At 33.8% G+C, this 72,089-nt stretch overlaps 1 protein-coding gene across 3 annotated transcripts; it reads right to left on the minus strand.

The window, feature by feature from the left end:
• Positions 1–18,808: 18,808 nt before the first annotated feature.
• Positions 18,809–45,992, minus strand: LOC127738446 (monocarboxylate transporter 3-like). 3 transcript variants are annotated; one of them, XM_052249690.1, is made up of 9 exons: positions 45,880–45,965; positions 34,494–35,018; positions 29,427–29,650; positions 27,375–27,719; positions 26,737–26,880; positions 24,361–25,344; positions 23,125–23,304; positions 20,990–21,115; positions 18,809–20,487 (listed from the first exon to the last, which is right to left on the minus strand). In XM_052249690.1, the coding sequence occupies exons 4-9, from the start codon at positions 27,631–27,633 to the stop codon at positions 20,309–20,311; spliced, it is 1,872 nt and encodes a 623-aa protein (XP_052105650.1). In that variant the 5' UTR covers positions 27,634–27,719; positions 29,427–29,650; positions 34,494–35,018; positions 45,880–45,965; the 3' UTR covers positions 18,809–20,308. The 3 variants fall into 3 exon arrangements, with proteins under 3 accessions (XP_052105650.1, XP_052105652.1, XP_052105651.1); XM_052249692.1 differs by lacking the exon at positions 29,427–29,650; XM_052249691.1 differs by lacking the exons at positions 29,427–29,650; positions 34,494–35,018 and having other exon boundaries at positions 45,880–45,992.
• Positions 45,993–72,089: the final 26,097 nt, after the last annotated feature.

The following is a 72,089-nucleotide window of genomic DNA, read 5'->3' on the forward strand; positions in this document are numbered from 1 at the left end:
TAAAACAAATACAGAGGGAGAACAAACGCAAAATGTAAATCAATATTTTTTATATTTTTACCCTTATTGTGTGTGGCCTCTCTTCATCCTTGATCAACATCACCCATGATCAGCTACGTGATGAGGGCAAGTTCAAGGTAATTGACCGAAATGTGACGTCATACTAAGCGTTAATAGGAACGTCAAATCAGTACTGATTCAACGTCCATACTAACAACATGAGTTTAACGAAAGAGAAGCAGATGCTAGTTTGCAAGATTTGAGTCGACAGAGAATTTCCGTTTAAATGGCAGATAGAAAAACACATAATGGAGCTGCACATTCCATATGGCTTTAAATGCACTGTGTGCAAGAAGATATTCGAAAAGAGGACACCTAGACATGCAGTCGGGAGCGATTGGTACTTTTACCGATATCGGTACTTTTAACGTGGTCGGTAATTTTACAGATGCTGGAACGGTACTTTTATGACCATTCACCATTGTCTTACGATTATCTCCCTTATTTACTGTTATAAATAATTCCTCCAATACAAAGGAGCACTGTCGTGCTAAAACCATGGGAGATTCAGAAACTTACTGTATAATAAAAACAAATTTGTGGGTAGATGTGATTGTCTTTATACAAGAAAAACATATTTTTTGTTTTAATGAAAGATTGAAAGATAACAATACCAAGGGTGACAGACGGTTTTGGGTGGGGTGCAAAAGGGGATGGGAGACCCCACTGTGAACGAGAAGGAGAATGCAGAAACTGTAGAGATGGCAGCATTGGGAACAGCCCCCAGTCCAAGGAAGGAGCCTTTGTCGGAGATCCAAGCCACCAATATACCTTCAACTTCAGCCTCAACATCAGCCTCAAAATAAAAAAACAGGTGCGCTGGGTTCAGTGCTCTAGGAATGGCTGCAGTTGGTGGGTACATTGCAGGTGTATCTGCATACAGTACCCAGCAACTGATGCCGGACATAGACAACTGACAAAATGGTCTATTAATAAAGTGTTTTGTCCCAAACATATTCAGTGAACTTATCGTTGTAATAAAAAATTTTATTGTTACTTTTTTGCTGTTTGAATCTGTTTTATTTATTTACTGATCTCGTACGTTTATTTATATTATATGTTTATGTTGAAGTTGTTATAATGAATGACTGTTATATTATTGTTTTATATATAATAAATGTGCCGTATTATATATACCCTTTATTTTATGTGTGCCAGCTAAGAAGTACAAAACAAAAAGATTATAATCGAAGAGTGACACTTAAACATCAATCACTTGTTCTGCTTCGTCTTGAATTGTTTCGTTTGCTAATTGTTCTTGCAGTTCATTGCTCACGTCTGAGTAGAATTCAACAAATACAACTTTGTTTCTTCCTGGTTTTGGGATAAGAGATCTAAACAAAGATTGAACTGAAACATCAGGCATGAGACTTATCAAGGCATTTATCATTGTCCGTTTTTCATCTTTTGTTTTGTTTTCTATTTTAGTTAGGAACACTGGGTCAAGTTTCAACCCGCCAAACTGACCAGATTCTGCTAAATGGGCTTTATATGTGGCATAATTGTCTCGCCCTGTTTGTTTTATATTGTGGATAATGGGATCTAAAGACTCTCCGTCCATAGATGAATGAACGTTCAGACTTGATTTCATAAGATATCCTCTTATCTCCCGCCTCATCATTAACTCCTAATTGTCTAATCTTGGACGACGCGACACAGAACTGGAGTATGATGAAATTGACATTTCTTTAAGTGATTTCAGTTCTTCGCACTTTCGCGACACTCGTTGCCACACCTCTGAATTAGGGACACCCGGTGGTAAAAGGACTTTATGAGTTTGTTCTTCTCTTCATGAACAAAGTCTGCACCTTGTCCTTTGTTATCAATTCCCGAAACGGAAAAAGACTCATTTTCAACCAATACTGTTGATAAACTATCGGGGTATTGCATTCGATCACAAAGATCTCGAACGATAAGTTCCTGGTATTTGGGTTGATTTCCTGCAAAAAACATCGGGATAAAGAATAACCTAGCAGCCATCATATTATTATGATGGTTTTTCCGAACGGCTTCGTTGTACATCTTAAACGACAAAAGGAATGTTGTACATAGATCATATAGATAAAGAACACTTGGACTTTTGACGCTGTCTCGTACCCACTCGTGAAATGAACTTGCAGAAATGTTTTGCGGCGCATTACGGATGAAGAGAACTAGTAGCTCTTTTAAAACGGAATCAAAGAAGGTAAAAAGGATTTGCTTTGAACGGTGGTGATTTGCTCCACGTTTCACGACATCTTGTGCCTTTTTAGTTCTGAACCCAAGTAGCTGAACAATCGATGACAATACAGGCCAACTGAAATGTAATAAAGTTTTGGCCATGTTTAACTCTATGTGACCTGGTCCTGGACGAAATACAAAATCCCCAAAATACTTTTTCAGAACAGAATCAATCGGATGGTTTTGTTTTTTGACATGATCTTGAAGAGTTTCTGTTCGCGTGTCTACTATGTTATCACATGATGAACAAGCATATAAATGCTGCTGAAGTCGCATCGCAAAAAGGTAAGGAATGCCATCAGACCATACTACCACCCATTTCCTTTCTTCGGGAATGTTACATGTATTGCGAAGGTGGTCTAAAACAATTCTGATATTCTTTTCATTGCAAGGATTTACCATGCATGGCTCGCCAACGGTAACAAAGGGGGGGTTGGTGGATGTTTTGATGGTGTTCTTCTGTAGGGATCGAAATCTAGGGGGTAGAATTTGTGGTCATGTTTGCATTCCGGACATTTGTCATCTTTAGATGGATACACAAAATTGCATTTAGTACAAACAGAGTTTTAAATCACATTTGATTTTGTTTCGATGCAATATCTATTTTATCATATTGTGCACCGCATATATCCACCTTTTGGTCAATTTTGGTTTCGGCCAAGTATTCGGTAATTATATTGTTTCTATATGATCTAAATGTATCTAAATATTTCAATTCGTATGCATTAACTTGGTCAACTAATTCAGAAAAATCGTTAGTTTGCCACTCGCAAGTACTGATAACTTATATTATTTCTGCCATCTTTATATATAGCAGGATTAATAATGTCACCCAAAATTTCACCAACTTTACATAGTTTGTCTTGAGTTGACTTATCAAGAGCATCCCATGTGCCGAGGGATTCCAGAAAGAACAGAACCCAATCAAAAGAAATATGGGTACCTATATCATTATTTTGATTGTCAGTTTCTATAGAAGAAGGGGTTACTTCATCAACAGATGGGCCTATACTTTCGTAGGTTACATTAAAGGTGTCTTCCGAAAGCTCTTCATTGCCATTATTTGTAATGTCTATTGTTTCATTGAAACTACTTTCCAGAGTTTGGTTTTGAATGAAATGTTCCTGTGAATGTTTCAGACAATGGGTGCAAATGTGTTTTATTCTGGCAGTAATAAGACCACGAGAAAGAAGTGCAGTGTATGATGCACGACGACGAATCGAACTTGCTAGTAACAGGCTACATTTGGAATCGTCTGGACAAAACAGTTCATGATTTAGACATCCACACTTTCTAGCATATTTTCCTTGTATCTTTGGAATTTTAGATGACCTTCTAGTTGCCATACCTGTAAGAAAACAAAAACAATTTCGTAGATTTTTTTTTTTAATGTGTTATGAAGATTAACATTAAAATGTATTGATAATGTTATTGGTTCATGGTGTCAAGGATTTCCAGTCTAGAGACTCTTTGAATGTCGCAGCTGGGGATGCTGGTGGCGTGTAATCGTTAAAGGTCTTCACAATGTCCTTTGTTATATTTTTACCAACACATGATTGCAGAATGTCATTGATGGCTGAAACCATTAAGCTTGGTACTTCCAGGGTGTACCTACATGGGATAACAGTACAAGGATACCTTGCATTGATAACCCACGGTTCATACGCTCTGACAGGAGCACCAATAATTTCACTACAAAGCATGAAAGTATAACTGTACATGCAACTTAATGCAATTCATATATTTAATAAAATTACAACGACTAAACTATATAAATCATTTAACATGCAATATGTATGTTATTATTTGTAAGGTTTTTGTCACAACCATATTTTCTATCAAAGTGTAATAAGAAACTTTTCTTTTGGTGTGTCACATATTGATTACACAATATAAATATAAGTTATAAAGGCAAACACCAATCAACATCCAGCCATATCAAATATACATCCCCTTTTTATTTTATTTTAACTTTCAACATGAATCACGAAAAAGATGGGTAGTTTAATATACCAAAGTGAGTTTATTAAGAGACAATCGGTAAGGGAACTGATTAAGTTAGTGTTAAAGAATACTGATCTTACCATTTGATTTCAATTGATCCAGAAAGATCTACAACATCAAAGAATGCACTTCTCAGTGGAACAGGTTTGGCAGGAACATGCCCAATAATGCCATGGTTATAATGATGTACGGAAAAGCTAATGGAATCTGCTGCATTGTTTTTATCTTGAACTACTTCACAAATGGAACCCACGTCAGGTTTTTGTCTATATACATGGTATCCAGTAACAAAACTTGTTATTTGAATTTTTGTCAATTTAAACATGGGCACTACGTGTATCTAAGTCGATAAATTTACTGATTCCGACCGATAAAACCGATGTAGCGGAACGCCGTTTTTCTGGAAAAATACGATGGTAAACGATCCCATACTAACCTAGAATGCTAAATAAGTCAAATGCAAGTACTTACCTTCGAGATGAACATAAAAACATAGGGTTTTTTTTATTAAAAATAACAAATAATGCTCCATATCGATAAATTTACCGATGGAGGTAAAAATACCGATCGGTAAAAGTACCAATCGCTCCTAACTGCATGAGGCGTGTGAAGCGGGGGACGCAAATCAGGTACTGATCAACAAGCAGACAGGAGAAACAGGCTTGAAGATAAGAGACGAGTATACTCGGTTCAAAGACGAACATGTCCAACAGAATATTGAAGTGGTTAGCAGAAAGTTCGGAACACCACCAAAGAGAAAGATCAGACCAAAGCATTAATAGTAACAGTAAGAGGGAGGTCGGTTTCTAGCTCGTCTAGCTCTTCATCGAGCAGTAGCTCGTCTGACAGCTCAGAATTGTCAATACATGCCGAGGAAGTGGGCGTTTCCCCTCCGGCAGATGTACAAAGGTTGGTCAGACGGTTTGAAGAAAAAAATCCAGCAGGTCCGCCGGTCACAAGACAATAAAATTATTTTGAACATTGGGGAACTAAGTTCGAGACTTCTAGAGATACGTTATCCATAGTACCCAGGTCGTTGTTTTGGGCCCTATGCCAGGAAACTCTCCCAGAGGGTTCCGTATTCCTGGATAGACACACTTCAAGATGGTCTTGAATTATTTACGCAATAGAGACAACTTTTCCAGAAATATCCTGCCAAAGGACAGACGGTACCTGGAGGAAATGATGCTAGAAGCCAATTTTTACCAGTGTTAGAGCATAAACAACAGGTATTACAGAGAATTGAGCAACTGTAAAAACTTTGATACAAAAAATAAGATCAGATGTAACAAGAATGTCAAGATGTACATTACTAATAGAATATAAAACTTTAAAAAAGTTACTAAGTATTTGTCTTTTATTATTTTCGAACTGGACCATCATAAAATAAACCTCCAAGTAATTTGGTTCCTTTGTATAAATCCGTTGTAAGTTCTTGCGGTGTAAAGTGGCTTTTCATCAAGACTTCTAATAATTAATACAAAGCCATTTTCACTCAGGAATGTATTTAGACATATATATACAAATCCATAACCTAAATTATTGCATATTCCCTCAATAGCTAATTAACCTATCTAATTGTACAACCATTTGGTGGCCAAATGCCAAATGTTGACGGGGGGCAATGTCACGATCATGTACCTTGCGCTGAATACTTATAATTAAAATAATGTATTTACATTGTGTCATAGGTCAAATTTATTTGTTCAGTGTATGTTCAATGGTGTTAATATGTCCTTTGATTGAGTTAAGCTATTTCAGTTGATATTTTATAGTGTGTCTTTCTATGTTGCGATGTTACACTATTGTTTCAGGAAAAAGGGTGACGGTTTGGTACCATTAAAACGTGTAAACCCGCTGCATTTGTTTGCACCTGTCCTAAGTCAGGAATCTGATGTTCAGTAGTTGTCGTTTGTTGATGTGGTTCATAAGTGTTTCTCGTTTCTCGTTTTTTATATAGATTAGACCGTTGGTTTTCCCGTTTGAATGGTTTTACACTATTAATTTTTTGGGGCCCTTTATAGCTTACTGTTCGGTGTGAGCCAAGGCTCCGTGTTGAAGACCGTACTGTGACCTATAATGGTTTACTTTTATAAATTTTTACTTGGATGGAGAGTTGTCTCATTGGCACTCATACCACATCTTCTTATATCTATCTACATGAAACAAGGACCCTTTAGAGTTCTAATAAAAACATCTTGTGTAGAAAAAGATAAAAAACACATAAGAACAGGGAGGTTGTTTGTGTTTATTTTCGTTACATGATGAGACGTATGACCCAAAGTTAATAAAGAATTTGAATTTATATATATATGGTTGCAGTTGAAGAAATCATGGTAAAAACGGTTTTGTTACAAAACTTTAACGTATAAAGATGTGTTGTGTAATTTTACACAAGTCTATGTCATTGTCATTCTTTGGAATGTGACGTAAACAAACACTTTCTAGAACAATGGCAGATAGTCTAGAGGCCGTAATCGTTGTTCTCAGCTTAGACAAGTCTTACCAGCTTAAAAGAGTAGTCCATTGATAGCGTTAACAGACCAAATTTGAAAAATTCGTCAATATACACTTTATATATATCAAATTAAAGCTCTTTTCAAAAGAAAAACAATGCAACAAAAATCAAGTTGATATCTATTAAGATAAGTTATGTAGGAAAACGTTTTTCGAAAATCGGCCTTTATTCTGTCAATCGACTGTTTATTGAATAATGGTGCACATCTTGACTTAAACGGTCTTTCATAGAGTTCTAGTATAACATATAGCAGTACTATGGTATCTCTATGACCAGTCTGGATCGCATGTCAATATGTGGGGGTACTAGCTGTAAATCTGCAGTCCAGTTCTGATCATATATTTTGCAGGGGAACTAACTCAGAGCATTGTGTCGGTAGAGCTTTAGGTCCACCTTCCTTTGGCAATATGGTTAATAGTCAATAAATCACTAAGTTGGATGTTCATATAATAATTATTCACACAATAGAGATACCATACATATTTCAAAGCATGTATATGACTTTAACAAATCTAAGTCACCATATTTAGATACAATCCTTATTCATGTACACTTCACATAAAAAGAGTTCATAGTAAAATCAATGTCTTTTTGCAATATCACTTTTCAGAACTATCATATTATCCTCAGCCCCTGAACTACCCTTCTAAAACAATGTTTCATTTTATATAATTAACAACCTAACCAATCAAAATACATAGTTCCCAAAAAAGGGGAGGGTTATTCTATCAAAATTTACTTATTGAACTATGTTCCCTTAGATACCTTTTTATCAATTAACACTGTCAAACTAAAGATTAATTATGTAAGAAAATAAAGCATCTATACCTTATCTTAAATAGGAAATGGCTTATTAGCTTACTAATGCTACTTCTTTGTTATTTGACTGATAATTAAATTCTTATTCATCTTCTAAAGGTGATAAAAACAATTTCACAACTTTATCCTAATCCCTAATCCAGTATAATTATTTATAATTGATTACCTAATTATGAAACTTTTGATACATGTAATATTTGTAACAAGTTAATACTCAGTTTTGACATATGAACCTCAAGCCAAACAATTTAGCATTATAAACTTAGGGAAAATACAGATTTATTAAATACAATCATATAATATCTACACCAAAAAAAATGATTAGATCAAACAGCTATTTCCACATCTCCTTTTCTATAATCTTTTAATAGTTCGTAAGTGTAAATTGCCTGGTCGCCTGTGAATTTCACGTTGTACCAGTCACGGAAGCCTGGAACCTGAAATAACAAGAGCTGACAGTAATAACTTGAATATATAGTATGTAAACATTCTAATCTGTCAACATTGATGTTACATCAAGATACAAATACTTTATAAAACAGCTATTTGAATGATGAAAATTAGTTAAAAACTTCTTTATCTTTGAAAAATTGACCGAAGAAGGCTAACCTAACACATATCATTTTCAATTTCAGTCTTCAATTGAATTTTTCTAAGCAATCAAATTGATGAAAATATCTTAATTCTAATACTGTGTCAATGAAAATACATTTTCTCTTATAACAATATATTTATCTTTAAAATAAAAGAGATAAATCATGTATGCTATGCTACATGTATCTTTCCGCTAACCATCTCGCTATTGAACCTGAAATATTACTGATGAGACATATCGAACTCATCATTGCAACTATCTACATTATGTCAAGCAGTAAATAGTTATACATTAAACATGCAGATATAGTTTGTATTAATTTTTGTGCTTATTTTTCTATATTATGATAATTATGATATTTTATTTATCAATGAAGTGATTATGAAAATAATGATACATAAACATTGAATGCTAATTTGATATGTCATGTTGTTTTTCTCATTTGGCTTTGTGGTTGTATCTGACATATACCCCATTTCATTCTTTTTTATACTTCAGAACAAATATTTTCAAATGTATATACCTGGAGTTTAGTATGGCGTTCATTATCACTGAACTAGTATATATATTTGTTTAGGGGCCAGCTGAAGGACGCCTCCGGGTGCGGGAATTTCTCGCTGCATTGAAGACCTGTTGGTGACCTTCTGCTGTTGTCTGTTCTATGGTCGGGTTGTTGTCTCTTTGACACATTCCCCATTTCCATTCTCAATTTTACCGTTGATATAACATGACCATAATAAGCTGTTGCTCCATCTGTGCCCTCAAAAAACATCTTTATGTTTTTCCCGACTAGTAAAGGTGTGTCATCTTCATCGGCATCAGTATGTGTTTCTTGTACAGTGAAGGCATTCTCAATGAGTTTTTTCACGTTTATTGATAATTCGGTGGGTGTTAAGTTTATTCTTTTTCTCCCGACAAGTTTTGTGACGCAATAAATATTTTTGTCATCCTTTAATTTCTGATTATGTATAAATCTTCTGAAATTTAACTGAGCTTTCAACGCTTCTAATTGGTCTTTCTTTGATTTGATGACTTGTGTTAAGTGAAAGTCAACTTGGTCTGTTGTTTGCCACAAGCCCCAGTCAAGAATTGCAATAGAATATGCTTGCAGTTTCTGAAGACGTTTTGCCTCTGCTTCTCCTGCCACTCGCATTTTGTCTTCAAGTAGTTGTCTACGTTGCCTAGATATCTCCTTTAACCTATTCATGAACTTAAGTCTTCCTTTCTTGACTTCTTTTCGAGCAGCATTCAATAACTTTTCCTTAGCATCGTTACTTTTTTCCCTTATCCATTCTAAGGTCTTGTTATGAATGAACATTACATAAGCCTCGTTGGCTATCAATGTCGAATTCGGTTTTTCTCTCAAAATCCGATCAAGATGTCCGAATATTGTCTCACTAAATTTGTTTTGTTTCGGTACACTTTGTGTTTTCTGTCGCAGATTTTCGTCGCACCTAGCTTCCTTCCAAACACCTTTACTTAGGTAGTCAGAAAAAAGACGCTTAAATGTTTGGCAAATGCCCGGTTAGACTACTTGCAAAATAGCTTGGACATTGGTATCATAATCTGAAGGAGATATCAAGGCTTGAAAAATCTTGTCAGTATTCAAAGCCTGTTTATTTACAAAAGATAAAACTGTTGTTCCAGTTATGAACCCATCTAAATTTTCAACGCTTGATTCTAGGTATTTAATAATTTCCTGATAGTACACGCTACCATCCAATACATGTATATTTCTGTTCTCTATTATACATCAAAGGGGAACAGTAACTAAGTAAGATATAATACCGAGGGCTTTACAACCAGCAACATATTCGGTGACATTAACATCGAACTTAACTGACTTGAGCAAACTATTAGTATCAGTTCCTCTTTGAAGGAAATCTTTTATCTTTTCAGATAAGAAATATACAGATGCTGCATTACTAAACAGAACATTAAATATGTTACCTCGAAATCTTTGTATCGGCAGACTTAACAGATTGTTTTCTTTTAAGAATGGCTTTATATAAAGGTCAAACGGTCCATAAATACCACTCTTTTCATCACCATCACAAGCGAAGGCTTTTCCAACAGTACGGATTAACCGAAGGCATCCTGATTCAGTCGCTTTTCTGAAAGTTGGATCATGTATCGGCGGTGTCTGTTCAAAAGCACCCTTTTCATACTCGATTAAACAAGATGATGCAGATTCAGCAGCATGGACTAATGCGTGAAGTCCACAAAAAAAATTATTAAGTTTTGAAACTGATGTTTTCTCTAAATTAGTCATATTGTCCCATGCATCTCCAAGTTTCTCTTCAAGTATTTGAGTTCTATATTCCTCTAATAAGGTATTAAATTTAATTTGTGTCGCAGCCTTGTCAGACATAGTTGATTTACTTGTAATGTTTAACTATATTTTTTTAATTAACATCATTTTCACAAAGTTTACCAGCTTCAGTAATGTCCTCCAAAATTTCTTTAAAGGTACAAAGTGTATCACTCCCAGACTTTGTAAGTAAATGTCTAAGCCCTAGGACCCAAAGTTTACCATCACTATCGGACACATGAAAACCTTCATATTTTCCCCCAAACTTTGAGGTTTCGTCAGTCAAGAGACATGTTTTTGTTTTACCGCTTAAGTCTTCTGCTATTTGCATTTGAGACAACATCAATCTTTGAATATTCATGTTATTGACAGTTGAAGTACTGGGAAGCTTGTTAGCTTTATAACCTAACAAATTTAATTATTACTGGACTCACACGACTTGAGGTTACGTTGTTATTCAAAAGTTCATACACACATTCTTGTGTCTCTTTTGTGTATGATCGACGTTCCTCATCATATAAATTGAGCTTCTTCTGCTCGTTATCATTTATCAATAACCGCAAGTACTCATTTTCATCCCTTTCATCTTTGTTTTTTTCAATTTCCTGTTGTATATTGACTTGTAATCTACCAATTTCATTATTAAGCTCATTATTCCTAGTTTCAAGTTCTTTCAAAATTTTATATGTCTTTTCAACTTGCAATTTCATGAAAGCAATTTGAGATCTTGTGCGTTTTAATACTTTATTTTTCAATTGTACAAGTGCATTAAGATATTTCGTTTTCTTCTTCAAGGAGTCAATTTCTTTTCTTGCATTTTTAAGTTTTGATTGAAGTTTTTTTCTCCAAGCTAGCCTTCAAATTTTCATTTTCTACTTTGATTTTTTTACTGTCCTCAAAAGACTCATTTAGATTTGCTGCCAAGTCTGTAACAACATTTTTTAAAGTCTTGTTCGTTGTACATTCAATTGCGGAATCAAGTTTTCTTTTTTTAATAGTTTCGGTCCTTGTAGGAAAAGTATATACAGTATTTTGAAAATTTCTAAATTTCATCAAATCCTTCTCTTCTTTTTGATTTGTTTAAAGATTCACACTTCTTCAAATTGTTTGCACAGATTTCTTTAAAGCACTAACTGAAGAATCTGTAAAAGACTTAAGATATTCAATACAAGCTGTAATTCCTTCACTTTTAACTTTTTGAAGTATGTCTTTGTATTTTATATTTATTTCAGCCATATCTTTAATTTAAATTAATTATGTACGAATATATATTTTAAAGAAATGTTAAAATTGTTTGAGTTGCTTCTGTAGTTTTCGACATAGTTGCACCTTCTGTTTCAACGAGATTGCCTGTATAAATATTTGTTAACCTGATGTTTAATGGTATTGGCAAGCGATTAAACTGGCATTCTTTATTGGGCCTATAGTCTCCACTCAACATAGTTTGTACTAATACGTCCTGTGGGAAGCCTTCGTGAAGTGAATCACAAGCCAATGTGGCCTCTTGGATAAACGATTCATTTTTAACTAAATCTTCAGTGTAATTGTGAGTATAATAAACATGTTCCTCATTGAAATGGTGTATGATATCAGTTTGACAAGAACTTGAAGAGGAAGTGCTTGTGCTAGTGTTAGTGCCAGAATCACCAGGATGCTACAAAGGATAAAAGTTGCCATATACTATAGAGCGACTAAGGCACCGACCATTTTTATTCCGACAGGGGGGGGGGGGGTCTTGCATGAAATTTATTTATTTAATTCAAACACAGCAAAAGTTTATATTTTAGTTCTGAAATTTATATCAAAGAGAATAGAAAGTGCCAAATTCAAAAAAAATAATTTATTTTTTGATTTCGGAATCGAAAATATTTTTCTAAAATATCCAAGCCCCCACCCCCTTCACAATAAAAACGGTCTGTGCTTACCTAAACACCACAACAGTTAGAATTTGAAGTGCATCGATATTGTGAAAGTACTCTAATGTTCGGGTCATACAAGTGTAGCTGAATTTTCAATGATTTATCAAATTATGTCACCTTTATTTTATAAAAGAAAAAAAAAATGAGAAGCATGACTTCGTCAAATCATAAATTACTATTGTAACCATTTTCCTATTGTATTATTTTGCAGCCATGTAATTTCCACAATAATATTTTTAATGAACAATCATACTTTCACAATATATGATGCAAATATTGCATGTTATAAAAGGTTAATGCACAGACTAACTGATTTAAAAGGATTTTCGTAACAACTTGTTGTTGCAAAAAATTTACATAAAATATAATAAATGCTTTTTGCTGGCTCTTATACTCCTGGTAAATAATCAAATAGTCTGTGCATACAGTTGACGGTACATATACATGAGAAGGAAAGCATTGTCGTGATTGTGTATATTGGAAAAAGCTAAGCTGTGTTGATATATATGATTAAGAATAAGATATACATGATATATGTTTTTTTTCTAGCTAATACATTATTTGATTAAATATATCACTTCCACCATATATACAAGCAACATTTAAAAGCATTATTAACAATTCAAAGCCAGTGTCAGCATGCACATACTTGGAAATTCTTACCTGATTCTATTTTCCTGACTAAACTTTCTTGGACCTGGCAATCTTTTAAATCCGAGCTAAAAACTTCATCCAAAATATCATGATAATCTGAAAATTGCAAAAAATGACGAGTTGCAAACACGTTAAACACACGGACGGACACGAGATGGACACCGGTATTTCTATGACACTATGTGCCCTCCTACCTACCAACCATATTTTTTAGAGCATGTTATTGGAAACACATTGACTATAACAAGTATTTTTTCTTGGCCTAACGGTACTGTATGCTGTATAGTTTCAATGTAATTGTTGACAGGCGGACGGACAAAGTGAAAGCTACATGTATAGCGTATAATCATAGGACAATCACAACATCCATCAATGCATAGCCCTTACAGGCTTACTAACAGTAAAAAAATGTTAACTGAAAGGAAGGTGTTTGATTAATATAGGAGTGGACCAAAAAGGTACAGAAGTATACATGATATAATCAGGTTAACTCATCGCACAAAGTTGAGTTACGACTTGTCACTTGGAATGGATGAATGTGGGGTTTGTGTCATAAAATTACCACTGACACGACAAAACATGTATACCTAAATGATGGTTAACACTTAATCTACATATTTGATACTGTTTTCATCTTCTTATTACTGTAAACTGTTGGTTTTTGAAAAAAATCTGAACCTTATATGAAAAGATTGACAACCGGAAGTAGCAAAGGGACGTAATTTTGTTGAATGTCGATGGACGACATCGACCCCCCCCCCCCCCCCCCCCCCTCCTTAAAAAAGATTCGCGCAGCTTTGCGCAGCTACCGATCTGTCCTTGTTTTTGCTATTGATGCTGTTGAAATACATTATTTTCATTCTTCATAGGTGCTTATGTTCGCCCTTTGTATTTTCATTTATAAATAATGTTCTGAAATTGGCGATTTTCAAGCTATAACATAGTTAAAATAAGATTGACACCCCCTTTATATTTCATACCGTTGGATTCCGCCATTTATCTTCTTTCTATTAATGTGCTCAAATGCGTTCTACGTCACAGATTTTGCGAAAAACATGTGATTGAAACATGTGACCCAATGCGGCTAGACAAAATGGCGGCCTCCATATATTATGTCAGAAACTAAAATAACGTTATTTCAGAAGACGATTACAGTTGTTTTGATAACGGGAAACATTGCAAATAGTTACAAAAACGTAACTTTAAACTAAGATAGGCTCTTCAAAAGTCTTTTAATGTGTTATAGTAACAAAACATGCAGAAAAATTATCAGCAAACAGTGACCCAATTTGCCTTTGATAGACCTTTGAATCCAATATGGCGGAACTTTTGTTATCGCTACCATAGAACCCGCATAATCCACAGAATAACTTCATAACAATTTTAATATACGGCGATGTCTGAATATGGAAATATGTTTTCTAAAGTTGATAACAAATTGACGTTGTTCTGATCTAACTGTAGACATGGTAGACGACACAATATTCATAGCTTTTTCATCCGGTTCTCCACTTATAAAACTCGTATCATGATAAACGATTGATGCTCCAATTCCTCTCAATGTCTAGAATATAATTATACAGGTTTTACGGCGAAGTAAGTGCGGAATAAAGACATATTTACAAATATCTGTTTAGGTAGGAAACGGAAATCTGACGTTTCCCGTAGAAATCAATTTATGATTGGCTGATTGGTTATTGAGGTAACCATAGGGGACCTCGCGAGATGCACGAGGATAGAGCACGCGAAAATGATTATAAAACAACCTGCACAGGGTGTGATGGGCAGTCTGGCTACAAGGCTCAAGGCGGAAACGTAGCTAAAATAAAAAGAACTGCTAGGCGGAAGGCAAGAGCAGTTTTAATTATTTGTCTAAAGGGGAAACAAAGAAAGGTTTCTTAATACAGAATATTTCTGAAAAAGAAATTAATTCAATAAAACAAAAAGGGTGTCCTTTACTTGCACCTTGACTACGTGGTTAGTTGTGAACGGAGTTTCATACATAACTATTAGGGTTCAGAAGTACACAAGTTGAATTTAAAGATAAAATACGTAATATTTAGAGAAATATATAATTATTTTTTGTGACAAAAGTTCCTTAAAATAAAGGGAATTTATTTATTTGTCTGGATTAAGACAATGTTATAAACTATTGTCATTAGCCAAGTTCTTAACACTTTAAATGAGAATATGAATAAGTGAATAGGCTGAGTAGTGTAATTACAAAAACTACTATAAATTATTTATATTGAGAATGTTGATTTACAAAGCAGCATACTTGTAAATATACAGCAGGCAATACGACCCTTAATTACCGTACAAATAAAGAACGTATCTGGTTAGAATTTGTACAGAGTTTACTTTCGGATAAAAGCAATAAACAAGTTATCATCATCCATATTAGAATACTTGTACTGACCAGCCAGTTCCAGCATACAGAAGAACTGAAATCTGGGATACCTTGCTTTTTAGTATAGTATATTAAAAGCAGATGTATCATTGTTACAGATGATAATAGAGAATATTACCGTGACATAACAACCGTCAGTTAAAGAAAGAAGACTGTCCGTTTAAAGATTTATACAGTATCCTCACGAGAAGACTAACCGTTTTATTTCCATATCTGTATAAGGTTCCCAATATTTTTCCGCAGAACAATACATTGTGCAAGAGGACCAGGCAGCTACCCAGAAATATATTGACTATAATAAGACATTTTATGTGTAACAAATTATAATTTTTTCTTATACATGGTTAATAAATTTTATATTGTATATCCAACTTTCTCATTTACATTCACCAAAAGCCAGAGACTCAACGATCCCTTATAAGTAACACAGTGCTGTGGCTATAATAATAGTTCTTCTTACATTTAGTATTCTTGTCTTGATAGTGTAGTTCTTTCTTGTGTATTCGTGTAACTTTGACAGGTAAAACGATAAACAGTCAAAAGTCCCTCTTTTATTATCGACCGGTTGTAGATATTTCTTTGGGCACCGATTGTGTTCCTTTAATAGCAAACTTGTTCCTGTCTTGTTATGAACCACTGTTTAATACCAACCTCATTAAACGATCCTTCTAAATTCAAGTTAATTGATAACATTATGTTATACTTATCGTTAACTTTATGATGTGTTTGCTCTATATTATCAATAATTCTCTATCTCTTCTGCGGAAATTTGTCCAAGGGAACTTACTTTAAATAAATATGATATTAACAGCAATAATTGTCTTTTTAGATTTAGATATTACAGTTTCACAGGGGGAAATCAAATCTCAATTTACGACAAGAGAGACGATTTTTCTTTCAGTTGGTCACTTCTAACGTGTGTATATCTAACCAACTCGTTCGCCATGCTCGTGTTTGTAGTGAAGTTTTAGATTTCAACTAACATAATCTATGTATACCAGTTAATTTTTATGTCCCCGATGTTGTTACTATACATTACTTAATTTGAAGCAGTAGAATTGGTACCGTTGTACTAAGCTGGATATGTACTGATTGATACTTTAGATTTGGGAGAAAATAGTTTATGTATTAGCTATTATTGGCTTTAAGTAATTGCGAGTACTCTTAGATCGGTACTTTGTGTTTATGTGAGTTGTATTTGTGCATCGTGTCGATCTGTTGGCCAAGCTATTCCAACTGACTTTTCTTATTGTATGTTGTAATGCTGCATCACTGTACCAGGTTAGGTGAACGTTGAGCGTAAACAAGCATGTTTAACCCCGGCACTTTTATATGTATTTCTCATGTCAAGAGCCTGTATTTCAATGCTTGTCGTTGGTTGCGGTCTCTAATATTTGAGTTTCGTTTAATTTTTTTTGGTCATTGTTTTTTGTATGAATGCGTTCACATTTTGTTATTTTGGTCCTTGAACAGCTGACTTTATGGTATGGGTTTTGCTCATTATTGAAGGCCGTGTGGGGATCTAAAGTCGCTTAAATCCATGTCATTTCATCTTAAGATGATGGTTTTTTCGATAGCAATCTTACTATCCCTTTATCTGATATTGTAATTTGGTAAAATTGTCATTTAGGGCAATGGCTCCGATAAGAATGGATTTATAGTTCGGCTATGTTGATGAATTTGTAGATCTGATCACATTTACATTCCCATATAAAAGAGTTCCAATGTCCCCCGCTTTGTACATATTTTATCTATCCAAGCATCAAGGGCGTAAAAAATACACTTTTTTATTCTTTAAAAATGTTGATAAAATTCTTAAAGAAATGAATGCTTCAGAGCAAATTCAATGTGATTTCCAATATAATTAATATTTCCAAGGGGCATAACTCATTAAAATTTTTGGATCAGCACTTATTTTCGAAAGTGTCAAAGATATTGCTGATATAAATCTATGATATAAATTTCATAAAATTCTGGCAAGAATTGTACATATGAGAGCGCTACCGATGCAATTTTCCATATAATTAATATCTCCAAGGGGCATAACTCTTTTAAAAATATTTGATCGGCATTGATTTTCGAACTCGTCAAAGATATTGCTAATATAAACCTATGATATAAGTTTCATAAAAAATCTGGCAAGAAATGTACAAATGAGAGCGCTAACCATGCAAATATCATATATACTTAATGTTTCCAAGGGTCATAACTCTTTTTAAAATAATTGATCGGTATTGATTTTCGAGCTTGTCCGAGACATTGCTGATAAAAACCTACAATATAAGTTTCATAAAAATCTGGCAAGAACTATACACATGAGAGCGCTAACGACGCAATTTTCCGTATAATTAATGTTTCTAAGGGGCATAACTCTTTTAAAAATAAATGGTCGGCACTGATTTTCGAACTCGTCCGAGTCATAACTGATATAAACCAATGATATAAGTTTTATAAAAATCTGCCGAGAATTGAACATGTGAGAGTGCTAACAAGACCGGACGGACTGACGGACGCCTGGTATTTCTATGTCAACCACAACGCGTTGCACGGGGGACAAAATTTGCCATGTATAATAGCTTCGATGAGCAGAGTAAAAAAAAGTTATAGCTGACTATATAGTATGGGATTTGCTCATTGTTAAAGCCGCATGGCGACCTATAGCTGCTTATATCCTCCATATTTGGACTCTTTTTGATAAAATTCTCAGTTGCAATCATACCACATCACCTTATTTTATTTCTATTAAAAATGATGTCATTAACGGAAATTTATTTTACATTGATCTACAGTAGCGGACATGATAAATGTAATACGTGTTTAACAAATTTACCTCCGATTAAAAATACGCGTTACAATTTACCTCCGATTAAAGCCCACATTTTACTTGTTTGATTTGACCGGAGATCATCATCAAGTTCTCAATAATGAATTTTAAATTCTAGAAATCCTTCAATGACATTTTCTGATTGCTTGTGCATGATGTTCAGTCTTGTTTGTTTGAGTTTATGAATTATGTCGAATAAAAATAAGTTAACATTTATCATACGTAACATGACCGTTTCAAATCAGAGTCATGTGACGAAATATTACATCCATCCCTGTGAGGACCATACAAATTGATCGGTTATATCATATCTTTCAATGGTTTTAATATTTTCTTTTAAAACTTAAAGAAGAACGCTTACTTAGAAAAGTCTGTCAAAGATGAAGGTTCACTGAGACCAATTATTACAGTTAACTTGATTTCCTGTCAGTCTACAGCTTGTAAAATGACGTAATGAAGAAAAAAAGTCCAAAACACATTACACAGATACTAAATAAACTCATCATAGATTTGTACGCCAAACGCGCCCTTCGTCTACAAAAGACCAAAGGGACATTCAAACTCATAAGTCGAAAATAAACTGACAACGACATGGTTAAAAAAGAAAAAGATCAACAGACAAACAACAGTAAACACAACTCAACATAGAAAACTAAAGAATGAGCAACACGAACCCTACCAAAATCTGGGGGTGATCCCAGGTGCTCCGGAAGAGTAAGCCGATCCTGCTCCATATGTGGCACCCGTCGTGTTGCTCATGTAAGTACAAACCCGGTGATAAGTCTAAAACGGTATGTCACATTCGGAGAAAAGGGGACGAAATTGTAGTTACAACAATTGGATCATATCCGTCGTCATCTGTGAAACAGGTATTCCATAATGGTCAACCAACTCGTGATGGCGTCTGTAAAATTTACGAAGGGATGATTTCAACTTCACCACTTGGATTCATTGATTGTTGGTTGCTTAACGTTCAGCGGAAAATATTTCATGCATGTTCAGGATAAAAACAAATTAACAATGAATTCAATAGGTAGGTCATGTAATAGAGGCCATCTGGGATGAAGGTCAGGGAAAATTTGGATTGCCACTGAAAAATGAGGTTATATTGGATAGGGACCGAAATTTAGCCTTGCAACAGGCCAACTACGTACCCCTCAAAGAGTTGCTGCAAGGGTTCTTAACAGCCACCCTTGGGGGTTTCACCACTTGGAACTGTTAGTTTAAAAGCTTCCTTGTAAGCAGCAACCCTCTACCAAGGAAATCATGATAAGAAATACAAGCCCTGGAATAGTGACCCTCGAATCAAAAAAGTTAAAAAGGCCAAATAAAGTGCGAAGTTGAAGAGCATTGAGGACCAAAAATTCCGAAAGGTGGCGCAAGAAAAAAGCACCATTAAAAAACCGAATTGAACTAGTGCTCTGACTCTTTAAAGTTCCATCTCCACTACCTTTCGCATTACGCTTTTAAAAATCCAGTGATTAGAATATGATAATTATAGTACATTGTTCTTTATAAATTTGCTGCGACCGCAGAGCTTTTCTGGATTCACATTTATCAGGAATGTCCAAATACAAAACCTTTGAGAGATGGGGACGCATAAATACTGGAGTAGATATATGATTGAAAGGGACCTAAATGGAATAATCAAAACCATCTCTAAGGTTAATCTGTCATAGAACTGTTCTTCAACCCCTTAATTTTGGTATGGACTTCGCACTGTTTTGACACCGGTGAGTCTTATGCAGACGAATCGCGCGTCTGGTGAACCAACAATATAATCCTGGTATCTATGTTGAGTGTTTTAGTCATTTTATTTGGGAGATAATGTATCTCAAAAACATTTGCTCATGTATATAACTTAATATATATAAACAGATATTAAACACAAATGAGATTTTAGGTGAGTGTCCGTCAAAAGTAACAAAACAGTTATAAAAACACCAATATTAAAGCCCAATGTTGTCCTTTTCGTCAAAGTGTAGAATCATTTGACGAGAGGGTTGTTGAAGAGTTGTCATTGTTTGCTATACAAAGAGATTTGAGGTAGTTGTGTATTGGATTAATCAAATATACTACTATTGTTGACAAACATAGACATCCGGCAAACAATATTGCGATATCATAATTCTTGGTCCATTCATAGAGAACTCCTGCAAATGAAAAATCAAATACTATATTAAACATATCAAAGTAGATTTCTATAGGTCTGCAGTATGTAAGTTGATTCTGCTATTGTACGACTACTACTAATTAATTGTATATGCATAAAGCCAAGTCAAGTCAAGATATTAAAAAAATAAAGATCGCAAAATTAAGGACCGCTTGTGTTTTATTTTTTGACATGAATTAAGTGGTACTCCTTCTCGACATAGAGAACATCTCCTTCGCCAAACTTTTGCTGCTTTTTACACCGATATATCTTAGATGGTTTTTTTTTAAGAAGCCATGTTATATGAATAACACAACAGCTCATTAATAGTTTTTCTGCTTTTGTTGTATCTATTTCTGAAATTACTTAATTGAGTGTGAAATTCCCTCAACATGACGAACGTATCCCTTCCCTGCTGAACGTTTCCGCATTTCTATACTAGTATGTGCTTTATCAATTCATTAAAACAATATTTATTTTTATAGGGTACTTTTTATAATTACCTGCAAATGGAGGTCCAAATACAGCTGCTGGTGCTTTAAGAACAGTAAGTACTCCTAATCCTTTAGTTAAGTTGTCTAATCCGACACTGTCTAGAACCATGATTGGTTGTAGTGGACAGTAAAATGCTGAAATTTAAAAAAATATGTTAGAAAAATACGTCATGATCATCGTTATATACAAAATTCCCTAAGGCTGATATCATATCTACTAAGTCATACATTTTGATACTGTTTCATTCCAATTATCTTTCATATAAAGGTGTTGCATTTTGGCTGAGGAAAGATGATTAATAACTACAAAAAACAGTATGATTTTCAATTTCGAATAACCAAGACGTGCTCTTTCACTCGATCGTCTTCACTATCAAAACATCAGAAGTGAGGCTGAATTTGCAAACTGAGCAAATCCTGAACACATCTACCATTACGAGACAACAAAAAATAAGGGGAAAGAACCGTGTCATTAATTATTCAATTTCAATTAGTACATATTTTGGTACTTGCAATATGATGAAAATGAGATATGACGTCAATGAAACAGTCTGTCTCATTCAAACATACCAAAATTACAGCACTTCAACCTGGTCGACCCATTTTGCATAACCTACCTGTTTGATTTAATTTTAGTTTTTTTGTCCTGAATATGCATGACATATTTGCCATTGGACATTAAGCAATCAACAATCAGTCGATACGAAAAGTATAGTCTCTTCCTTTGGAGTCCCCGAGTTCACTTATGGTTTTCGTCAGACCTTTAATTTAATGTGTTATGTTCTATGGATGAATTTCTTTTTTTTTTATTTTGACCATGATGCTGTCTGTCACTTTGATTACCCGTTAGAATCCTCTTGCTATTTTAACACAGAGACAGTGTGTGGAACCAACATTTTGATATATATATATGTTCCAGACCATCTGCGTATATACTCATATGGTACGACCATACGCGTATGGTCTGGCTAATTAACATGATGAATGTTGAAAAGGTGTCATACAAATTAAGAGTTTCAAAAAATGAAATTTTGACTTGGTCAATCATATGGTAATCATTGCTACATAATTAATTTAATAAAGTGAATATTTATGGGCTTTGCTCATTGTTGAAGGCCGTACGGTGACCTATAGTTGTTCATTTCTGTGTCATTTGGTCTCTTGTGGAGAGTTGCCTCATTGGCAATTATACCACATCTTCTTATCTTTATATTACTCACAAGTTAGAATTATAGTAAAATAATTTTTAAATGGTCATTATCATGATTATCGACTTGTCCTTATGAAACGCAATATATTGACTTTGGAAAATTACTTCTAGAAATATCTAAATGAATTGTTAAACAATAAGTCAATTCATTAACTCACAGGAACGTTGGTCATTGAACCCTCTTTCTTTTGTTTTTTATTTTTGTTTTTTTTTTTTTGGTGTTTAAATTTGATTTTTATTGCATTATTATTTCTTAAATTTTTCTTATAAAATGTTTTTATTTTATTTTTTCCTGTGTTTTTTTCTCCTATTCATACGATCTTACAATGACAGTAAGATCGTATGTATTGAGCAAGAACACATCAAATATATGAAAATAAGCAGAAATAAGAAGAAATTTGTTTCTGAAATAATATTTTAACACTAAGAAAACAGAAAAAAAAAAATCCTTGCCCCAAACACATGTGGTTTCACTTACGGACGAATATCGGCAGTAAAAACGCGATTTAAATTGATACACCAAGATTCAGACAATATGTAAAAAAAATAAAGGAATTCAGATAGTTAAACTTGTGCCGTTTTTTGTTTAGATAATGAGCTGGGTGTTCCTGAAAGGAAGTTATAATTATTCGAAAAATACCTATATGGTCTAAATGCTCCTATGGTCCGGCCCGTTAATAACCAAACGAGTATAATACTCATATGGTCCGGCCCGTTAATAACCAAACGAGTATAATACTCATATGGTCCAACAATATGAGTATACACATATGGTCATGACCACAGGCGTATGGTCCAAATACTCGTATGGTCCGGAACATATACAATATCAAATTCCATTAATTTTTTTTTTCCAAAACCATTTTAAAGCTCTGAAAACTTGCAGAAGGGCACAATGAAATAGTATAGAGGATTAAATTAATTAAATACATACCTATAAAGAATCCGAAAGAAGTCGAAAATGCCATCACAGATGCAAACTGGTCACATAACGGAAACATAAAACAGGTAATGGTACATCCAGCCATACCAAAGACACACAGGCATACAGACGATAATTTTGTATTGTCGATTATAAAACCCGGCAGGAGTCTGCCTAAAGTATTGACCACACCTAGATAGAAACAATGATAAAAAAAACAAAATCATTGCTTCACATTATTCAAAATAACATTGGACAACTATTTAACCTTGACTGGGTTTCGTAACCCGTTTTACAAAATGTTTTAATTTTCATTAAAAGTTATTTTAATTTATGCATGCTACAATGTTACAATAATGTCTATTACATGTATTATTTAGTCATGACCGGAATAGAAATATAGTTACTAATATCAGTACCTGTACTGAGTTAGGAGGGGTTGTTCAACATGTCCAATAAGATTGTAGATGTAATTTATGAATATATGAAGGGTCGGATGCTGGATTTTCGAAAGGGGGCTTAATTCCATAAAACAGATTATATACTGCCGAGTGGATCGAGGTGAAAAAGTTTTGGACGATTTTATGCTAAAAAAATCAAATCGTGGAAAACATGACATAATAATTGTTTGGGGCGATCAAAAAGGGGGTTTACGCTCTCTACGCCCCCTCCCCTTCCCCGGATCCGCAACTGATATAGACTCTTATTGTTTAATACTCTATCCCAAACAACCTGGTTAAACAATCATATGCGGTGCGGAATAGTCCACATCGAGGTTCGACTGTTGAATGTTTAATAAATAAAATTAAACTCAATACGTCCAATAGCTATTTTGTGTAAATGTTATCCACAGATTGTCAATTTTAATAAATGTAAAAAAAAACCAAAAGGGCTGAACATAATATAATTAATAATTTTAAAAGGTGATAGCATATGTATTCATTTCCGCAACACTATGCAACAGAGGAAGATAATGCCCTTCCTTTCTAAAACCTCTTGTTATAATTATGTTAAACGGAAATAAAAATGATCTGTTAGCAATCAATTTCAAGCTTTCGTTTTTCAATAAATTTATTTGCACATATTGTTTCTTTTTGTGCTAAGTTACATTATTAGGTTAATTATGAAAAAGTTGGCTATTTTTTAACATGACAATGCTTGGTATCGGTGTGTGCCTAATAAGTTTTCATTCCAGGTTATAAAATATTAATGTGTTGCTAATAGACCATAAGTTAAGTTTTGTCCTACCAAAAACAGAAAATATCCAAGACACTTCTATGCTGCTTAATCCAACGGTTTTTCCATAATCGCCAAGGAACATGTTCGGAATGAACTGTGCCATCTGAGAAAGGACAGCTGCGATGGCGACGAACCAAAATGCTTTATTAGCGCACAGACCTCCGTTGCATACTTTATGGTGATATTCACTTTCATCAGAAGAATTGGAAGTATCAAGGGATACTTTGCTATAACTGTATTCATCTCCTCTAATAACTATTGAACCAAGAAGGCTTTTTGTGTCACTATTATGTTTGAGACGAGTTAAACTACCACAATAGAAAATGTCTTTTTGAGAAAGAATGCCTTTGTTTAAATTTTTAAATAGAGATGAAGAATGCCGACGAGGCTCACTAATGCAGTGACTAGAGCGAAATTGGAGAAATGAACTTTTCTCATAAGGTGTCCTAAACATGTTTTGCGGCAGACTACTAGTACTATGCTTAAAATTTTCCGTTTTCGCAAACTGCATAGCATGCGTTTTACAACATTTCCCTTCAAAATGAATTTTTGTGCATTTATCACTCAATTGTGTTTTCTTAAAACTTCCAATACTTTTGTTATAACTTTCATTATCAAGGGATTTCACAGACAATATGTTGTCATGTTCTAAAAGTTCTGTATGTGGTTGATCAACTAAAATTTCAATTTCAATTTCATTTGAAATTTCTCCAATCGCTTTTGATTCTTCGGTATTCTTGCTTTGAGGTGATATTACCTTGTAAGTTCTAAACATCGCACAAGCAACACATAACTGCAGGAAAAAGCCAGCAAGAATAAGAAGTGTTCCCCGCCAACTATAAATGTCGAGCAATTTTTCTGTCACAGGGGAGATGACCATCAATCCAATACCAGAACCAGCAGACATGATACTCTGTGCAATGCCTCTTTTCTTGTCAAAGTACTGATTTACCATTACTATTGACGGTAAATACATAAGTCCCATACCGCAACCTGTGATAAGTAATAAAACGTCACTTTTAAGTATCATCTTTCTTTAATTACAGAAAAAAAAAATCGACTATGAATACACATAGAATGCTTAATGTTAGAGTTTTCTTTGCAATAAATAATAAAGTTAACAGTATTTGGGTAACAAATATATTTTGACTTACAGATAAAGAACAGTAGTTGTTTTTTCAATCTGCCTGCAGGGATTTTCTGTCAAATATTAATGCACAATATCAATTCTTCTCAATGTTTTTTTTAAAGTTTTGTCTCTAGTGTAGTGGTTGGTCATAAAAAGAGTTTCCCTTTCTATGTTTATGGAGTTTCCCTTTCTATGTTTATGGAGTTTCCCTTTCTATGTTTATGGAGTTTCCCCTTCTATGTTTATGGAGTTTCCCTTTCTATGTTTATGGAGTTTCCCTTTCTATGTTTATGGAGTTTCCCTTTCTATGTTTATAGAGATTGTTCTTCAATCGACTTGACTTATTTGCTCTATTTAAAACATTATTTCCTGTCGAGTAATATAACACACATCTTTATATGCCCTGTAGTTGTCCAAATGATTCGTCTTTGGGTTTTAAATTTTGTACTGAGATTGTGTCGCAATTTATGACAGTATTTGTTGGATTTCTCTTTTTGTGGTGATCCTCAATGCAAAAGGCGTTAGGAGCCGTGTTCAACATACAGTGAGGTAAGGGATTTTTTTTTGTGTTAAGGACCGTACCGTAACTAATAGATGAAGAACAGCAATACAAGTGTTTTCCTTTTGTTCACAGAGTTTGTCTCTGTCTGGAGATTTTTAGGCGTTCCCTCTGTTTGAGATACATACTCTTTAAATCATGTATATAGAATTTTTTATGTACGACCTTACTATTTTTCGGCCTGTTTGTTTATCAAAATTGCATTTAGCAAACTATTTAACCTACTTGCCAAACAATATAACAATTAACTTGATGTGCCCCGTGGTTGTCTGAATGTTTGTATTTTTGCGGTGAAATTCTCTGTCAATTTATGACAATATTTTAACTCGCTGACCGTTATAGTCTATGATTTCTTGATATTTTTCAACAGCCGTGTTTTCAACGCACATATGAGGCGTGATCTACATTTTGAAATAAATTTCACCAGTACCAAGGACCGTCTTTGTAATGCAGTGGGTTGTGAGCTATTGATCCGTTTTGAAGGCTACACTGTGACTTTAAGAAGAAGAACGTCAATAAAGGCCCTGTTCTCTTGCTTTTTCTCAAGTGCGTGTAGGAATATTGCGTCCCTTATAAGTACATCATATCCTGTATGTTCTTTTAAAATAAAGTTTTGTATCGAATGCTTATCTTCACGAGGGGAAAATCCTACTTCATTATAAAATGAATAATTTTACCAGTTTTAACTTATATTTACCTGTGAGTACACCATAAGTCGCAAGAAACATCCATATATTAACAGCCATGGAACTTAAAACTAATCCTAGTGTGGCAATCAGTGCTCCGGTTATAGCTACAACTCTGCAACCAAATTTTTCTATCAGAGGACAGGCAACAATAGCTACAAACATAATGATATCATATTTATTGTATGCCCTGTACTGATTTTAATCAATTAAAGTATTTTCTTCCCTAATGCACTTTGAAAAGCTACATACCGATAACATAAAGTCAACTACTAGTATATGTGTTTGCCCATCGGTTTGATAGTAAGCAAACTAGGGGGAAAATCTCACCAAAAAGTTATAACAGTGATTAAATATATTAAATTAAGCATTAAAGTGACAACTTGGTTACTTTACTACCGAAATACCACTTGATATAATTCCAGTGATTTCCCTTTGACCATTTATGGATTTCAAAGAAAATTGTACCAAAAAACTGTTCATTGGAACCCATACTTGTATGTATTGCACTTTGAGTCAAAGTAATTTTAAAAATGTAAATTGAAATCTTTTGATCATGGTACACTGAACAATTACATACGAAGATAAGAAATTAAGAAATCAGATTAATTTGGGTACCCTCCCCCAAATGTAGAAAAACAGTACTTACCAATAAATAAAAGACATCCAACGATAACCGAACCAGCCAGAGAAGTCAAAGAAGGACTAGCATGTAAATTTTCCATTAAAACTGGAAGTAAAAGTCCGTATGATCCGAATAAACCATCAATCATAAACATAACAAAGAATGAACACATTAATACAATCCATCCCCATCCTCCATCAGGAACTTTGTTTTCTTTTATTTCGTTACATAGCTCTTGAGTATCAGTTTTTAACTCTTTAAATTCTTCTGCTTCAGTTGTCATCGTTGCTTCTGTAATGCGATGCTGGTAATATACCCGATGATTCTGTCATTCGTCAATTCATATCAACGATGTCACAACTTTATCATCTGTAAATATTTATATTGAAGACTTAGTACATCACATTCATAATCAATTTAATTTTTTTTAAACACCACACCTAAAATATGCACATTTTCTCAATTTAATCATTCTTGATATTCATGACAGTTGTGTGTAAAGTACATGCGAATTGAATAATGAAAGGAAAATTCCAAAGAGGCAATCAAAAACAAAACAGACAATACCATGACAAAACACAAGATTGAGTAACGCAAACCTTACCAAAAACCGGGGTAAACCCAGGTGCCCGGGAACAGTTAGTAGTTCCTGCTCCACTAAACGTAAAAATACCAAAATGTAGTCATTTGCTGCATCGATGTGAATTTTCAGTTGATAGTTATAAAGTTCTACAGAAAGATGATCGGTAAAGTTATGATAGCCAAGGAGGGATACATATATGAGAGTCTTTAAAATTAAAACGGTACTTATTCATCTAAGGTAAACTTTGCCTATGCCGGGTTGAATCTTAGTTTTTGAAAAGGAATTGGATACCATAGCCGTTTAAAAGACAAACGATATTCAAATTCGTTGCAAACTTGTAGACTTTTAGAAAATACTATCAAAATTTAATCAGTTTTAATTTAATATTTCGAATCATGTGTAGGATAAATGCCGATGCGGATCCAGGATTATGAAAGGAGGAGGGGGGATGGTGTCCCCCAAACTAGACAGTTTGGAGTGTAATAGGGAACTAATATGGATTAATCATAAATGTAGCTTCATAAGGGGGCCCGGGCACCCAGCCACCCCCTAATTCCGACCCTGCAATGAAAGGAATATCCGGCAATGTTTATGGTACGTTTCCCTAATTTTCGCCTCTTGAAGTGTTTCCTATATTCAATACCCAAACTGAAGGTAAACTGAAAAATCAACGCTAGAAATCGTGTACAAATAAGGAAATTTTGTAATCTATTAACTCACGAGAATGAAAAGTAATTATTGAAAATGAATACACTTACATCAATATACAGAATTATATAGTTCTACATATATAAAATAGATATGTAAATGTTAGACGAAATGATGAATAAGAAAATATAGCTATAACGGTTATATTGATCTGGCTCTGCCTTCCACATACACATGCACAGTAATCATGACTAACTTTGTATAACTTTAATAAATAATATTGTAATGTCACCGTCGTGTTGCCTATCAAAGGCCCTTGAAATGACCAATAAGTATTTAATGTTAAAATAAAATAAATGTAACACTGATATGTAAAATGTTCATGAACGTCATCTATATATATATATATTTATACGAAAATTCCTTGGACATGTTTGAACAGTTTTTTTTTATACATTATATATTTTTGAAATTTCCGTTGCAATGGAAAGAGAAAGTCTTAATAAAAGGACTGGTCTATCTTTCTTTTATTTACCGGATCAATGATTGTTTCATTGTATGAATAAGAAAATGACAGCTTTGATACATTTCTTATTGTTATTTGATACAACAACGAGAACAGATACGTAATTAAATACACATAAAATATTGATTTGTACTGTCGTCACAATATGAAACACACTATAAATACACACAGATATGTTTAGAGTGTGCATATCATGTGTGATATTTAAACAAAGTAAATACACATTCATACCACTTTATTATTGATAAAGACTAAATGACATGAACAAAACATTTATTCAGTGAAAAGAAAACCAATCGTTTGCGTAAATGCTACTTACAACCCAGATACGTCAAGTCCCAAGATAATCATTGGAAATAATGCATTTACAGAAGCATTGTTAAACTTATTCTAGTTTCAACCGGTTGTCATGTGCATGCATTCGTGAACTCTTAACCAGATCAAACCAGTTTCATCACTCTTTGCCAATGCTTGTGAACAATGGTGAATGTACCTTTGGTATCTTTTACCTCTCTTTCCTGAGTCTCTTTCAGTATAGAAAGTCTTAAAAAGGAAAATAAATAATATCACAGTGAATTAAAGGGGAAAAGAGGGGGGGGGGGGGGTCACTACTTAAATAGATAGAAAGACGTAAATTGTCTTATTTCGATTGTCTAGTAATTTATAATCTAAAGTCGTACATGTAAAAAAAATGACAATAATAATTTTTAATTTAATATCTATGTTAAAGAAAGTTAAGATTTTATGTAAAAGGGAAACATATAACTCATTCCCTGAATACAATCTTGTTATCTTATAATCATATATTTAGGATGTACTTAGGTGAAATTAAAAAAAACATCTAGAATTTAAAATTGATACTATAAGTCAGAAGAGCATTAGATAAGGAACAAAATAAAAATATTGATAGGTTATGGAGCTAATTTTCAAAAATGGCGGGAAAAGGCTGACCAGTGGCGTAGCTTGCCTTCTGTTATTACCGAGGCAGGGGATCTGGGGGCTGTGTCTCCCAGAATCTATCGAGGTTTTTACAATTTGAACAAGAAGAATCTATTAAAATGATAGCTGTTGTTTAATTTATTTCATCAAAATAAAATATGCTTTAACTTGACTAAGTTAAACTACCAATTTATAAGTTGATTACTGGTACCTACATCATTTTCAATGTTCAGATGAATACATAAATCTTCTCAAAAGCATTAACCACTTTTTCAAATCGAATTCTTTCAGTGAACTTCCCAGATTTAAAATTCTTTACGATTAAAGGAGATGGATATGTCAAGTTCAAAATTGTCCTGACTGAGTCTATATAAAGTATACAGTTGTGTATGATTTAAACCGATACTATCTAATCTTAGGTCGACTCAAAGTTATAAAAATTAAAAAAAAAAAAAAAAAGAAGACAACCACTGACAAGTTTCCTGACTTCCTAGCAGTAACTGAAAGCCAGCTCAAATGCCTAATCTCCCGATATATTTCCAAGCCGTCGTACACTCTAATATAGGTGACTGCACCGATGTTAACGTCATATCAGAAGGAAAACAGGACCTTGTTCGATGGCCAGAAGAAACTTGTACAGAATTTTCAATGCAGAAAAACAAACGCAACGATTAATGTTGATTCAAAATAATTTTTGTGATGATCATTTACTCGTTTGGTCGTGGGTCACGAATCAACGAATAGATAATTATAAGATCACAAAACGACGGAAGGATTGAACATCAGAATTTTTTTATAAACTAGGAAATAAACTGTTAACGCATTCTACATGTAAAGTGCACCACGGCACTTGTATTGGTTGTGTTTTGTCCTGGTATTTCTTGGAAGGTCTTCAAATTCTTAAATGGTTTTGAACTTTTTCCAGTTGTGAAAATGAGAAACGGAGAAATACTAACATTTACGTTATTCTGAAGTCTTCATGATAAATGAAAACAGTATTTGGTTGACATTTTTATATATCAAATGACATTATGTATGAACTGACTGACATGTAATAAATATTTCTCTGAAATTAGTGACTCCTTTAAATATTTTAAATTCCCTGCTAGTAAAAAATTATAAATTTAAAATAGCGAGAAAGAAAAAACTTGAGAACCGCAACATATAAATTATTTTCTGATGTATATTTTATTTTGATTAGTACCAAAGTCAATGAAACTCTGTGTATTTAAGTACTACACGTAGGGGAAAATGTCAACACACAATGATGTTTCAATTTTAGACGTTACCGGTTATATATAAGGGTTTGAATGGGGGTCTTCAAATATTTATTTTTAGTTCTTTTCGCCCATAGTTTGATTTTCCTTTCTTTTCTTTTTTATATTTTAGCACCTTTCTAAATCTCTATTCTTTAAAATTATTTTCAGGGCATTTTTCTGTTTTCTATAAACCTCATATACTAGAAATTATTCTCACACACAATTAAATAATTTACCTGAATCAATGCTTAAGTGATTCGATCGGGGAAGACTCGTGAGTTGGGTCATCATGTATTCTACTGATTTTGCTTGCAATGGGGTAGGATTAAATAAATTTGTCGGCTTCAATTGTGTCGATTTTTTTCACTCTGACATATTTTGATTACAGAAAACTACCGCAAAAGGGATTTCCAACTAGGGGAGGGAAATGTATCCATAAGTCTTGAACTCGCAAAGGGTATGAATCAATAACGGCAACCAAGTCGGTATATTAGCGTTTAGCATTAGGTGGAAATCGTTTAAAAGATTATAAAGGATTTTTGTTTTACCGAGGCAGTTGCCTCGGTTGCCTCAACGTAAGCTACGCCAATGCTGACTCGGACTTTTACCTTATATTTGCATTGGTATTATAAATTTTGGTAAATGACCTTTTATGGGCTATTAAAGTCTTATATGAAAAGAAAAATGGGTGTTATGGGGCAAAGTATTTTACCCTGTATCGTAGGAAAAAAACAAAGGAGTCCGAACATTTGACAAAAATTCCTAAACCTCACCTAAGTATATCCTTAACATAAATGATCGATACACAAATAGGTTTCTTCCTCATCGTGAATAAGCATGTTTGTCAAAAGCTCATATTGCAGCATCCAATTATAAATTTCTCCGTTAAAAACTTGTACAAAAAACTTGCATTTGGATTTGTTCATCAGTGGATGGAGATAATATGGAGAATTTTTAGTTTAGTAAAACATTTTTTGAAGCAGTAAGGGGCCGACCATTTAATTTTTGGGTGATGGGGGTTGGATTTTGAAAATAAATAATCTGGCCTGGTAAATAGATAACTTTGCACATGACAGACTAGAAATGAATATTCTGCATCACAAAATGTAGGATACGGATGTGTACAAAAAATAAATTAAATTTCCGCGCGGAAAACAAACCATCAGGTGTAGCCATAGATGGAAATAAATATTCAATCCGGCAAAAAAATAATCTTCCTGTACCCCCTCCCCCACTCCAAAGTTGATCGTACGGAGGAGGAGGGTTGGTCAACAAAAAAAAAACCGAAGTAATGTTTTGCAGTGGTACAAATACTACCTATGCTAAAGGTCACCGACCACATGAGGTGTTATTCCAATGCATAGTTCTTTACTTCCAGAGCGAGGCACTGTCCCAACAAAAAGTATATGGCTTAACGTCCCCATTCCAAACGGTCATTGATACGATTTTTTAAAAGCATTCCGCACAGCCAACATGCCTTCTCCTTTTCCTGCATGTGTCAGACAGGAGTAGTTCGGTTAAGTTTCCTAGTCAAACCTTTCGTAAGCACAATTTTGAGGTATAGTTGATTTCATACATTTGCATTTTTTCAGATTAAACAATACGTGTATTGATCTTTTGTTGTTTGTTGAGACATTGACGATCAAACATGGTTTCGTATTTAAACATCCACACAGCCAAAATGACATGCCCTCTATGCATGGGCTTTAGTGCCGGATGCGAGAAGTCCAGATGACTAAATTTATAAATGTCAGTCAACCCCTTGCGCTGTATCAATACAATAAAAGAATGTTTTCATGAAAAAAAACATTTATTTATAAGACAGGTAAAGTAACAACTGTCATACAAGTGGGAGGTTTAGCTAACTATAAAACCAGGTTTAACCCATCGTTTTCTTCGGAAAATGCCTGTACCGAGTCAGGAATATGGCAGTTGTTTTTCACATGTTCCGTTGATTGATAGCGTTTGATTTTATAAGTTTTTATGGACTTCCCCTTTTTGAATTTGCCTTGGAGTTCGGTATACTTTTTTACATGTAATGTTCTATGGTTGTTGATTCGTTTTCAAGATCATAAATGTGATAAAAAGACCGATTAGGATTTCATTTGTAACAATTTAGTTCAACCGAATTATCCACCCTCTCTGTAAAAAATAAGACGTTGTATGATTGCCAACGAGACAACTATCCACCAAAGTTCAAATGAAGTGGATGTAAGCAATTATAGGCAACCGTACGGCCTTCAACAATGAGAAAAACCCATACCGTATGGTCGGCTATAAAAGGCCCCGTCATGCAAAAATATGAAACAATTCAATTGAGAAAACTAACAGCCTAATTTATAACAAAACAATTTACGAAAAACAAATATGACAGACATGAACCAAAGACAACCACTGAACTACAGGCTCCTGACTAGGGACAGGCACAGAAAGAATTTGGCGGGGTTGAACATGTTTGTGAGCGCTCAACCCTCCCCTAACCTGGGACAGTGGTGTAACCGTACAACATAACAACAAACTTTAAAAATCAGTTGAAACAGGCTTAACTCATCAGATGGATACAAATAGAAATACATCTAACAAAAACACAGAGCGGACTTGGACGGGTACTTATACATACCCACAACAAAAAGACACTAAATATAAAAAGAAGACGTGGTATGATTGCCAATGAGACAACTTTCCACAAGAGACCTAATGACACAGAAATTAACAACTATAGGTCACCGTACGGCCATCAACAATGAGCAAAGCTCATACCGCATAGTCAGCTATAAAAGGCCCCGAAATGACAAATGTAAAACAATTCAAACGAGAAAACTAACGGCCTAATTTACGTACAAAATAATGAACGAAAAACAAATATGTAACACAGCAACAAACGACAACCACTGAATCACAGGCTCCTGACCCGGGACAGGGACAGAATGTTGCGGGGTTAAACTAAGTACAGATCTGAGAGTACTCGCAGTTACTGACAGCTAGTTCAAAGCCAATACCAACTAGTAAAAAAAGCATGAATCTAAGACTAAAATATGCTTATTTGACTTTCTCTATGCATACATGATTTCTAATGTAAGTAAATCTTGACCTTATTCGTACACTTAAAAGAGAAAAAATATTAAATTAAAAAAAAAAGGATAAAAAGACAGCAAATAATTAACATGCATAGAATAATGCATATTTACCTGTCAATATTAAACTGAATTATCTAATGTCCACTGTAACTTTATGATGATGCTTGGGTTCCACAAAGTTAAAAGTTGATATAAAATATACATAATGATATAAAGTCAACAGTTGCAAATCTTTTTATCATAAATCACACTCAAAAGCTTCAACTGATGTTTAAAAACATATTACGACTAAAATTAATCGCAAGTTAAATTGAAATGTTCAATACTTATACGACGATTACTAGTAGTATTCTCGTAAATTGTTTTTGTGAGACTGTTTCTGAAAAGTAAATACATGTTACATGGTCGGTTGATATGTATCATATATTCAAGAGTTGGTATAAGATCAAACTCTATGTGATGTGCGCTTAAAAAACCTTACCACAAAACTTTAAAAGAGATACATAACTGAACAGCTTTAGGTCAAACGTTAAGGTTCTACCCAAAACAACGTTGTTTTCCAATGGAATGTTAAATTTCCACTTTCCAAGTCTACACCTATTGATCCGAACCAGACATGATGATTATTTTACATCACTGAAACGGAAATTTATATATCAACAACATATAATTTTTTAAGAAAAATCTATGGAATTTAAATTGGAGATTTGATGATTTCAAGACAAATTTAAGATTCGTTTTTTTCCAATTTTGTTAGCTTTCTATACAAATGTTCATCTATTTGAAAATAATTCAATCATTAATATTTAAGAAAATAAAAGAGATAAATGCATTGTTTTTTCGATTTTCAGTTATAGTTCTACGAGTCAAAGTTGTATGCAAATTGCTTACCAAAATCTGTGACATAGCCCATTTACTGTACCTTGACCTTAAAAGCATCTGTTGAAAGGCAGTCTTAAAATTGGTTTTAATGGCAGATCTTTGATTGTTTTTGTTAAATTTATATACATCGTTATAGACTATGGAAAAACAACAGCTTGGCATATTGTATATACAGACACATGTCTATTGTTGAAAACTGTATGTTGGCCTCTAGATGTCTTTTGGTTATTTTTGTAGTTGTGTTGCGATCTCATTGACGTATATCCCAAATCTCATTTTATTTAAATAACTCAGATTAGGCGACACGGGGCTTGATAAAAGGTTATGGTTCCACCCTTTATAAAAGCATTTATCGAATCTTTCTCCACCTTTCCATTCAAATTAATTAATATTTAATATGTTGTTAATATGAAAATAAGAAGATGTGGTATGATTGCCAATGAGACAACGCTCCACCAGAGACCAAATGAGATAGATGTTAACAACTACAGGTCACCGTACGGCCTCGGAACAATGAGCAAAACCATACCGCATAGTCAGCTATCAAAGGCCCCGAAATGAAAATGTAAAACGATTCAAACGAGAAACATACGGCCTGATTTATGTATAAATCAATGAACGAAAAAAATATGATATACAGCAACAAACGACAACAACTGAATTATAGGCTCCTGACTTGGGACAGACACGAACTGAATATCTGAATATGGCGGGGTTGAACTAGTTTACTGGCGCTAACCACCCCCCCCCCCCCCCCCCCCCCACACACACACACCATAACCTTGGAAAGTAGAGTAACTGTTCAACATAAGAACAAACTATAAAAATCAGTTGGATCATCGGATCGATTTAAAGCAGAGAAACAACTAACAAAAACACAGACCGGACGTGGCAGGGTATATATACATCCCTAAGAACAAAGAAGACACGAAGTTCAGATCTGAGAATACTTGCAGTTACTGACCGCTAGTTCAAAGCCAATAACAACTAATACAAAAATCATGTATCTAAGCCTATCATATTCCACTAGAAGACTATAATATCGTATGATAAACGACAAAGAATGAAAATTAATCAAAAATGGTCCAAAAAATTATTGAAAGGCAATAACTTCTACAAAAAGTTGATTAATAGTTAATAAATTTCCTTTTCTGAAGACCTTGTATCTGTATTTTCTATTAATCTATAAACAGTTTTGAAGATAAAAAGAAAACGTGCAAAAATATGTCGAAATCGTCATTTTAGAACCATTACTCCAATAAGAAACGAAAAGACAGTTTCAGTCACATTGCCATTTTTGCAAATCTTTTATGGCTGATCATTTCTGCTGTTCACAGTTTCTGCTTATCATTAATAGTTTCCATTATAGAAGGCAAAAAACGTAAAAGATGTCAAAATTCGACAAGTGTGTACAATACCTTCTAAAGGTATACGTTGTGAACAGTGGATTTCAATAACAAAATAGGTATTTTCTAGATCTTTTATATTTTATTGCTGATCATTTTTGCTCCTTACAGTTTCTGTCTATCTATTACAGTTTTTAAAATACTTTTATAGGCAAAAATGCTAAAATTCGTAAAAACACCATGTGTCGACAAAAAGTATCAATCAAACTGCCAATTTTGTAGATCTTGAATTACTCATAACTTTTGTCATTCCAGTTTCTCTCCCTCTCTAATCGTTTTTTTTTAAATGATAGGCATAACATAGTATAATATATAATATATCTATAGTTGGTATGCGGATATGATTGGCGAAAAAAAAACCAATATAATTCGTCAAAATCATCACTTAACGTTTCATTTACATTTGCATATTTGTAAGTCTTGAATTGCTGATTATTTTTGTTATTACAGTTTCTATCAGTGTCTGAGCAGAAAGTTGATGAAGCAGGGTTATGTCAAAGAACGTCACGTCCTTTTTCTAAAAAAAGTTCATCAGAAGATACCAAGACCTAGTTGATAAATATTCCGTATCAACTTCACAAATAATACATGATAGTCTTGATGTATAGATTATATGTACTGACGTTGTTTATCATCTTAATGACGTGTTATATTGTTCTTTTATTTTTCCTTGTAAACGATTAACCTTTACTGTTTAATCCATTTTTGGTAATATCCTTTTGGCGTGAATCGGTACTTATACATCCCGCCATTGTGTTATTGTGATATAGTCATTTTTTGTATTCTTATCTTTCATTTTTGCTTATGTGCTTTGTCTATTTCTTTGTTGACATATTTGTTTATTTTTATAGTGATTATGATTATAAAACAATGTTGACTGCTGTACCCCTATTTTTGACAATTTACCTATTATGTCTGCTTGTTTTGATCACACATTGTTGTCAATATAATGGAATTTTATGCGACTGCCATACAAGTGAGAGGTTTAGCTAGCTATAAAACCAGGTTTAATCCACCATTTTCTACATAAGGAAATGCCTGTACCAAGTCAGGAATATGACAGTTGTTTTCCATTCGTTTGATGTGTTTGAGCTTTTGAATTTGACATTTGTTTAGGGACTTTCCGTTTTGAATTACCTTGGAGTTCGATATTTTTGTTATTTTACTTTTTTTTTTTAATTTTCAAAATAATAGGCAATAGAAAACAAAACAAATAAATTGTCAAAAGTCAATGGCAGTAACTACTGTAAGGATCTTGTATTATTTATAACTTTTGCTGCTTACAGTTTCTTTATTTCTGTTCTTGCTGTTCGGTGTGAGCCAATGCTCCGTTCTGAAGGCCGTACCTTGACCTATAATGGTTTACTTTTATAAATTGTTACTTGGATGGAGAGTTGTCTCATCGGCACTCTTACCACATCTTACTATATCCATCAATAGTTTTTTCAGTAAAAAGGCAAGAACTGATTAAAAAATCGTAAATCAAAAGCCGTACATCCTACTAGTAGTCGTCTGATAAATTTAGCAAAAAATAGAAAGTAGTCAGATAAAAAGGCCCAGAAGATACAATGTGGACATATAACAAACTATAAATCGAAGAAAAACCGACAAAACCATGGCCTTAATGACAAAAAGACAAACAACAGTCCACAAAACACTAAAAAAGAAAAAAAAAAACTGATATAGATGTTTCACAAATTCCACCATAAACCTCGATGATTGCCTTAGAGCTTTGCGAGTTTTTGTGTGTTTTGTCTGACCTGACCGATGATCGAAACTATGACCCCCGTACCCAAGGCGAGCAAGCAACCATGAGACCACCGAGGAGGTTGAACCGTTCAATTGTAAGGAATTCAAACCATAGCAAATATATTATTGAAAGAATGAAAACAAACTTCGGATTATAATTTGTTTGTGTTTACTGTTGACAGTTTAGATAGCATGTATTTTGTTATACTTATGCAGAACATGTTAGGTATGATCAACATCAATTGGCATCTATGTAGGCACATACTATATATAAACATGAAATTCTGAAGAGGAATTTAAATGAAATTGAGCCATAATAAATTAAAGATACCACATCACTTTGCTTTTCCAAGTCACACATATAATAGAACACGTCAGCTTAATAAACAAGGAATAACATGCCAGTAATATTTTTCATTTTATCGAGCGCCATTACAATATACATGTATTTGTTTCTGTTAAATAAAATCTTCTCTGAGGTCGTAAAAACAAATCCCCTTTGAATCGCAAATTTATGCATATATATATATTTGTACAACTTTGCCCCCAGCAGAGATATAGAAAAACAGTACATTAACGGATGTTACACGGACACTTTTTAGATGATACACGGACACTTTTTAGTTGTTCACCGACACTTTTTATGAATAGAATCACTCGTGCATGATCAGTTAGTTCATGGGCACTTTAAATTTCAATATGATTTGAACTTTTTATTTCATCGACATATTTCCTGTCTTTTTGACTAAAATATTTACGTTAGCATCAATAACTATGTTTTTTTCAAACAATTCCAGTAACTATTCATGTTAGTACACTAAGGTATTGACCATTTAACCTTAAAAGGTGGGTTATGGTTTTTTCCAAAAAAAAAACAATTTTGATCCCCAATTTTATGAGAAAAAATATATAATGGTCAAGCAGATGACACTGAAAATAATGACTTACTCAGAAAAGAACACACCCCCTTTTGAAGCTAAATGGTCGGTCCGTAAATGTATTTTTTTGCAATATATGGACATGAACAGTATTCTGGACAATGCTGAAAGAAATGCTGGTACCAACGTTTATATTTAAATAAAAAAGACAGGAATATATATATAAAAATCAAATCTAATCAAAAGATAAAATCCCTATCAACTCACCAATGCACGATTGATCCTATAAGTAAAAAGTGTCCGTGTAATACATGTTCAAATATGCAGCAAATCTTGAAGAAAATCATTCAACTTATGTCATCAATTTTGGACGGTAAGCTCTGATTGGATCATATCGTGACACGTGTTTAATCCTGATCAACACTATCAGAGACATATTAAAACCTATAAGCATGAACATTTTTTTTTTGAATCCAAAATATATGCCTATATATATCTAATAACAAGACAAAATCGATTTTTTTTATAATATTTCATTCACTAATGAGATAGGAAATTCATTCTTTTGATACACTTATATTGTTATTGAATTCGCAATTCCCCCAATAAAAATCAAATGGTAGCTTGCTTACCTCTGAAATCTTTTTTATGCATTACTTACTTGCGAAGTTGCATTTCAAAAAGTCTCAAATGTGTATTACATTCACCTTTAACTTGAAATGGTTCTTTTTATAAAGTTATTAGATTCTTGAATTTTTTAGAAAAAAAAACTCTCGGCTGATAGGAAGTGAGAAAAAAAAAAATGAGTTTAAACTGTAACTTACATTAACTGGTGTATGGCAATTTAAGTTTCTAATATCTTTAGTTTTGCTACCTCTTCTTAATGCAAAATGTACTTCTTCCTTCTTAAAACGTCGTACAAGTCAGATACAAAACAAAGGTAACAAAAAACAGACCGGAAACAACCTGCCGTATAGTTTGTCTGCACTTGACCTGACTATTCGTGCAGAAAAACTATCCGGCAACGATTGTTACCGGCCTGTTTCTTTGTTTAAAAATACCTTTGTATTGTATCTAATATATATATATATATATATATGTGGAGAGAAGATTAATACATTTATTACATTTTTTCAAGTTTTTATTTTTTTTTATTTTCATCTCAAGTTTCGATTTTTTCTGTCTATAGAATGCCACCTTGAGTTCTGTGCAAGTTAATTTTATACAAATGTACTAATACTGACAGTCACTAAACGCTCATTAACCGATAATTTGTGTTTTAACAAGGAATATCTCTTATATAATTCAGTCATACGCGTGAGGTCAAACGGGAGTTCAATAATGATATTGTATCACTGAAAGGCAAGGTGAACAACCTCCTATTCATACAAATTGCTCATGCTACAATAGTAACATTTTTCTTTTTATAATGCTTAAAGTTTACATGACTAATGACACCAGTTGATACGATATACCAGGGTTTGTATTTCCTATCATGATATCCTTGATAGAGGGTTCCTGCTCACAAGGAAGCTATTAAACCAACAATTAAAAGTGAAAGTTGAAATCAACCTTTCGTAAATTTTACGGACGCCATCACGAGTTGGTTAACCGTTATGGAATAGCTGTTTCACAGATGACGACGGATATGTTCCAATTGTCGTAACTACAATCCCGTCCCCTTTTCCACGAATGTGACCTACCGAATTAGACTTATCACCGGGTTTGCACTTGTATGAGCAACACGACAGTTGCTACATGTGGAGCAGGATCTGCCTAACCTTCCGAAACACCTGAGATCACCCCCTCCCCCAGTTTTTGGTGGGGTTCGTTATGCTCAGTCTTTAGTTTTCTATGTTGTGTTTTGTGTACTGTTGTTTTTCTGTTTGTCTTTTTTAGCCATGGCGTTGTCAGTTTATTTTCGACTTATGAGTTTGAATGTCCCTCTGGTATCTTTCGCCTCTCTTTTATGACTTTGTGTAGGCATGTCAACAATTTTAAAATAATTGAGTCTTCATCAATTTGATCATGTTGAAACTCTCAGATTGTTAGTTAAATTGTGTCATGTTAAAATTCTCAGATTGTTGGTAACACAAGAAAAAGAAAAACAGCTAACAAAACCACAGGCCGGACGTGGCAGGGTATATATACTTCCCTAACAACAAAAAAGACACGAAGTTCAGATCTGAAAATACTCGCAGTTACTGACTGCTAGTTCAAAGCCAATAACAACTAATAAAAAAATCATGTATCTAAGCCTATCATGTTCCACAAGAAGACTACAATATCGTATTATAAACGACAAGAAATGAAAATTAATCAAAAATGGTCCAAAAAATTGCTGAAAGGCAATAACTTCTACAAATAGTTGATTAATAGTTAATAAACTTCCTTTCTTTGAAGACCTTGTATCTTCAGTTTCTATTAATCTATAAACAGTTTTGAAGATAAAAAGAAATCGTGAACAGTGGTTTCATTAACAAAATAGCCATTTTTCTTGATCTTTTATTGCTGATCATTTCTGCTGTTTACAGTTTCTGTCTGTCTATTACAGTTTTCAAAATACTAATGTACGCAAAAATGCTAAAACTACTGACCATTTTTGCTCGCTACAGTTTCTAAAATTCGTAAAAACACCATATGTAGACAAAAAGTGTCAATCAAACTGCCAATTTTGTAGATCTTGAATTACTCATAATTTTTGTCATTCCAGTTTCTCTCCCTCTCTCTAATCGTTTTTAAAATGATAGGCATAACATAATATTGATATAATATATCTATAGTTGGTATGCGGATATGATTAGCGAAAAAATCCAATATAATTCGGCAAAATCATCACATAAGGTTCTAGTCACATTTGCATATTTGTAGGTCTTGAATTGGTGATTATTGTTGTTATTACAGTTTCTGTCTGTCTGTAAAATTTTCAAAATAATGGGCAATAGAAAACAAAACAAAAATATTGTCAATAAATCACCTTTCAAAGGCAATAACTACTAAAAGGATCTTGTATTACTTACAATTTTTGCTTCTTACAGTTTCTTTCTATCTATTATAGTTCTTATGAAAAAAAGGCAAAAACTGAATAAAAAAAAATCGCAAATCTCAAGCCGTAAATCCTACAAGTAGTCGTCTGATAAATTTGGCACAAATATAAAATAGCCAGATAAAAAGGTTCAAAAGATACAAAGTGGACAATAACAAATCATAAATCGAAGAAAAACCGACAAAACCATGGCCAAAATGACAAAAAGACAAACAACAGTCTGCAAAACACTAAACAAGAAGTAGATTAAAAAAAAAACAACCATTACGTACAACATCCTTCCAGATCTAAAATAACAAAACATTACGTACAACATCTCAAAAATACAGAATAAAGGTTTCACAAACTCCACCATAAACCTTGATGATTGCCTTAGAGCTTTGCGAGTTTTTGAGTGTTTGGTCTAACCTGACCGATGATCGAAACTATGACCCCCCGTACCTAAGGCGAGCAAGCATCCATGGGACCACAAAGGAGGTTAGCTGTGACCGTTCAGTTGTAAGGAATTCAAACCATAGCAAATATATTATTGAAAGATTATAATTTGTTTGTTTCTACTGTTGACAGTTTAGATAGCATGTATTTTGTTATACTTATACAGAACATGTTGGGTATGATCAACATCAATTGGCATCTATGTACAGGCACATACTTTATATAAACATGGAATTCTGAAGAGAATTTTTTTTATGAAATTGAGCCATGATATATTAAAGATACCACTTCACTTTGCTTTTCCAAGTAACACATATATTAGAACGCGCCAGCTCAATAAACAAAGAATAACATACTACATGTATTTACATCGATTGATGTATTTATTACATTTTTTTCAAGTTTTTATTTTCATTTAAAGTTTCGAAGTTTTTTCTCTCTGTAGAACAGCACCTTGAGTTCTGTGCAAGTTATTTTTTTATACAATGTACAAATACTGACAGATATCAAACGCTCATTAATTGATAATTTGTTTAACAAGGAATGTCCTATTATATAATACATACGCACATGACGTTAAACGGGAGTGCAATCATGATATATCTAAGTATCGCTTAAAGTTAAGGTGAACAACAAATTGCTCATGTTTTATCATAAACATGTTTAATGCTTACAGTTTACAACACTTATGACACCTATAAGTTTATGACCTTGTGTAAGCATATCAACTATTTAAAAATAACTGCATCATCGACAATTTGGTCCTGTTGAAACTCATAGATTGTTGGTTACTTAAGAAAAAGTCAAAGTTTGAAGACAAAGTTTTGCAAACCGTCAGACATAGTTGTGATCAAAGGGAAGTTATTCATTTAAGTTCTTTTCACAATCGAATTTTGAACAATTTAAGGCCACATCAATTTGATTAATAGTTCTCTGGATTTTTCCCGCTCCTGTTTTGGAGAAATTAACTTTTCAATAAAAAAAAAATAATTACCGCTTCCGCAAATTTTTGGGCCGCATGCCGCTCCAAAATTAGTTTCTCCTTGAATTTTTTTTTTACATAGACGTTTTTCTTGTGCATATATTGCTCCTGTCGATTCAAACGCACGTGTGATCAATCGATTTGTAAATAAAAGGTCAAAAATCGGAATGCCAACATGTAGTTGTGTCAGCACATTGCCATGGACAAGTAGTTATTGAACACACAGTTATCCGAAATGCATCTCGTTTTATCATTGAAGACCAGTTCTAGGAGGCAAAAATTAAAAATCTTTCGTTAGATGACTACAATCACATCAATATTTTTACTCTGACGTCCAACGGCTGTTTTGCCAGACAAGCTGGGGCCGAGGGACCACGGCCCCAGTTTGTCTGGCAAAACAGCCGTTGGACGTCAGAGTAATCTCGGACTATATTTGTTAGAACCATCATCATCTCCGATCATCGATTCATCAGACATAGACATATATCTATCTTGAATGAAATTAATATTAAATTCCCATGAACTTTTAAAAATATCACAGAATTATCTTATTTTGATGAAATGCCATATTCCCGTTTTAGTCTTTTGGCATGCAAGGAGATCTCATTTATAGGGGTAAATTACAACATGGTGGTATTGGGATTGGCATGCTTATAATAATTTGTGATGTGTTATCAACCACTTCTAGTCAAGTTAAAGAGTTTTAAATGCATTGCAGCTTTTAGAAGCAAAAGGAAAGAGTATATTTTGCTAAGTCAGAATAATCCATGTGAATGTGGTGACAGGTATTTTAAAGGGATATTTTAATACATTGAGATCTACATGCATATCAATATAACTATCTTACTCATCATGCTCATGATGTTGTTGAAATATTCACATCACTCATTATGTTGATCCTAAATATGGATAAATAGTTCCAACTGGATGTCAAGCAGCCAATAAACAATCATTACCATATAATGAAAACAACTATATAAAAAAATATTGTTCAGGGGCATTTTTTTGGAAACATATATTTTGATTTATTCAACATATGTCATTTATCCTACTTACATAATTCCTCTTGTTAAACTGCATCTGAAATGCTTTCTTAATATATAAACATGTATGGATTTAAATGAAAATTCACGCAGACAAAGCTTATCTGACGAAAATAATCAACTTAACCACAGCGAGACAAGAAAGTCGGGTATGGTACAGACACCATTACATCAAATTACGCATTAGAGCATGTTTCTCCTTGTTTTTCAATTAAGTAACATTGTTTTAACATGTACATAAATTCTGAATCGCAAAATTAAAAAAAAAATATGCCGCTCGCCTCACTTGTAGAGCAGTCGCCTCACAAAAACTCATTTTCAAGAAATAAATACAATAAAAAAAATTTCGCTCGCTCGCCCCATATTTTTTGGAGCTTTAGTCCGAAGAACTACAAATCAAATTGGCCTAACCACGAATTTTTAACATCGAACTGTTACCATGTCTTAATTAGTTATAAAAGGTACCAGGATTATAATTTAATACGCCAGACGCGCGTTTCGTCTACATAAGACCCATCAGTGACGCTCAGATCAAAATAGTTATAAAACCAAACAAGTACAAAGTTGAAGAGCACTGAGAACCCAAAATTCCTAAAAGTTGTGCCAAATACGGCTCCGGTAATCTATTCCTGGGATAAGAAAATCCTTAGATTTTCGAAAAATTCAAATTTTTGTAACAGGATATTTATAAAAATTACCATTTAATTGATATTCATGTCAACACCGAAGCTATGTTGTCATTCTTAAAAAGGTCGGAATCGATTCAAAATCGTTAAAACTCATGCACTGCATTTCAACATTTTGTCTAATCATTTTGCTGTCAAAACTGTGTATTTTATTCACCTTCACTTTATTCTACTCTAGAAAAAATTCCCGCCTGTTATGAAAAGTATGTACGACATTGGAATGGCTATCGTAACCGGAAACTGTTTAACACTAAATCAACAAAATAGAAATGAATGGAAAACAGTCTTGTCGTGTAATATATATAATCATTTTGAAGTTCAAAGATTCAGATTAAGATTAAAAGATATATTCAAAATATGTTATATAGTAAAGTTATTAAGTTATTTTACCTGACTTTTCGATAAATCTACATGAGATTATCTATGCAATATATCCCTGCCCTATGATAGTCTTTTAAATACATGTATTTATTTTGTTCTCAGTAACCTTAGCACTTAAATTCCCACCCATTAAAAGTCCTTGAGAATGACACATAAAACAACAAGTATAAAACGTGATTATATAACGTATCTTTGTATGTTACGATCATGAGAGAAAATCAAAACACTGACTGTGACAAGTGGAAACCTTTTATCGTTCCATATCTTATGAGAATAGAATAGAATAGAATATTTTTATTTCCCAAATAACAGGGCCCATAAAGGGAATACAAATCAGTTACAATTGATTGACATTATTGATAATTACAACACTGATGATAAACAGCACAGTGTACATGTACATGTATATTTAGTATATTAATTAGCATTGGTCAGACTCAGAGCCAACAACAATATATAATATAAATGCACGATTAAATTATAAAATTACATTATATGCATTCGTTATCAAATTATTTACTAGCCTTAGTATGACTATCAATATTCGGACCTGATATCCTTAACTCAAAACACTCCAATATAACAGCCCATTTTTCCCAAAAGAGATACATTTTCTTGTGTCAAGAGCCATAAATATTTGGAAAATTTATTCAAGTTTTTAAAATTATAACAAATGTTAGAAATGTAATGAAAAAAATCTTATTTTGATATCATATAGGGGACATTCTAATAAAAATGAAGCTCATCCTCAAGTTTACCAAGTGAGCAATTTAAACAAAGACGCTCGGATCTATGTATACGTTTTTATTAATATCTGTCGGCCTCAATTTTTTAAGAGTGAGCGCTTATTCTTATTTACAAATTGACTGTCATTTTTTTAAAATCCAGTAGTTTTCAATATTTTTCTTTTTTAAAACAATATTTTACAGAAAAATAAGTACCAAGCTTCCCTTTTTCTGAGTTAATTGTTTGATAATGGTTGGTCAAAATAAGGTAATTTTATCATCGTGTATAGCAGCAGACATAGTTTGGGTTTAAAGAGCACCCTTTTTATCTTATTATCAATAAATACGCTAATCTAGATTAAAAGGGGTTTGGCTGAAATCTATAAAAAATCGTTGAACCCTGGCAAATATATATATATATAGTTTGGGTTTAAAGAGCACCCTTTTTATTTTATTATCAATAAATACGCTAATCTAGATTAAAAGGGGTTTGGCTGAAATCTATAAAAAAATCGTTGAACCCTGGCATTATATATATATATATATATAATTAAGAAGTATGTATACATGTGTCTGTCCAAAGTCAGATACCTTGTCAGTAGTTAAGTTATATCCCACTTGTTTTTCTTATTGCCAAATTTAGGTTTTTATGCCAGATATTTAATATAAAAATAAGAAGATGTGGTATGATTGCCAATGACACAACTATCCACCAAAGTTCAAATGAAGTGGATGTAAGCAATTATGGCCAACCGTAAGGCCTTCAACAATGAGAAAAACCCAATCCGTATGGTCGGCTATAAAAGGCCCCGACATGAAAAATATGAAACAATTCAATTGAGTTTTAATTTATAACAAAGCAATTTACGAAAACAAATATGACAGACATGAACCAACGACAACCACTGAACTACAGGCTCCCGACTTGGGACAGACACATAAAAAATGTGGCGGGGTTAAACATGTTTGTGAGCGTTCAGCCCTCCCCTAACCTGGGACAGCGGTGTAACAGTAGATTGTTTTTAATCGCAACTTTTCTACATACTTTTGGCGATTTTGAGCTAGATATATTCTCCAGAAAAGTGTCTATACTGTTGAAGAACGTAATATAGATCAAAAAGATGTCTGTTTAAAGTCATTTGGTTGCTGTAACATTGACATGTAACCCACATCTCCTTTTAATCATAAATTCCCAAACTACCAGATTTTCACACTGTGAGCAGATTCCATGTCTCTTTCTAATTTAATGCCTGTCTTTTGAACGCATGACTCTCTTTTAAAGGGGCATTGGCTACGAGATTTTGAAAATATGATTTTTTTTGTTCAATCTTTAATGAAAGTGAAATAGTGAAATAATAATTTGCTTTTAGCAGCCAGTTTGGTTCAATTTTGTCAAAATAAGCAAAAAACATCACTGATGAATTAAGCACTTGCAAGTGAATAAGTCGACCTGATTGAATCCGTATTCATGTGACCTTCAATTAAACCCTCGATGGTTAATTAGATGGCGTCTAGACTATAAAATACACACGAAATGCTGATACATATTATCGAGCCCATGCATTGTAAATTGCTTATTTTAGACTTTTTATATCTTGGATAAAATTGAGAATGGAAATGGGGAATGTGTCAAAGAGACAACAACCCGACCACAGAACAGACAACAGCAGAAGGCCACCAACAGGTCTTCAATGCAGCGAGAAATTCCCGCACCCGGAGGCGTCCTTCAGCTGGCCCCTAAACAAATATATATACTAGTTCAGTGATAATGAACGCCATACTAAACTCCAAATTGTACACAAGAAACTAAAATTAAAAATAATACAAGACTAACAAAGGCTAGAGGCTCCTGACTTGGGACAGGCGCAAAAATGCGGCGGGGTTAAACATGTTTATGAGATCTCAACCCTCCCCCTATACCTCTAGCCAATGTAGAAAAGTAAACGCATAACAATACGCACATTAAAATTCAGTTCAAGAGAAGTCCGAGTCTGATGTCAGAAGATGTAACCAAAGAAAATAAACAAAATGACAATAATACATAAATAACAACAGACTACTAGCAGTTAACTGACATGCCAGCTCCAGACTTCAATTAAACTGATTGAAAGATTATGTCTTCATCATATGAATATCAGGCACAATCCTTCCCGTTAGGGGTTTAGTATCATACCATCATAACATATATGAGAAGAACATAACCCGTGTCATGCCAACAACTGGTTTTTAAATAAATGTGTTTAGTGCAGATGCAAAGACCCTATAAGTGAATCAATATCAACGCCAAAATATGCAATCTTTAATGACCTGACAACAGTATCGTAACTATATCCCTTCTTAATAAGTCTATTTAAAGGTTTTGTTAGTTTCAGAGGTGAATACTGACATTTTTGTGCTTTATAAAGAATATTTCCATAAAAAATTGGATGTGAAATACCTGAACGTATAAGAAGTCTGCATGTTGAGCTATATTTACGAATGATGTCCTTATACCGATGATAAAATTTAGTAAATGTTTTGACTAGTTTGTGATATCGAAAACCCTGGTGTAATAATTTTTCAGTAATACATACATTTCTCTCGTTAAAATCTAAAACATTGTTACATACACGAGCGAATCGTACAAGTTGAGATATATAAACACCGTAAGATGGTGACAAGGGAACGTCACCATCTAAAAATGGATAATTAACGATAGGAAATGAAAAATCATCTCTTTTATCATATATTTTAGTATTAAGCTTTCCGTTAATGATATAGATATCAAGATCGAGGAAAGGGCAGTGGTCATTGTTAGTATTAGCTTTATTTAAAGTAAGTTCAACAGGATAAATTTCTTTAGTATACATACTGAAGTCGTCATTATTGAGAGCCAAAATATCATCCAAATATCTAAAAGTATTATTAAATTTGTGTATCAGATGTTGTTTCGATGGGTCTTTACTGATTTTTGTCATAAATTGTAACTCATAGCAATACAAAAAAAGGTCCGCAATAAGTGGTGCACAGTTAGTCCCCATTGGAATTCCGATAACCTGACGATATACGGAATCTCCAAAGCGAACAAAAATGTTATCTAGTAAAAATTCAAGGGCATATATAGTATCAAAGCATGTCCAATTGACATAGTTTTTTTGTTTATTGCTACTAAAAAATGACCTAAAAGAGTTTGAACATATATATTCACATTCTGACTTTTTAAATGCCCATTTAATAGGTGTGTGAATTTTTTCTTAATGAGAATGTGAGGCAATGTGGTATATAGGGTAGAAAAATCAAAACTTTGAACAGATTCAAAATCACCAATATATGCATGCAATTTATTAAGTACTTCCAACGAGTTCTTGACACTCCAAAAGTAATTAATTCCACTATTTTCGAAGGCCTTATTTGAACAATTTATTATCAGGTTTTTGATTGTACCAAGTGTACTGGTAAGAAGAATAGACAATTTAGTAGTGGAACAATGGCTTGGAGACGAAATGAATCTATATTTGGAAGGTGTTTTGTGTAGCTTCGGAAGCCAATACATACACGTTTTAGTATGTTATAAATCAAATATGAGAATTTGAGTCAAATCGGTGCATATGAATTTGACATCTAATGCCCCTTTATAAAGGAATGGCGATCTGACGAAGTTTTATTTTACTAACTAATTAGATATAGGAAGATGTGGTATGAGTGCCAATGAGACAACTCTCCATCCAAGTTACAATTTATAAAAGTAAACCATTATAGGTCAAGGTACGGCCTTCAACATTAAACATTAAGCTTACATTAAAAGTTCAGTTTAATTCATATATTTCAGTATCAACATGCGAATTAAACGCTGAAAAGGAAAATCTGTTCTAAATAATGTAAAAGTATCGCTCTATTAAGTGCGATTAAAATATTTATTTAGATCTTGCCATACTGTCTCGTAGTCGTTTTTTTTTCTCTATTCTACTGCGACATTCACTTATGGTTTTAGAATTCACACCGGCATAATAAAATTACATTCATATGTTCCTGCCTTGTACCGATTCATTCGGTGTCCTGTGTGCATATGGTATAACAAAGGGCATACACATGTAATTTATGCGGTTTTAAAAGCTCTTCACAGCTTATGTTTGTTATTGTATATACCTACTTTAAATAAAGCTAATACAGGCTAACTAGTCATTTTGGGGTCCTTTATAGCTTGCTGTTTGGTGTGAGCCAAGGCTCCGTGTTGAAGGCCGTACTTTGACCTATAATTGTTTACTTCTTTTACATTGTGACTTGGATGGCGAGTTGTCTCATTGGCACTCATACCACATCTTCTTATTTATAAAAACTCAGATTCATTACAGAAATTTAGTCAGCTTCAAACCTGGGACTTTAAATATGTAATGGAAACAGAGAGAGGGTTTATAAAATGTTAAGAAGAAGTTGAAAATATGAGTAAACCATATTTATACTTAAATATAACTTTTTAAATCATAGTTCTCACTTTATCGTCATGTAGTTATAGATTTCAAAAGGCACCAATTCACTTAACTTTGGTCAGTTCCTTTCCTAAAATAAGCTCCTTATTTTTACATTTATATTTATACATTAAATATAAATTTGTGAAGACTGGCGAAGATAAATTAAATCGAAGATCATAGTGATATGTTGGAAAAGAACAGAAAGTGTCTGTAAGAAGTTCCTTCAAATTTCATGACACGTAGAGAGAAAACAAATTCAAAATCAGGACCACACAAGAAGCATATCAATCAAAATAAAAAGTTGGAAAGGTACACCTCAATTCCTTATGAGTAAACCCTAAACGTTTGACACCTGTATTTTGCCTGGTCAATTTCTACTAACAGAAATATATGTTACAGAATGAGATACAACTTGGTTTCAGGTCTCTCAAGCAAATAATCCAATTCTATTTTGGTCTACTGTTATGTATACAGATAATTCTGCTTCATATCTTTATCATTCATAAAAGTGACAATGAAGGTTTGTAAACCTTACGACAAAAGAGATGATTTAAATTTTCCCACTCTGAAATTTCCATTTCTCCGCAGTAACACTAGTATATCTTACTGTGGATATAATATTCCAGGGTTTGCGTCTCTTATCATTATTTCCTTGATTAATGGTTTCTATCTGCAAGGAAAACACGAACCAACGATTCCAAATGGTAAATTGATGTCATCCCTTCGAAAGTTTTTCGGACGCTATCATGATTTAATTTGCTAGACTGTTATGCAAATTCTGTGTCACAGCTGATAACGGATATTTTCTATATATCGTTGCCAGAATCCCGTCATTTTTTCTCGATTTTGACAGTCACCGATGTTTACTTGCAGTGAGCAACAAGATAATACCACTAGGGGAGCAGGACTTGGGTACCCCGAAGGACCACCTGAGTTCACCCCGATTTTTTATGGGGTTCATGTTGCTCGGTCTTTGAGATTTCCTTTGTTTCTTGATAATTGCTTAATTTATTAACGGTGATTTTATTTTATAAAAGTTATAAATCGTGTCAGTACCGAAGCACTGACTACCGAGCTGATGCTATTACATATATATATATATATATATATATATATATATATATATATATATATATATACAAGTCTAAATTGAAAACAATTGTTCATATATATATATATATATAAGTCTATAAAAAAGACCAACCAGCAAATTTAATATGTACCGAAGATAAGGTAAAAATTATATATGTCTAAAGATTTGCACAACGGTACTCATATAAGATGGTAATATACTTCGTCAGTGTCAATAATTTTAACAATCATTGTCATTTGTCAACACGATTTCATAACATCATCTTCGTATATTACCATCTGATATTAGTACCGTTGTGCAAATCTTTAGACTTGTATATATATAAGTCTAAATTGAAAACAACGTTCAAACCTATGATTGCGTTGGATAAAAACTGCAATTTTTATACGTGTGCATGCAAAACAAATTTCTTGTTAGAGGGGTCTAAATACAGCACAAACAACATTTTCCAAAAGACCAAAAAAGTGAAAAAGTATATTCAAACAAAGCGCATTTGACTAACAGGTCGAACAACGGATGTTCTTATATATAAGGAAATATTTGGATAATATATTTAGCATGACATGATAGTCTTGCTATAAAAAAAAAGCAGGATTAATACAACGAGGGATTAAGGGCGGAGATATTATCTCATTATTCTCATGTCATTCCTTATCTAAGTACTAAGCTTAAGTTAGCATTAAATAAATTGATCAAATTATTGCAGATTATGTAGAATTTATTTTTCTATCAAATCAAATTATAGCTGTACCATATATAGTCTATCATATCTCATTTTAGAGTGGCTCTTGTTATGTATGTGAATTCAGGTTTTGTATAGGTTTTGTTAGCGATGAGACTTAAATAAGATATTATCTTTTCTTGTATTAAGATTTTTATATCTTCTATTCTCCTGAGGGCTGATTATTTATATGGACAATTGGTGTTAAAGTATTTAAAACTGAGCAAGATATGCTCTAGATATATCATTTGATTTATTTAATTCTCTTCATAATATTAAGCACCTGTAAATGATTGATATTTTGTAACTTGAAATGTGTATATACATTTGTATTGCCAATTATTTGTACATATCAACCTTAAGGGAGTAATTTATTCCTTTTGTTATTTTTTTCAATGGAGTTTCTTATCCACTTCCAGAAGACCTTCCGTAAAATCTTCGGAATATATCTACCAGACCAAGAATTGTTCCATTCAACCTGCTTGGAATTGGATTTTCGAGAGAGTGGTATCTATTGGGTTCAACTGCTAAGTCATCTTATTTGTTTTGTATAGCTGATATTTATTTTTTTTGGTGACCCGCCGCTATGTTGTGTGTGTTTTTTTGTTTTTTATATGTATGATATTATATATATGTCATTTGTTTACTTCTTCTGCCAAATAAATGCATAGTATTCCACTTTTTTATATGAAGCACTGTAATGAAAAGGGAGAGGGTGGGAAAACTGTCTATCCCTGCCACATCTTATTGTGTCTGTCCGATGTCAGGAATCTGTCTTTTGAAGTGTTTGGTTAAATCATTTGTATTTTGTTATATAGGGGATTTCGTGCTGATTGTAAGTTATTGATAGTCGGTTGAACTGATTCACGGATTTTCTGACCTCGAGACATTTTAGAGTTTAGTATATTGTGTACACAAATGTCTTTTGTCGAAAGCCAGATGTTGACCTTTAGGTGTCTTGCTGAAGTAAACCCAGTATCTTTTTTTCTTCACTTCTTGTACACTAATGAAAAAACTGCAATCTAAGTAAAAAACTGCCATAATTTATTATAGACATTTCCCACGATATCGTATAAGGAAACGAAATCGTGGGAATTCAAATGTCTATAATAAATAAAATTAAAAAAATGTTTTCTTACACGATTTATTGCATTATGGCAGAAATCTGTTAAGAATTTTAGTGGACAATATCAAAGTGTATGTAACAAGCCACGATTTTATTATCAACAAAGAGTTTTGTCATTTCACATGGATTTTTTTTGTCATTTAGGTGATTTGTAATTGATGGTATTAATATTTGGATATTCTCTGATAAATTTATTAACAACTTTTCTATTCTTTGAATGAATTAATATTTTCCATAATGTATAGACACTATAAAAATATGAAGATGTGGTATGCTTACCAATGAGACAACGCTCTACCAGAGACCAAAATGACGTAGAAATAAGCAACCTTAGGTCACCGGACGGCCTTCAATAATGAGCAAAACCCATACCACATATAAAGCAAGCTATAACAGGACCCGAAATGAAAAATGTTAAACAATCCAAACGAGAAAACTAACGGCCTGATTTATGTACTAAATAATATACGAAAAACAAATATGGTATACAGCAACAAACGACAACCACTGAATTACATGCTCCTGACTTGTGACAGGCACATAAAGAATGTGGCGGGGTTAAACATGTTTTTGAGCGTTCACCCACTAACCTAAGTTGTTTGTGTTGTTATTGGATTTTTGTCTCATTGATCTGTTTGTCATACTTGCTTTAATCTAGCAATAAACAGCCTTCTTTGATACGGTATTGTATATTCTTTAGTAAGGAGATATGGTTGTATTTTCTGTTATAGCTATATTTTTGCTTAAGCTGATATTTTCTGCTCCTATGCTATTGTTTCTTTTTAACTTGATCATTTGTAGTTCCACTGGCCATGGTTATTGCCGATAGTTGATTACAAATAAACTAGTTTAATATGGTACCCTTTTAAGTGCTCGTCTTAAAACCAGGAATCTCGACGGTTGTTGTCGAAGTTTATTTTCTTTAAAAGAATCAGAGGTGATTTGGGGTAAACGTTAAATTGAATGAGAAAGTAACCCCAATTAATACAGCAAAAAAAAAAAAAAGCAAAAAAAAAAACAACAACCCCATCTTCATGCAGTTTGCTCCATATTTCATTTTATTCATAATCATACTACGATCAGAATTTACTGTGGGTCTTGATGGGGTTTACAAAATAGAGAATTATGCACAAAAAGTGCAGAATAATGGACCAAAACTATAAAAAATATAGAAAAATAGGGCAGAGATAAAGAATAGAGAATAATGTGGTGGTAAAATATAAAGAATAGAGAATAATGTGGTGGTAAAATATGAAGAATAAGGAATAATAGGCGTTAAATATAAAAAATTGAGAAAAAGGATATAAAATTAAAGAATACAGAAATGAAGGACCCCATCCATACCCTCATTCTTGTCTGAACTACGCACACTAGATGCAAATTGCTTATGGGGAGATCTATTCAAGTAATTTTACCGGTAAAAAATTCAGATAAATATATCAACAGATATAATTCTTTGTTTAACGAAGGTAATAACATGTTTAATTTATCTTCCCTGAGTCCTTCAAAAACTATCATTAATACAAATAGAGGAAATACTGACAAATAAAATACATAATGCAGTTAACTATATAAAGCAGCTTGAATACTAGTATTGAATAAGAAAAATGCATTCAATAGAAGAAAAAATACATTAGATTCAGGTATCTTCATTTTGTAAAGTTAAAAAATAGTTTGAACATTTGATCTTAAATGTGTCTAAATTATTTATTTCCTTTATATTATTTGGCAAATTATTCCAGGTAATAAGACCATTCTTTAAAAAAAAAAATAGAAGCGTAGGAAACACTTGATTATGATATTTTGATTTCAATATCTTACAAAAGATATAAATTGAGGAAAATGAAAAAGAATCGCCCGCCTAACCAATAAATAATTAGCATTGGGTTGGATTTATTGAATATAGTTTAAAGAATCGCCCGCCCAGCCAATAAATAATTAACATTGGGTTGGATTACTGGAATTAACAAGTAATATATTTTAATGTCTTCTTCATACATTTTAAGCTTCTATTCTGTGCATAATAATTATATCATTCAGTATATAAACCTTCAAGTCATAATCTAAAAACGATGCGAACTACAGAACACGACGTGTCAACAAACAATACAAGTACTGGAATTAAGGTAAGGATTGTTGATATATGTTTTTAAGAAGCTAGTTAATCTCATACGAGCAAATATTTCATCAAAAATAAGGGAAGCAAAATTAATTCTAAAAACAGAAAATAAAAATGCAGCTTGACAATGGCAGATGTGTAGATTTTTTAAGAAAAGTTTTATTATGAGAGAAAAAAATTACAGATAACCTATGCATCCATTGAATGACAATCCTATTACATTTCTTTTTTAACGTTTGTTATAATTTAGGCTCAGACATGTCATTTCTCAGTAAAAAAAAAAGGATAAGCATACAAAAGGTTGGAAAAGTCAAAAATGCTTAGTATTTTCGTGTGTTTAGATTTAAGGCCTTTGATTTGCAAGCGTTTTTTTATTTATGTTTTAATGTCTTACCCCCTGCTTTTTTATGATTCTATCTATCTTAGTTGCAGAATTACTCTTTTATCACTTGCCCGCTGATTGTAATTGTGCCTTTATATGTCTTTGGTTATGTAGGTCATTGGGTTGTCATTTTATCCATGTGTCCGCCACATCTCCTTTTAGTACGGCGGTTTTGTGAAAAATTGTGCACATCCTGCTACAAGCATGAAATTTGGCATAGACCTTCCTCAACTATTACTCTTTTATATCAGATAGGAAGGTATTTGAAAAAAAATTCTCACTTCCGGTAAAATCCAAAATGTCGGACATCATACTTAAATCAGCCCAATATCGATGGCTAGTATGTGAAAAGGTGTTATTATCAAGCTACTATCATAATATTTGGTACAAACCTTTGTTATGTACTACTTTTGGATATATTATATAGATTAGATGTCTTCAAAAACCCTACTTCCGGTAAAATTGAACATGGCGGACATTGTACTAAAATAAGCTTATTTTTAGGGAGGGTAATTGAAATGTGTTATAAAGTATTGCTTCTATCATTATATTGTGCAGGAACCTTTCTTTGGTGTTTCTCATGGATACAATTTATAGGACATATGTCTTGAAAACCCCTACTTCCGGTGATATCCAATATGGCGGACATAGAAATATCAAATTTTTATTTTAATATTAAATTTTTTTCAAAATGTAAAGAAAATGTTTTTTTTTGTGCTGGTCATTTAATTTTTGGTTTTAAGTTATCCTCAAAACCACTAATTCTATTCAACTGTAAATGTTTAAATACAAAGTTAACACTTCAGGTAAAAAAAAACAATATGGGGCGTAAATTTCAAAGATGAGTCCTCAATCCATATCTTCGATGTAGAGTTTTGGATAGATTGATTAAAACAAAATAAAATCACTTAAGTACTAAAACATCTTATGAATTACTAATTAATGGCCGCAAATACATGTTTATTCACAATTGGAGAGCTGATTTTCCACATTTACAAAGACCGTGATATTGTTTTTTACATCCAATGTACAAGCTCCTGATAAGATGAAGAGGCCTCACAAAGAGTTGTCTAAAAGGGTTCCCATGGATTATATTTTTCCCTTCGCCATTCATAAGCGTCTGGACTAGTTAGCATTGGAACCAATTCAAAGCTTGTTACTCATTTACACCCGCCATGGTATATTGCACGTTTTACTAGACTAGACCGAGTCGTGGGAATAGCCTCAATAAGTCTTTCCTCTTCCAAAAACACATGTTTTCTTGCTTCGTTAACCCCATCTGATAAATTTGTTCGATCTTACAACAAAACCACGTATCGTTTTATCAATGACATTATCAAATCCATATCTGGTGATGTTGGCTGATCAATCATCATTCTAAATGATAAAGACACATCTTCAAACGCCATCCATGTCACCAACGCAGTTCCTTTTCCAGCAAACGTGTAATCTCTCAATGCCTAGTGCATTTGAAAGGTCATGGATAGATATATATCTAAAGCTTTTCCCACTTCCAAATGCAAGCCAAAGTTCGTCTGCTCTTATGTCACGGAATAGCGAAACAGCAATGACAACAACATCAGTATCGACTGTTCGAGTCATGACTCAGTTAAGTCTGTGTTTCACTGCATCAGACATATGCATCTTGATTCTAGTGTCAGCCTCTTCATGTGAACATGGTGCTAAACTTAAAACATCATCATGTGGTGGATAACACAGAACATCCTCAGCATTTGTTGCTACAACTACCTTTTCCTCAAAATCTATTGAGCAATCTGCTGTGAATAAAAAAAAAAAGTTCTTTCTTATTGTCGTCATCTCTCAGAAAACTTTGCCAATTTTGAGGAATTTTTTTTGACCCTGGATTCGCCTGTGTATTCCCTTTCCCCTAAATGTAGCTCTTGCTTCTTGTAGCAGCCTGTAAACTACCGGTATTGTCTATGTACGCATCCGAGACTACATCCACTGTTGTTACAGTTTCAAGGTGTTTCATAACGAGTATGCTGATAGGGTATTATGTCCTTACCTTAAAAAATACCTTAAAACTGTTACAGGAGTGGATAAAGTCTTGGATGCGTATGGTAGTTGTAGCAACAAATGCTCAGGATATTCTATCTTTTCCACCACGTGAAGTATTTCAGGTTTAGCACCATGTTCGCATTAAGAGGCTGACACTAGAATCATGGTGCATGTGTCTGATGCTGTGAAACACGAACTCAAACGAGTCATGATTCGAACAGTTGTTACTGATGATGCTGTCATTACTATTTCGCTATTCCGTGACATAGGGGTAGACGAACTATGGATTGTGTTTGGGAGGGCAAAAAGCTTTGGATAAATATCTATCAATAACCTTTTAAATGCACTAGGCAATGAGTGATCACACAGACTTATTGTGATCCATGCCTTAACCGGTTGTGATACGGTTCTATGTTCGTTTGAAAAGGAAAAAAGACTGCGTGGGAGACATTGATGGCATTTGAAGATGTGACTTTAACATAAGGAATGATGATTGATCAGCCTAAATCACCGGGGTTTAACTGTAAGATCGCACAAACTTATCAGATGTGGTTAACATGGTTAACGAAGCAAGAAAATAACTATTTGCGCAAAAGGGAAGGCTAATTGAGGCTATTCCCTCAACTTGGTCTAGTCTTTTCCAGCATGTTAAACGTGCAATATACTAAGGCAGGTGTTAAGGGGGACGAGCTTGGAATTGGCTCTTATGCTACCCAGTCCAGGCGCTAATGGATGGCGAAGGGACAAAGAGGATCACTTTAAAAAAACTCTTTCTGAGGCCTCATCATTTTGTCAGAAGCTTGTACATTGTGGATGTAAGAAAGAATGCCGTGGTCGTTATTAATGTGGAAAATCGGATCTCCCGTGCACTGCTTTGTGTGCATGTGGTGGTGACTGTGAATAAACATGTATTTTTGGCTGAAAAGTAGTAATTTTAGAAATGTTTTAGTACTTTTATTAGTGATTTTATTTTTGTTTTAATCAATCTATCCAAAACTCTACATCGAAGATATGGATTGAGGACTCATCTTTGATATTTTTTTACCGGAAGTGTTAACTTTGTATTTAACATTTACAACAGAATAGAATTAGTGGTTTTGAGGATAACTTAAAGCCAAAAGTTTAAGGACCAGCACAAAAAAAAACAACATTTTCTTTACATTTTGAAAAAAGTTGAATATTAAAGTAAAAATTTGATATTTCTATGTCCGCCATTTTGGATATTACCGGAAGTAAGGGTTTTAAAGACATATGTCTTATACATTGTATCCATGAGAAACACCAAAGAAAGGTTCCTGTACAATGTAATGATAGTAGCAATACGTTAAAACACATTTCAATTACTCTCCCTAAAAAATAAGCTTATTTTAGTACAATGTCCGCCATGTTGGATTTTACCGGAAGTAGGGTTTTTGAAGACATCTAATCTATATAATATATCCAAAAGTAGTACATAACAAAGGTTTGTACCAAATATTATGATAGAAGCATGACAATAACACCTTTTCACATACTAGCCACCGATATTGGGCTGATTTAGGTATGATGTCCGCCATTTTGGATTTTACCGGAAGTGAGATTTTTTTTTCAAATGCCTCCCTATCTGATATAAAAGAGTAATAGTTGAGGAAGGTCTATGCCAAATTTCATGCTTGCAGCAGGATGTGCACAATTCGTCTGAAATATGCTTGTAGCCGCTGCACTATTTAATCCAACTTTATTTATGTTAAGATGTGTTTTAATGTTACTCGCCGCGATATAAATTTAAAATGCTTTCGAATTGAGTTTATATAAAAATAAGTAGATGGGGTAAGATTTCGATGACACTACCAGTACATCTCCGACTTGTAAGGGAAAAAAACGTTACTAGCTGTCTTGGAAAAGCATGCCCTGTTGAAATGCGAAAATATAAGTATCGACAGGATATGCTTTTATTTTTGTGAAGGTCTGCAAAGTTAACCATTACCCTAACCGTTTGCAGATCCCTGAATGTTTCCTTAAATGTTGTAAGTAACTACAGAAATAAAGGTTTGGGCTTTCCGATTGTGAAATACTGTTTTTATTCTCTAAGGTCTCTTAATTGTTATTAATCGCTCAGTCAGAACTCTCAATGTCAAAATAAAAATATGTGATATGATTGCCAATGAAACAACTCTCCACCAGAGACCAAATGACATAGAAATTTGTAACTATAGGTCACCGTACGGCCTTCAACAATGAGTAAAACCCATAACGCATAGTAAGCAATAAAAGGCCCCGAAATGACACATGTAAAACAATTCAGACGAGAAAATTAAAGAACTGATTTATGTACAAAACAAAAAAACGAAAACAAATATGATATACAGCAACAAAAGACAACCACTGACTTACAGGCTGACTTGGGACAGGCACATACAGAATGTGGTGGGGTTACACATGTGTGCTTGCACCAAACCTTGCCCCTAACCTGGGACTGTGATGTAACAGTAAGGTGTACATATATGAAAATAAGGAGATGTGGTGTAATTGCCAATGAGACAACTATCCATCATAGTTCAAATGAAGTGGATGTAAGCAATTATAGCCAACCGTTCGGCCTTCAACAATGAAAAAACCCATTCTGTATAGCCGACATGAAAAATAAGAAACAATTCAATTGAGAAAACTAACGGCCTAATTTATAACAAAGCAATTTACGAAAAACAAATATGACAGACATGAACCAACGACAACCACTGAACTACAGGGTCCTGGCACATGAAGAATGTGGCGGGGTTAAACATGTTTGTAAGCGCTCAACCCTCCCCTAACCTGGGACAGTGGTGTACCAGCACAACATAAGAATAAACTGTAAAAATTCCAGCCTGACAAGTTTCATCTGATATTGACTTCATTTTCATTGTTTATTTGTCGATGCTAAGTTTTTGTGATTAGATCTGTTTCTCAGATAATATAAGAAATAGGTCAACTTTATTTGGTGTGTGAAATGTTTTGTAAGATGTACATGTCCGTCTGGCAAGGTTCATCGGACCTTGAACTCATTTGCATGGATCATTAAAAATATTAAGTTTACGTGACAAACGTAGTAAAACCGGGGTTCGCCCCGCTATTTCAACACCCCATTTGTCCGAAACCCAAATAGTCTGAAAAAGGGAAACCATAGGCTCGGTTTTGATTTTAACGACCCTTTCTTTGTAGGTATACTAGAGAAAAGATTTATACCATACTACCCATTTGGTATCTAAGCAATACAATGACCCTATACATATAATCAAGAACCTTACAATAGTTTGGTTTTCCAACAGAAGGTGTGCCCTCTGGGGTGAAAAGCACTCCGCTAAATATAAAGAGGAACAGTCCTCAGTTTAGTAACTATAGTCTTTCGTCGTAGTGGAGAATTATCATGCAATCAGGTCTCCGAAAGAGTCAAAACTCAAGAAGTATCATTTAATTATGAATAGGAACTAGTTATATCAAAGAATGTTACTTTCTATTCATCGACTTGAATACGGACTGATAGATCGAAAACTTTGAAAACTGAAAGTCGTCAAATTGTTAATTGAACATTATAGATCTAAAAAAAGCAGGTGAGTTAAAAAGAACGGTTATAATATTGAAAGTAAGAAGTACAATCTATTATAATTACATGGTTTTATATTAATACCTTATCAAAGTGGAAACTCGATTAAAACAGGTGGCATTTAGTGTGAGAATGGACTAATATTGAATATTCATGAAATGTTTACCGCTGGCGTTAAGAAAACAAAAATCTATCAATCATATACGAATCGCTGTGTTGTACTCTATCATCATCGATTTAGATTTTTTAATGCATATTAATAAAAAATTATACTCATTTTCTGTATATTGTGAATGTCACTCGTGTTCTTTATTGCCTCTTTAAAACACAAAAAATGAAATCGACACTTTATAAATTTCATGCGTGCGAAGGTTTGTTATTAATCATGTCAGTACCGAAGTACTGACTACTGAGCTGATGATATCCTCGGGGACTGATAGTCCACCAGCAGAGGTATCGACCCAGTGCTGTAATCAAAACAACACGTTATAAATTTCATGCGTTCGAAGCGCTTTTCTGGATTTACCTTATAAAGTATATTATCGATGTTCCATTATTCCGACTTTACAAATAATGTAGCATCGGTCGCAAGCTCTGTATTTCAATTATATTTGACCGGCAGATCAATTGACTGAACAAAACAAGCAAAAGCGTAGTTCGAAAATAACTCTTTAACAGCCCACACTACCCTCTTTGACGCAGGAATGCTTTAGAAGAACAAATTTTAAATAAAACAAGACTGAACATGTCCAAATTAAAAATGTCAGTTATGTAAAAGTATGCTTTCGTGAAAATGGTGAGACTATGCCCATCTACGACCAGATTCTCATTTCTCTATGTTATGCTATTACACAGGGTAAAGATAAAACACTACAACCTGTTTTAACGGATTTTTTTGTATCTGTTTCAACTGTTGACAAACCTTTTCTTCCCCTGGTCACAGCTGTTTGGTTCCACATCTGTACAAGAAATATAGAAATTATTTGAAATTTTATCCTGGATTAAGCTTTATATTTCAAACCTTCTCAGTAATTAAATTTAGTTTTTCTTCTTCTGTTTCAAAAACAAATGTCCAAGAACAGTCATTACACATAATTTTTTATGTTCGATAATTGTTTTCCTGATTTTGCAAGTGACAAGAAATGTAGAAATTATCTGAAATTTTGTACTGGACATTGCTTTATATTTCAAACCTTTATGTTAATTAAATTTAGTTTTCCTTCTTCTGTTTCAAAAAGTGTCAAAAATCAGTCATTACACATATTTCGTTCACTAAATAAAATAATTGTTTTCCTGATATTACAACTGACTTTGGACTTTCGAATAAATTAACCTTCGAAGTTTATAACTATTTTGGTTTCTTATTCTTACCAAATCTCTCATACAAATTAAACCAGGCCATTGCCATGATAGGTATTTAGTTAAATAATTATTTTATTCAAAAACGTTTTATACATATTATAAAAGAAAAATATGGATTATTTGTTGACAGCTAAACGACAGTCATTACACTTATATTCAGAACGATATCACACTAATATAATTAACTATTTACCACCATGTGAACTCATATAGTTAATAGCTTGCTTTCAGATAAAGTGTCAAATATTGATTGATTGATTGATTGATAGTTGCTGACTTAACGTCTAGTGGCGAATATTTCATGCATATTCAGGACGAAACATTGGAGAGTTTTATTTTGAAGAAAGATAATTTTTGTTTACTAAAAATTAATTTTTCAAGCACTGTCTTAGAGGTTCAATGAATTAAAGATCTACCCTAATTTCGCATTTTTTTTTTAAATGGTGTTCATGAAGACAAACTAAAGTGTGTTTTTTTCCAAAAAAAATGACATTACTGTTCTATTTTAGCTGACCTATCCAAAATTCTATTAAGATAGAAGAGAATGCATTCTTCATGTTCCAACTTAATATTTATTTCTTTTTAAATGGCTTAAGTTGTTCCATACACACCACTCATAGACCAATACACATCACTCATATACCAATACACATCAATCATATACCATAACACATCACTCATATACCAATATCCATCTCTCATATACCAAAACACATCACTCATATATCAATACACATCACTAATATACAAATATACATCACTCATAGACCAATACACATCACTCATAAATCAATACACATCACTCATATACCAATACACATCACTCATATACCAAAATCAATCTCTCATATACCAAAACACATCACTCATATACCAATTCACATCACTCATATACCAATACCCATCACTCGTTTACCAATACACATCACTCATATACCAATTCAAATCACTCATAGACTAATACACATCACTCGTAAACCAATACACAACACTCATATACCATATACATTACTCATATACCAATACAAATCACTCGTATACCAATACACATCACTCATATACCATACACATCACTCATATACCAATACACATCACTCATATACCATACACATAACTCATATACCAATACACATCACTCATATATCATACACATCACTCATATACCCATACACATCACTTATATACCATACACATCACTCATATACCCATACACATCACTTATATACGAGGGTAAGAATGGGGTAACCCACATGACAAATGACGTTAAAATATTTGTTAAAATAACGTTAAAGGTAAACATTTTACTCCATTTGACGCTAACTGTAGCTACAAAATGAGATTTGACGAATGACGATAAATATTTAGGCTCATTTGACGCTAACGGTAGCGAGAACGGACGCTTGACGATAAAGGGCATTCCTACCCTCATATACCAATACACATCACTCATATATACAAACCAAGCTATCAATATTGTTTATTAGCTGTTGGAAAAAAACAAATAGATAAATTTTCAGACAGTAAACTGAAAACCTACCTTTTATATAAAACAAATTTTGGTTTTGAAAAATATCTAACATTGATCAAGAATTTTGAACTTAGAAGAAGTTTTACTAAATTACGTGTATCTTCTCATAGATTACAAATAGAATTAGGTAGATATCAGGGTATTCCCCGAATTAACAGAATATGTAATAAATGTTCTTCCAATACTGTCGAAGATGAGGCTCATTTTCTATTTGATTGTAACAAATTTGAGGATGATAGAAATTGTATGTTAGCTAGTATTGCAAAATATAATTCTTGTTTTAATCATATGAGCAGTCAAAGCAAAATTATCTGGTTATTTAGTGTAGAAAATGTTGAGTTACTTAAAATAATATGTAATTTTATATACAAACATCTTCCTTAGTGAAGAAATCTATGTGTGTATATACATTTGATTGGACATAGAAAATTATATTCATCTGAATATCACAAACATACTAGCCGATTAAAAAAAAAAATAATTGTTAAAATATATTATTTATTCAAATGTTCTCTTATATCCTTGAGGCATCGTCCCCTGGTATCAACTGCATTCAAGTTACCTATGATGCTTCCTTGTTTGCTTTTGATACAGGTAGGAAAGAGACATTTACACACATTTTACATGCCTATGGCCCATAAAGTATCGCCCCCTGGTGTCAGCTGCCTCTAGGAAACCATAATACTTTCCTATTTGCTGCTGACACAGGATGAGTCATGGACATGCTTAATTTCTACTTTCTTTTTGGCTAATTATTATATGTTTATTTGATCCAACTTTTTGTGTACTATACATATATGGATATCTATTTTTCTTTTTTCTTTTTGGGCTGCTTGTTTGTTGTTTATATCAACCACACCTGCAATAAAATGCATTAGTATTAAAAAAAAACATACTATAGATTCTTTATCTACGTATTCTTTAAGAACTTAAATAGTTCTCGTTAAACTTTTTTTTTTTTATCTCATTGTTTGTATTGTATTATGAAAAATTATTGATGTTGTAATGTTTATGCCCTTTGGGGCCCATAATTGGAAATAAAATATCTTATCTTATCTATCTATCTTATACCATACAAATCACTCATAAACCAATACACATCACTCATATACCAACACATATCACTCATATACCAACACACATCACTCATATAATCGGATAGTTGAAGTCTTTACTTTCCGAAGTTCCTTCTTTGCTTTGGCGGGATTAACAGTTACGCATCTAAGTAAATGGATAACACTTAACAACTTATTTTTTTTATTTTAACAAATTGATCGGTACTCATTTTAGGCACGATGAACTCTGGGTATATGTCTCTATCATTCTATGTGATGAAATCTTGCTATTAACACGAATTCTTACAACACCAACCCACCTTGATAATAATCATTACCTATCCAGACGATGAACAGGGTCTTCTGTTCGAAACGACCTCACCAACCCACCTTGATAACACTCATTACTTATCCAGACGATGAACAGGGTCTTCTGTTCGTAACGACCTCACCAACCCACCTTGATAACGATCAATACCTATCCAGACGATTAACAGGGTCTTCTGTTCCGAACGACCTCACCAACCAACCTTGATAGCAATCAATACCTATCCAGGCGATGAACAGAGTCTTCTGTTCCAAACGACCTCATCAACCCACCTTGATAACAATCAATATCTATCCAGGCGATGAACAGGGTCTTCTGTTCCAAACGACCTCATCAACCCACCTTGATAACAATCATTACCTATCCAGACGATGAACAGGGTCTTCTGTTCCAAACGACATTATCAACCCACCTTGATAACAATCAATACCTTTCCAGACGATGAACAGGGTCTTCTGTTCCAAACGACCTCACCAATCCACCTTGATAACAATCAATACATATCCAGACGATGAACAGAGTCTTCAGTTCCAAACGACCTCATCAACCCACCTTGATAACAATCAGTACCTATCAAGACGATGAACAGGGTCTTCTGTTCCAAACGACATAACAATCATTACTTATCAAGACGATTAACAGGGTCTTTTGTTCCAAACGACCTCACCAATCCACCTTGATCACAATCATTACCTATCCAGACGATGAACAGGGTCTTCTGTTCCAAACGACCTCACCAATCCACCTTGATCACAATCAGTACCTATCAAGGTGGATTGGTGATGAGGTCGTTTGGAACAGAAGACCCTGTTAATCGTCTGAATAGGTAATGATTGTTATCAAGGTTGGTTGGTGAAATTGGTGATGAGGTCGTTTGGAACAGAAGACCCTGTTAATCGTCTGAATAGGTAATGATTGTTATCAAGGTTGGTTGGTGAAACCAACCTTGATAACAATCATTACCTATTCAGACGATTAACAGGGTCTTCTGTTCCAAACGACCTCATCACCAATCCACCTTGATAACAATCCGTACCTATCAAGACGATGAACAGGGTCTTCTGTTCAAAACGACATCACAAATCCACCTTGATCACAATCATTACCTATCCAGACGATGAACAGGGTCTTCTGTTCAAAACGACCTCACCAATCCACCTTGATAACAATCATTACTTATCAAGACGATTAACAGGGTCTTTTGTTCCAAACGACCTCACCAATCCACCTTGATCACAATCATTACCTATCCAGACGATGAACAGGGTCTTCTGTTCCAAACGACCTCACCAATCCACCTTGATCACAATCAGTACCTATCCAGACGATGAACAGAGTCTTCTGTTCCGAACGACCTCACCAACCAACCTTGATATCAATCATTACCTATCCAGACGATGAACAGGGTCTTCTGTTCTGAACGACCTCACCAACCCACCTTGATAGCAATCAATACCTATCCAGGCGATGAACAGAGTCTTCTGTTCCAAACGACCTCATCAACCCACCTTGATAACAATCCGTACCTATCAAGACGATGAACAGGGTCTTCTGTTCCAAACGACATCACCAATCCACCTTGATCACAATCATTACCTATCCAGACGATGAACAGGGTCTTCTGCTCCAAACGATCTCACCAATCCACCTTGATAACAATCATTACTTATCAAGACGATTAACAGGGTCTTCTGTTCCAAACGACCTCATCAGCCAACATTGATAACAATCAATACCTATCCAGACGATGAACAGGGTCTTCTGTTCCAAACGACCTCACCAATCCACCTTGATAACAATCAATACATATCCAGACGATGAACAGGGTCTTCTGTTCCAAACGACCTCATTAACCCACCTTGATAACAATCCGTACCTATCAAGACGATGAACAGGGTCTTCTGTTCCAAACGAAATCACCAATCCACCTTGATCACAATCATTACCTATCCGGACGATGAACAGGGTCTTCTGCTCCAAACGACCTCACCAATCCACCTTGATAACAATCATTACTTATCAAGACGATTAACAGGGTCTTTTGTTCCAAACGACCTCATCAATCCACCTTGATCACAATCATTACCTATCCAGACGATGAACAGGGCCTTCTGTTCCAAACGACCTCACCAATCCACCTTGATAACAATCAGTACCTATCCAGACGATGAACAGAGTCTTCTGTTCCGAACGACCTCACCAACCAACCTTGATATCAATCATTACATATCCAGACGATGAACAGGGTCTTCTGTTCTGAACGACCTCACCAACCCACCTTGATCACAATCATTACGTATCAAGACGATGAATTGAGTCTTCTGTTCGAAACGACCTCACCAACCCACCTATATAATAATCATTACCTATCCAGACGATGAACAGGGTCTTCTGTTCGAAACGACCTCACCAACCCACCTTGATAACACTCATTACTTATCCAGACGATGAACAGGGTCTTCTGTTCGAAACGACCTCATCAACCCACCTTGATAACGATCAATACATATCAAGACGATTAAAAGGGTCTTCTGTTCCGAACGACCTCATCAACCAACCTTGATAGCAATCAATACCTATCCAGGCGATGAACAGAGTCTTCTGTTCCAAACGACCTCATCAACCCACCTTGATAACAATCATTACCTATCAAGACGATGAACAGGGTCTTCTGTTCCGAACGACCTCACCAACCCACCTTGATAACAATCATTACCTATCAAGACGATGAACAGGGTCTTCTGTTCTGAACGACCTCACCAACCCACCTTTATAATAATCATTACCTTATCCAGACGATGAACAGGGTCTTCTGTTCCGAACGACCTCACCAACCCACCTTGATAACAATCATTACCTATCCAGGCGACGAACAGGGTCTTCTGTTCGAAACGACCTCACCAACCCACCTTGATAACAATCATTACCTATTCAGGCGATGTTCCAAACGATCTAACTGAAAATATCAAAGGAAAACGTTTCAGTCTTTCTTCATTACGAAACGTTAACTTTTGTCTAAATATGTTGGTGTCGGACTGATGAGGCGTCGAACTATTGGGGTGTCGGACCAACTGGGTGACGAAGTGGGACAATTAGGGTGTCGGAATATCGAAGCTGCCAACATACATGAAATCATGGTCGGTAAAGAGCAGGCGAGACATTTCAGCGTGCACTCTCGTTCTTTACTATGCTTAACTAAACATAGCAATTGGTAATTTCAAAATGTGTGAAAAATCTTAAGAGTCGTCAATAAAATCTTTGAATATCAATTATTTTAAATATGACAACGAGACAAAAGTATTATAGGACAAATATATTGACGCTAGGCTGATTCAAAAGTGACTACTGAATAGATATATAGGTTTTCTGTAATATTCCATTATGTTTTTTCAGGATTTTACAATACACCTTAATTACATTTTATTCATACATATTAATCAAAATCAAAACAGCATGTACGTTTTAAAACGCAAAAGCTATTCTTCTTGACCATGGTTTATATGTCGCAAGTATGCGTAGGACACTCAAGATATGCATTTGTAAATGTAGGAGTGCACAGGCTCATTGGTATACAATTTAAATATTTGTTTGTTCTCATTCTTTGCACTGAATATTCATTTTTTTCTAAATAGTTAACACTTCTAGCTTATATTACCTTGTTTTAGTGAATTTATCAACTCTGATACTACAAGTTATTATGCTTAGACCCAACTATCATGATTATTTAGACATTGTCGAAAATCGCCGAACGGTGAAGGAGAAAGAACAGGTTATAACACGATTGCTGGTTGGCTAGTTTGAGATTGCTCTGACGTCCAATGGCTGTTTTGCCAGACAAGCTGGGGCCGTGGGACGTCAGAGCTCGTCCCATATCAAAAAGTGGATATTTGCCCGTCCAAAATGGATGCACCGCTTCCATTATCTACTTTTTAATATGGGACGAGCTCTGACGTCCCACGACCCCAGCTTGTCTGGCAAAACAGCCGTTGGACGTTAGAGCAATCTCGGACTACTGGTTGGCTACAAGCACATGTTTGTAAGAAGTTTTCTTTTTTGGGGCAATTTCATTGGGTTGTGTACGGAAAACATAGTTATTTAGCAGATGACCTGGCAGCCAGTAGAATCCATGTTTACAACTGCATGACCGTACAAAGCCCATATTCTACAATCCATTCTCAGAAACAAAACAAAATTGTGTTTTAGTAAGGATAGTAAACAACAGAATTACATCAGAGTTGCACGAGTGTGGTGCTTGTGCCGACACAGTGTCGAAAATCGTTGAACGGTGAAGGCGAAAGAACAGGTTATGACGATATTGCTGTTTGGCTACAAGCACATGTTTGAAAGAAGTTTTTTTTGGGGGGCAATTTCACTGGGTTGTGTACGGCAAACATAGTTATTTAGCAGATGACCAGGCAGCCAGTAGAATCCATGTTTACAACTGCATAACCGCACAAAATCCCTTATTTGACTATCCATTCTCAGAAACAAAACAAAGTTGTGTTTTAGTATTAATAGTAAACAAAGGAATTGCATCAGAGTTGCATGAGTGTGGTGCTTGTGCCGACACAGTGTCGAAAATTAATCGTTGAACGGTGAGGGCGAAAGAACAGGTTATACGCGATTGCTGGTTTGCTACAGGCACATGTGTGTAAGAAGTTTTCTTTTTTGGGACAATTTCATTGGATGGTGTACGGCACACATAGTTATTTAGCAGATGACCTGGCAGCCAGTAGAATTTTCCTGTTTACAACTGCATGACCGCACAAAATCCCTTATTTTACTATCCATTCTCAGAAACAAAACAAAATTCTGTTTTAGTATGGATAGTAAACAAAGGAATTGTATCAGAGTTGCACGAGTGTGGTGCTTGTGCCGGACATATACGAAGACGTACAATGACCTGTAATTTTTCACATCTTTGTCCTTTGGTTTTTATGGACAATTTATGCATGTCTCATTGCAATCATTCACATCTCCTTATTTTTATAGTAGCATTGCAATCTTTTCATAATCCTTATTTATAATAAATGTAGTCTCATTGCAATCATTTTACATTTCCTTATTTTTAAAGTCTAATTGCAACCATTTCAAATTTCCTTATTTTTAAAGACTCATATCAATCATTTTACATTTCCTAATTTTTAAAGTCTCATAGCAATCATTTTACATTTCCTAATTTTTACATCGCGATGACCGTGAGGGCATTCCGATGTATTGTTGCCACAGAGATTTCCACTTACGTAACTTTCGTTTTTGACTGGTAACCGATCTATAAATACGCGGACATTATCGAGTGCAAAATAACATTCCTTATCGCTTGTTATATATTCATTTCTTCAATGAATACTCATAAAATATATTTTTTAGAACACAAATTAATAATTATACATGATATATAACAACAAACCCGGCAGAGTATACTGATTTGTATCACTACAATGTAATAGTTATTACGGTGAGGTTGAATTCCCTGTTATTTATTCATCATCCACGCACGAACTTGTCTCAGAAAAAAATATATCTCTGTACATTAACCTCACTTTCAGGTATAGAGATGTGATTTTTTTCTGAGACAAGTGCTTGTGATCATCCACAAGAACTTGCGGTCATCCGATGTTCAGTACTTCAGTACTTTGATTAAAGTCTCATTGCAATCATCTTACATTTCCTAATTTTTAAAGTCTCATTGCAATCATTTTACATTTCCTAATTTTTAAAGTCTCATTGCAATCATTTTACATTTCCTAA

Source organism: Mytilus californianus, unplaced genomic scaffold (genome assembly GCF_021869535.1).
Source record: "Mytilus californianus isolate M0D057914Y unplaced genomic scaffold, xbMytCali1.0.p SCAF_4, whole genome shotgun sequence".
Taxonomy (NCBI): domain Eukaryota; kingdom Metazoa; phylum Mollusca; class Bivalvia; order Mytilida; family Mytilidae; genus Mytilus; species Mytilus californianus.

Bases quoted from the DNA above. Each gene is read 5' to 3' on its own strand.
- LOC127738446 (XM_052249691.1), bottom strand. From the start codon at position 27,633: ATGACAACTGAAGCAGAAGAATTTAAAGAGTTAAAAACTGATACTCAA. The intron at 26,881-27,374 runs GTAAGTACTGTT...TTATGTTTGTAG, and splicing joins TGGATGTCTTTTATTTATTG to CTATTGTTGCCTGTCCTCTG. The intron at 20,488-20,989 runs GTAATTATAAAA...TTTCATTTGCAG, and splicing joins ATTTGGACCTCCATTTGCAG to GAGTTCTCTATGAATGGACC.